At 40.1% G+C, this 72,089-nt stretch overlaps 1 protein-coding gene across 1 annotated transcript; it reads left to right on the top strand.

Moving 5' to 3' along the window:
- Positions 1 to 1,135: 1,135 nt before the first annotated feature.
- Positions 1,136 to 31,539, top strand: LOC104546159 (transcription factor COE1). The gene is made up of 6 exons (XM_010191476.1): positions 1,136 to 1,246; positions 20,133 to 20,198; positions 20,806 to 20,983; positions 22,518 to 22,697; positions 25,870 to 26,064; positions 31,508 to 31,539. The coding sequence occupies exons 1-6, from the start codon at positions 1,136 to 1,138 to the stop codon at positions 31,537 to 31,539; spliced, it is 762 nt and encodes a 253-aa protein (XP_010189778.1).
- Positions 31,540 to 72,089: the final 40,550 nt, after the last annotated feature.

The raw sequence follows: 72,089 nt of genomic DNA on the forward strand, positions 1-72,089 counted from the left end.
TGTATATATATTTCCTTCCTTCCAAAAAAAGTCTACAAATATAAAAAATCAATAGTGGAATTTTTTCTTTTTCATTTAACTCAAAAAAATTGCAAACAAATTCCTGTGGAAAATTTCGTCGTCTCTATTGGCGTGGGAGAGTCAAGATGTGCTGCTGTTTAGAGATGCTTGAGAATGCTTGACTGTTGTTCCAGTTCACCAAAGCACTTAGGAAATTTTAAGCACATGTTGAAGTCTCACTAACATCTGAGTTTTAAAGTGATCATATGACTGGAAATACAGCTAGAAGGTCATTCAATGCAGTCCCCTGTAATTATAGGCAATCATATAAAAAACATAATATGCTCAAATTTGCTTTGCTGAAAGCAAATGGGTTTAAGTATGTGCTTACAGATAAGCATGTGCTTAAAGGCTTGGCACAATCAGAGTTTCGATTAATGCAGGCAGACCAGCATTTTCATGAAGATTAAAGTGTTCCACCATCTCTCTCTTCCATTTTACTGGTCAAGGACTGGGGAAAGATGAATTTAAACCACAGATTATTTTAAATTTTAATTCATTAATTCTTTTGGATCAGTTTGGTGCTGATTGGAGCCTGAGCTGGGCTGCTGAAGTCAATGTTGATGAGTAAAAAATAAAGCTTCTGCCAAGAGAAATGCTTGTAGTTCACAACAAAATTATACGTGATCATTGCATATGGAGCATATTAAATAGATAATGGAATCTGGAAGAAGAGGGACTCCCTAGTAGTTCTTCTGTCATCCAATCACAAAGCACATTCTTCGTAATATGAAAGTGGGAAAAAAACCCAACATGAAACATGGGATGCAAAGTATTTATCTAATTAATTTAATCACAGCTTTCAGAGAGAATAATTGCTTCCTATTTGGAAGATGTATGCAACATCCCCAAATTTTCCAGCAACCTTGTTTTAGGAACTCGAGTGGGAAGGTTTGCATTTCTGTTTGTACCAAAGCCTCAGAACCTACCTCAAACAGCGTTTGAACCAAGACTTCATAGCCAGTGCTGATTTCAGTAAAAGGGGATTTTGCTGTGATCCTTCCTTGGCCCTGCAATGCGTTGCCAACTGTTACAGCGCGACGGAGCCTGCTTGCTGCGCATTTGTCACATCACGATGTTGTTTGTTGTTCTTTCAGCTCTGAACGAACCCACCATTGACTATGGTTTCCAAAGGTTACAGAAGGTTATCCCCCGGCACCCTGGTGACCCCGAACGCTTGCCAAAGGTCAGCCAAAGTTTATTGTTTTATTAAATATGGCAAAGCTGGTTACTGCATGTTTTTGTCTGAAAGTGCAAGACTGTAAGTGTAATGGTCCTGGTTTGATATCCAATCCAGATAAGCTGAAACAGAGAGATTCCCAATGAAGCCCAATCAGCAACTTTCATTGGAGGCTTATGAGACTTCTGTGACTTTCTGAGTCACAGCCAACTCAAACAGCTCCTGCCTTTCCTAAAAGCAAATCTTATTCTATGTTCTGAAGTACTTAACAAAGAACACATTTTTTGGTTGGTATTTTTGAGTGTGAGCAGTTTATTCATAGAAGAATGACACTTCTTGGTTTTGGTATCAGAGTAGTACTTGTCATTATAGTTTTTAGAGCTTCACTGTTGATAAAATCAAGTTATTTGGGTGTTCAGGGAATGTGTGTCCACTGCTGTTGCACCATGTATTGGTTTAAGATAATAAGTACTATATACTGCTTTATTTCAAGATTGAGGAAATAATTAGATCAATGTTTAGTGAAGTAATTTGGTGTTCATTCTCATCAAAATTAGTGGGAGTTTTTTTTGTTGTTTTCTGTCAAGTAAAAGCTGAGGAAGAAACAGAAGAGTTCACATGGGCTTCTGGTACTTCTGTCTTGTGTGCTGTCTGGGTCTGCACTCACATCTGTTCTTGTTACTTTGCCATACGGTACTTTCTTCGGCAGGAATGTGCGGTGAGCTTTGTGATATACTGGAGAAAGAGGTGGTGTATTTGAAAAAGTGTTTTTCTTTGCCATAGGAACACTGAGCAATAGCATGCATGGGCTGGAGTCACTGTATGTGACCAGCTGCCACCATGTGCTGTACCTGCTCTAGCATCATGGCTGTTAGTGAGTGAGTTGGGCAGTCAAAGAAGCTGGCAGGGTGTTTTTGAAGAACATCGTCTTTGACTTAAGGACAGGAAGATGTGAATCTGCAGACCTGAGACATAGAACAAATTGGGCTTGGATGCCTCAGGCCAGATCCCTCAAATAACACACGTCCAGTAGAGCTTTTGTGACTCGGTGAATCTTGTGACCTTTCTTCCATAGCTTCCTGAGCTGTAAGTAGGCTTTCATCAGGGATTGTTGTGGGCTTTGATTAGTTAAATTTCTAAATGGTTTCAAAGCTGAGAAGAATTCAAGAACACCACAACTTATTTAGCTTTATTTCTTGACAGAAATGGAAATCAGTATGTGATTTTTTTACAGGCCTGTTAAGTCTTTTATCTTTGCTTAGGAAGGCTGCAGACTGTGGTTTCAGGGTCAATGATTGTTGTCCTTCCTTCTTACCACTAGAGAAACATGCTGTCCTGGAGAGTTACATTTTACATTGGCTCTGTTCACCCTCTACAAGCTGTCCCTTTCTCTGACTTTTGGACAGATTTGCAGCAGGACACAGCTTTCATAGGTTGTCAAATTTCCCTCCAGAGGTGAAACCCTTTCCAAAGAAAGACAGCCTCCTTCTGTAGGGGCTCTTTCATCTGACTTGTGCCTCTTCTGCCAAATATGCACACGGAGAAAAAATATTTCTAAGAAAATAGGATACCAACTTTCATTATGCACCAGGCATTTGCAAGAACAAAAGAAACTGCAAAATTTCCTGGGACCCCATATTCCAGCTGACTTGTAGATGGCTCTGACTTTCCTTCGAAATGGGGAAATTCAAGTAAAAAAAGTCAAAGCAATTCTAAATTGGATTATGCGGCTGAGGATTGTAGTGCATCACGAACTTCCACAGGTATTGGGCTCCTCTTCTGACACTCATGGCACTGAGGGTGTCCCCAGAAATGCTCTTTTGTACTAGTATGGGAATGCAGCCATCATGCTGAACACCCTCCTTTTTACAATTTAGACTGAGATTGTTATCACACTGATAACCACACGTTCCTGCTACCTAGTGCAATGTGACATAAAATCAGGCTGAAGAAAGCTCCATCTACCTCTATAACCTGACTCTAACATTTAGCAGGTATTTATGGATAGGGTATGAAAATGAGGGTTAGTTCATCTCTCCCCACATATACCCTCCTGGCTTAATTTATATTTTCAAGCTAGTTTTAAAAATCTTTAAATCAAGGGAAATTTTATTTATATATGCACAGGTATGATGTGACGGTCTAAAAAAAATGTTACTGCTTAAAACTGGACAAACTCAGTGAAGCAACTAGTATCACTGTGCAAGGTTAGATGGAAACAGCATGAAGAGGACCTTTTTTTCTCTTTGGGTAATTCCTTCTGTGCAAGCTTGAAGGTTGGACCTCAAATTCAGGGCTCATTAATATGCCATGCACAGAGGCTGAATGCAGCAGGGGTTGGCACATGTCAACTTCTGTATTTGAGGCACTGATGGTTCAATTCCCAGCATTGCTTGCTGGCTCCAGGATCATAATCAAGGACGCAGCGAGTCTCTGTGCTGGGTGAGCGCTGCACAGCGCTCTTCCCCATGTCATTAAACCGGGAAGATCTTTGGCAGTATTCCACTGCAGACAATTCTCAGTGGCTACTTAGAGGAGAGTTGGAAGCCATATGGCTTCCACAGTGGAACCACAGGCAGAGAGGGCAAATGTATGAGACAGAGAGCGGGCGAGACAGCAGAAAGGAGAGCAGTGCTTAAAGCTTTCAATATCCTTTCCTCCATTTTCCCCATTGTCCTGCCAGTGCATCGTCACTTTCTGTTCATTAAAAAGCTTGCACTTACGCATCAAATAGATAAAACAAAACACATTTCTATAATTGCTGCTAGAGTTTGTGGCCATTATTCCGTTGAAACATTACTGATGAATTAGAGATCTTTGAAGAAACAGAAATGGTTGTAATATTTGTGTTCATCAGGGCATGCAGTCCTTCCCACAGGCCAACAAGAGCATTCTGCTGTGTGACTTACCCCTGCAGTCAAGGAGAATTGTTGAGGACATCAAGTGAGTGTTAGCACATGCTCTGCCCTCCAGAGCTGAGGAGTTAACAGCCATATCTGTGTCAACAGGCTTTTCTAAAACCATTGAGGCCATTTGAGAAGTTTGATCTCCACTAGTTTAGAACCAGTATTTTCAGAAGTGTTCAGTGTTCAAGCTTGGGATGATTTTTTTTAAATGTTCCAGCTATCTGCTGGAAGTAGGCAAAGAAAAGAGCCAGATTTTGGAAGCTTTTTCTGTTTCCTAGTGCTTCAGTAGCCAAATTCCAGTGGAGACTGTCCTCTCTTAGTGAGGGGAATGGAAACACGTGAGAACTGGGGTGTTTGAACTGCTAGTCTGACAGCTGATGTAGAGATGTGTTTAAAACAGAAATGCATTATACAGGTTCTGGAGAAAAAGGAGTGGGAGCTGATGTTGGCAGCTGGGCTGTGGAGCCAGCTATGGGCCAAGGTCCTGTTCCCTTCTCATACAGAGCAGGCTGGGGAAAGCAGCCAGTGTAGGGCTGTCACTAGCAGATGTGCATGTCTGTACACACACACAAACACATGCACCACAGAGGTGGTGGGATTAGCACGCAGAGCTTGGAGTGAGATCAAGTACCAGGCGTGTGCTGGGTAATATAGTCTTTCCTTCCTAATACAGACAGGAGTCAGATCAAAGGAAACAAAAGATCTCTGAGGAGAAGTGAAAAGAAATACCAGGATTCTTAACACTATTTAAGACATTGTGTTGTCCTGTAAGAGCAGTTTGCAGAAAGTGTGCCTGTGGAGCTGGGGAATAAGCCTGCACGTGTGTGTGCAATTTCCCTGTCACGTGTTTGCAGATGTGCACAGAACACACGTGTGTTGTCGGTTCTTGCATATAAAACTGCAGTGGAAATCACTAAAGAGTTGAGATCACAACATGTTGAGTCTATTGAGGTTCATTTATGTAACCACCCTACAATCTGCAATTTTGTTAAAACTCCCCAGCTAGAGCTGTAAAACAGTTTCAACTGTGAGCTAGATTTGAAACACATCCATCCTAAATGATTTAATAACAATGATTCCTGTTTATATGCAATTTCCTAGAATTTATTTGCCATTTTCACCACCCTTACAACTCATCACTTGTATTTAAATTAAGTGCAAGATTGTTCACTCTGTATTTGAGAAACAAGTCATTGCATTGACACTCTGTGATTTGACATCTTCTTCCTCCCAGTCTGTTGTTTAAATGCTCACTCTTGGACACCCCTTATCCGTCCTGTAAGGAACCTTTACTTCTGGTTTGTCTCCATGTAGATGTGAGTGGAGCCTCTCTGTCTAGCATGCAGGGGTCTCCCTGCTAAGCAGAGAGCATGTGTAGCCAGGCTCCACCTTCCCTTCAGCTCTTTTTCTCTGGTCTGTCATTAGACCTCCCAAGACACACCCCACCTCCTCATTTAGGACACTAATAGAAGACAGGAACCCATGGCATGCAAAAGCAGTTGTCTTTTCCCATATGAAATCCCACAGACCTGCCCTTTATTCATTGTGACATGGATATTGTTTATATTGCAAATAAAGGTTGTCTCTAAATGTGGGTGGGTTGGCCCAGGCTTGTTAGCAGAGGTTAAAATAGCAATGAAGACAAGGCAGCTCAGGTTTGCTGCTTCAGACAGACCCAGTGGAAATTCCAGAATGGATCTCCATCTGCTAACTCACGATACAGTATTTTAACCTAAGTTAGTCATTTTCAGCTAAGAAAACATGCTTTGGGTTTGTTGGCTTTTTTTTCACCCAGTGTACTGACAGGGTCCTTACAAAACTTTTATATTAAGTATGGGCAGGAAAGGGGAGCATGTAAAGAGGAGTTGTTGGAGTTCATCTGTATAGCAGGGAGGGCACGAGATGTGCATGGCAGTTTCTACACTGTATTGCAAAATTTGTAGGAGTGTGAAACCAGAGTCCAGGTTGGTATTGAACCCTTAACAGTTGGGGTTTTTTAATTTCCTTACAATTTGAACTTTTAGTTGGTTGAGGGCTTGCTTTGGGGTTTTTGGGTTTGGTTTTCAGTTCACCCTGTTGAAAATATTCAGGGAGAGAGTTTCAAAGTTATGAGAAGAAGACAACCAAGGCGCCTGAGGCTACTATGAAAGTATCACTCCTATGGGGTGGTGCATGTCAGAGGCACATCTGGGAACATGCAAAGAGTCTGAAATGAGAGAGAGCTGAGAGACAGAGCCACATTGCTCGCTGAAGGGCAGAGCCACATACAAACGGCTGGCAAGGAGCCCTTTCCTTTCTGAAGGTCAACGGTGTGCATACACATTTCAGTGAGTTTTCTTTATAAGTGGGTCAGCATTTACTCAGCAAATGATTAGAGCAGATGGTGTAATTTAGAATCTATGACAAAACTTTTAATAGATCAGGGCTAACACGATGACAAGGAGCTCTGCGCCATTCTCCGTTCCTGATTTCTACTTTGCCTTGGGGTAAAATCATGCCTGGGATTGGATTTTCTAGTCTGCACATTCCATCTGAGCAACTTGAACCACTTGTTTGAACATCCTGTAAGAGGGATCCCTGCATTTTTCTATTCCTGTGTCCTTATTGTTACTGTTTTTAAATACAACAATTAGCTGAGGTTGTCAGGATGATACCAAACAGGTAAACACGGTCCCTTCAAGGAGCAGAGCTTTTGAAGAAAAAAGCCGCAGTTTGAAGAAAGTAACAAAGGCTGCATTTGTGTATTTTGCTCCATGGAGCTGAAAATATCTAGTAAATTGATCCCGTGGGAGTAATAAATACACATTACTTTATCTTGTACTTCATGTCCTATACCCCTGAGCCTTGATAGAACAACACCACTTAATAGACTTAAAAAAAGAGTAATTACAGTCATTGGTTGTGTGATATTTCAGCCCTTCCAGCCCTGCCTGACCTTCTAATTTAGCTCACCGTGTCTAACTAATGCATTTATATTCATCTTTTATGAAGCATGTGTAGTACAAAATTGACTTTGCAGCCTTTAGCAAGCTGTCTTACCAGTTTTAGGATCTGGTTAGTACAGCGTGCTGTATAGCATATGTACATTTACAGCAGAATCTTGCATGCATATGGTTCTGATCAACTATTACTTTTTATCCTTTTGGAAATAAAATAAAATAAAAAAATTATTCCATTTCATCCTCCCCTCCCCTTTTTAAAGCTTTTATTCATTGCAGCATTATTTACGGCTAAACATGCAGGCAGAAAGATGCAAGCATTTTTAAAATGATTACCACTAATGTTTCTACTTGTCAGAAGTGCTTAAATTTTCCTGCACTTTGTCTAAAAACTTAGCACTTTTACCTTTTAAGAATTACAAATTTATAAGATCTTACCAAGCTGATTTACAAACACAGCTGACAGTTTATGATGAATGATGTTGCAAAATGCACAATATGTTTCTCTGTCATTTCTATGCATGTATATATTAAGAAGAAGATTAAGAAGAGAGAGAACCCCCCTCTGAAAGAAACCCTTGAGTTAGAGAGCACACACACAAATCTCTCTCCCGCGTTTCCTCATAACTTCCTGCTCACTTCACTCAGGCAGTGGAGCACAATTGTTCTCTGTGCATTTTCTCCCACCATATGGTATCCTCATTACCATACACTAAGGGTCCATATGGGGAACTTGTGAAGTGAACTGTATTCATTTTAACTGCCAGATGAGCAGCCTTTTGCTTTGCAAGCTTAGCTTAAGTCATCTGCTGTCTTTATGTTGTTATGGCAACACAGCACCAATAAAAAATTCTAATCTACTGTAAGTGTCTGGGATCACAGTATTTTAAATGCTTGCTGTAACTGTCCTCTAAGTGAAGATGCTCGTTCTTTTAGTATGACAAAGGGTTATTGTCAGCTCCAGCAGGTGGCAGTAAAGAAATTGCTTCTTTTTTTTTAACCTTTAAAAAAAACAATAACTCTATTTTTTCTCATCTCCTCCTACCCAAAAAAGTCATAGAATTGCACCACATGGTCAGTCCTCCACATTTCCTAGGATTACTGATCCTGAGGTCAGAATGGCAGGTGATGCTCTTAAGTTGCAACTCAAACACTGAAGGTAGTAGAGTATGAAACTGTGGTGGCAGCTCATGCACTTCACTGACCGAGATCCAGGCTCAGGTACCACTTCACCAGGATCCTGAAGCCTCTGTGGGTACACAGCTTCTTCAGTGCTGCAGCTGTTTTTAGCCATGTTCCCAAACACAAAGCTAATTAAGAATATCTTATAGTAATGGAAGTAGGCAGCAGTATACTTAAATATAAATCATTTTCACCTCCGCAGGCCTCCTGATATGTTGCATCTCTGTCTCTCTGTCTGCATTGAAAGTGAATGTTTGTAGTCTCAGTTCATCAGTTCACATTAGCCTCATGCTGAATATTTAAACACAGAACAATTTGAACACACCATGAAGAGAGACAGTGACTGCACTTTCACTTGGAACAGCAAGAGCTCATCTAATAATAATTTAGTAAATCAGCCATTTAGTGGCTCAGTTGTACACTATATTGTGCCAAATAATATTCAGTTCAACTGTATGCTGGTGAAATTGAAATTCAGGCTCTAGTCACATGGCACTGTTTTGCTCAATGGAGAGATGAAATGGAAAATCACCCTCCCAATAGACTGTTTGAATGTAGTGATTTATCAAAAGTATAGCAGACTGACAATATAAACAGGATTTGGTTGTATGTGGTACAATCTATTCTAATTAGGCTTTTCTTATTGTAGTTTCATCTGCACAGATTATTTGATAATTCAGGATTTCCATTTACATCTTCAACTCATTTTATATACGGGCAGAGAGCAGATATGCGTAATTACTGTGTAGTTACAGTTCTGTAAGGCCCAGTCCTGTGAGAAGTGTGGTGAGACCTTTATTGCCATATTTTGAGCTCTGGCTAGCAGGAAACACCATGCCCTTAGGAGCAATGGGGAAACGCAGCTGCTGTCTTTCCTCCTCATGAAGCACCATGTATGTTACTTCATAGCATGAAAGCAATATCAGATTAATTCCTTTTCCCTGTTTAAGGGTATCAGGATTTGTAGGGAGTGGTAATATCTCATATTAAACTAACTGATATAACTGGAAAAAGATCGACAAGCTTTTGGGTGCATAAGCCTTTCTTCCTGCCTGCTGACTGTACCTTTTCTGGCCTGTATCGGTGAGTCTAATAAAAAATATTACCTCACCCTACAAAACTTGCCTTGGTTGTAACCATAGACCATTGTGACTTCAGCCAAGCAGCTACACTGTAAGGCTGTCTCTGATGAAGATGGGGGAGAGAGATTATTTTCCTAAAAAGTATGTTGTGAAGTTTAATTTGTTTCCATTAAAGTGGTGCTTTGAGATCTTTCAATGTAGGGCATTGCAGAACTGTGAAGTAATGTCTATAATCTCACCTACAGTCTCCATTTCTAGCCTAGTTTTAGCTGTTATGCAGTGGTTTACATGGTGATGTAAAAGATGATTGCTGTGTATTTCTCACAACGCAGTCCAATTGAGTAGTAGAAAAAGCTTCCTCCTAACCATCATGATGCCATTTAGCAGAGAGTGCTGGAAGCAATAGGATGCCTGTTGTCGTAATTCTTCTAAGAAATACAGAGCTTCACCATCTATACTCAACTGCTGACACTTGAAAACGCAAACATTTTGGTAAAATGAATCAAGCAGTAATGTTTCTTTTATGAGATCTCCTCACGGGAAGGGAAGGTTTGGCACCATTTGAAGATCAAGCTCAGTGATCCATCATAGCAAAGTCAGCTGTCCTGGCGCGTCTCATAGGTCACTCGATCGAACCAGTGGCTCTTACAACTATATTATTGCTTATGGAACAGTAATTGAGGCACCATGGTTAAAAATTACCTGGTCTAATAGGCAGTGAACAATTTGCACTCAATACAATTATAAGCCAAATCATTCATTTCATAACACTTGGACTAATTTATTTGTTGACCTTTTAATATCCATAGCTCTTCAGTAGTATTAACTGCAACTCAGACAAAATCTCTTGTTCATTTCACTTTCATTGATTTTTTTTTTCCATTGAGGCAATAACAGTTGTTTGAGTACAACCTTTCCTTTCTGTTGTAAAAGTCAATCATGTAACTTATGTTGATATAACTCAACTGGACTGAAATGTCCTCTAAGTACAATAGCATACAAACTCATGCTACTTGTATAAACACGGATATGCATTTTGGATTTATTTCAAAGAATGTTTTGAAATATGTTTGTGACTATAGATGATAAATGATATGCGTGCTGAGAGGAGAATGAAAACAAAACACAGAAGCATTTTTTAAAGCAGTGCTACATATATGTAACACGTTTTTTGCTCATCTTTTACAAGAGATCTAAGAAATAGAAACTTGGGAATTTGTCTCTTAATTTTGTTCTTTAGGATGACTTCAGTGTCTTTACTAATGCTATATTCTTTATTTCATCTGGACATAGTGTCTTGTCTCTTGAAGTTCTAACATTATACAGAATTTGTCCAGATGTGAGCTTCTAATAAATAAAATGTGTGTAAAAGTACTTTTTAATAAATAGGAAATAAATAATACTAATATTTTTATAATCTGAATTTTCTTACATTTTTTTTCAGCTTTAAACTAGCATGAGAGCTCAGAGGTTTTCATGATCAAAAAAGTTACTGAAATATTGATGTATTTTGAAAAACCAGTGGCAAGTTTTGAAGCACTTCCATAAAATATGTTGGTGTAGTGACAATTGTAAGCTTTTCACTCACCACTGAAAAAGGAGCCCTGGATTGTGTGAAATGGTGTGTCTGCTTTTACATTGTGGAGGTGTACACGGTAACATAGTGATACCTCTGTGAAATGTTGATTAAATTTAATTTCTTAAATACATGGTTATTCAACATTTATTCTTGCTTTGGATAATTTCAGTTGAATTTTTAAGGTTGTATTAAGGCTCAAAATAAGAGTATTAGGAACAAAATATCTGTTGTTTCTGATAAGAAAGTTGATTTTTTTTTTAGAGTAGGTGCTAGGAGGCACTTCACTGAAGTAACCTTTCTAAGCCAAAGCCTCTTTGTCCAATAAAATACTCTAAGTCTTTTGAACACATAGTTATAAAATATAATTGTTACACATTTGGCATTTTATGCTTCCCTAGAAATTACCACTTGGTATCTACACCTAATCTACGGTCTGTCTTTTCATTTCAATTGTGTCTGAAGTGGTCCTTCGTTGTAATGAGAATGCCCCTTTCAAGAGACTTTTTTTAATTATACTGATGATAAAATGTAAGTGAAAGTAGTCATTTGTAGGGGTTATGACTGAGCAGTGTTTTAACTGTAATACTAAAACCTACCAACGTTATTCCAGTCTCTATTTCAACATTTTTATGCACTCACTCTCCACAGAATATAGTGGAATATCATTGTAGGTCAGAATTTCAATGCATCTTATTTTTCAGTTTTCCTCCTGCTATTAAAAGTAGCCTGAACTCTCAATTTCTACCTGAAGCGTACAATCCAGAACAGTGACAGTTTCACAGATCTTAATGATATGCTGTGTGGTTTGGCTTTTTTGGTTTGGTTTTGGTTTGGTTTGGTTTGGTTTGGTTTGGTTTGGTTTCCCCCCCTCCCCTTCCATAAAAGAAAATGCAGGTGAGACTTTAATTGCATATAGGTGAAAGCTTTTGTTTCTACAGAAAATAGCTAGTTTGGCATACTTAGATATTTATATGGGTAAATGCATTAATGAAGACCAACTCTGAAAATTAAATGGACAAAACACATGTGTACAATTTATCTTTTTTAATTGCTAAATAGCTCTGCTGATTTAACACAGCAAACATTCTTGCCTCGCAATACCAAACATATCTCTATAGATTTAAATGCAGTCAAGTGAATTATGCGACCCTATACATTCTAGATTTGGCCTAATGGGAGAACAATTTTAAAAATGATACAACTTGTCCTGTGTTTGGGAAGTCTTTGTGTATACAAATGATAGAAAATAGATATCAGCCTGTCTATTTGCCCAGTAAAATGTTTTTCACTCTTACAAATACATAATTGGATATCTGCATTGAGTTACACACAAAATCACAAGCCACTTTCAATCTTTTTTTAATCCCTAGTATTCCAGGGAATTTTTCTAATGGGGACAGTAATATGATCTGCAGAATAAAGCTTCTGAAAAAGCCTGTGTAGCACCTTCTAACAATGGTCTCAGAATTTAGTCTCTCTGTTCATTTTTCCAAATTCTTTTTAAGTTTACTGAAGTCCAGGCCCTTCAAATAATTCTAAACATTCTTTTTCTTCCATAAGGGGACTTTGACAACTTTCCAAAAATATATGGCTATCAAACAGTCAGGAGAAGACTTTGAGTAATAACTTTTTTTTTTTCCCCTGCAACTCTCATCTGCAGCTGTTTTCAAGAAATAGGAATGGTAATACTATGAAGAGCAGAGGAAGAACTATCAGAAAATCTTATACATGCAAAACAAACAAAAAACCCCTAATGTAAAAGCTCCCTATTCTCACTAATGAACATCTGCTTCAAAGTCCTGTAGATGCTTGTACAAATACTTTGGGGTAAATTTTTAAATAGAAATGCCTGAGGTTCCTATATGAGATTGCTTTGTACATGTGTCTCTCTATATTTTGCCCAGGAACTGAAGGTAGGTGTGGGACATAAGGAAAATCTAGAGTGCAAAATGTGCTTTTTGGTCACTGTGGCAAACCCTTAAGGTCAGATAGAAGAAAAGAATCTAATGTTATCATTTGTTTGTTTGTATGTTCATGGATAAATAAGAAATAAACTTTTTGTCGTCTAGATAGGTGGGAATAGTATGAGTCACTGTAAATTGGTGATATGAAGGAATTTCTGCAAAGGAAGTTGGTGAAGAATTTTCTGTTAGCTGTTGAATTGAGTTTGTGTGGACTTACCCATTCATGCTCCAGTTTGTATCTCAATTATTTTGTCTTCTAGTGGATCTGAAAAACTGACCACAGTTTGAAAGATGGGATTGCTTAACTAAGGAAAAGTATGTGCAGAAGAAGTGATCTTTACATGCTGGGATAAATACTGCAGCCTTTTATATAGCACGAAATGTGTGTTTCTTTTTGTGATCCCTCTATGCTGCAAACTGAGGGGCTCTGTCCTTAGATCCTCACTGTGCGAGCTTGCAAGGTGATTGTGGGAAATGTTGTAGAAGATGCCAGAGAATTACTGTACCATCGATTTCTTAATGACAGTGTTAGTGGCTCCCAAATATGACTGATATCTACCAGCTACCAGTTGATGTGTTGTAGGGTGTAAATAGATATAAGAGTACAATGTAGTAATATCTACCAGCCCTGTGTGCATGGAAAGTAGATTGGCCTCGTGAGTTAAAATTTGACAGCTCTGAAGGGTTCCTGCAAGTAGTTATAAATGCCTTTTTTTGGTAAACTTAGGAGTCTAAGGCAAGACATACTGTAAACATACTTAGGGAAAAGTTCTACAGCTGTCTGAGGGACACAGATGTGCGTCAAGTTATCACTGTTGGATGAAGCCCCTAAAAGAGGTGATTTAAGCATTGCATATCTGCTTTCACATACCTACTCTTGCTTTCACATACCTACTCTTCTCCCTTTGACTTAGGGTCGCGACATTAGCAGAGAACTCCAGAGCTTTTAGCAACAAAACCATCCAAATTACTTACCAGATGCTTCAGTTGATAATACGATGGGAGCATCCAGATTCTCAAATGTCAGTTTATTCAAAGAGTTATTCCAATGCAACTGTATTAATGCTAGTTTATTCCATACTACTGTGTCTCTAGATGCAGTACCTGTCTGTGCCAGCTACTAATTGTGTTGCTATTGTTATGTGCCCATCATTTATAGAAATGAAGACCAGCAGCATGAGTAGTGTGGATTAAAAAAGGAGGCCAATACCTTTTTTTAGCATCTAAGTACACCATATTAACCAGGGCATATTAAGGGTAAAATGAGAGACTTGCAAGGACAGATTCACAGGTGATCATCGTAATTTTGTTCCTTCTTTTGTCAGCAGTGTTTGCAATGGAGACTGTTTGAAAAGGATGTGTTTTCCCCATTGCTGTGCATTTATCACCTTTGTGGTTAAGAGGTGTTTTAATCATCGATTCTCAATGTTTATGGCTAGATGCCTGCTCACATTTGCACTTCAGTGTTTGTTCTTTTTGCTGCCTCATATAGGCTTTCTATATTTTATTTATAAGGTTGGCTCATTGTGGAGCAGGTGGTAAGGTCATGCATGACTGTTTTTAGTGCTGTAGATTTAGGCTGTGATTTTCAGTTTGGGTGGAGGCTGATGGGACTACAATGGCTTGGAAAAGCTAAGGTTCTAGCTCCCACTGCAGACTTATTTTCTGGAAAATGCCATTGAAATTCAGTGACAGGAATTCAGTGCACTTCCATCCTATAGGCAGTGGTAAGCAGAAGTTTTATTTAACCCTTCAAGTGAAGTATGTTGTATTTCTCTCTCATTTTGCCTTCCTGTCTTTGTAATATCTGTATGGTGCTTACTTCTTCAGCATGATTCAATTACAATATATTGAAACAATTCAGTTGTTTGTTTGCTAGGGAAGTTTTCATCTTTGTGTGAGTACAAATATCTTTTTAGTGAAATGGCCTTGTTATTTTGTACTTCCCATTAGGCTGGCATAGTTCCCTTAGTTTTACAGTAAATGGAGGATCTTTACATTTTGAATGGCTTTTATGAGTCTTTATAAAACTATAATTGCTGAAAATAATACAATAATGCAGTGCTCAGTGTAGACGTGGAGAGATGGGAGAGTCTGGACAGACTGAAACTCTTGTATACCAAGATAGATGGCTGATATTTTAGATCTGTGACATCCTTCTAAATGGCTCTCTACCGAAATGTTCATTTTGCCTTTACACTTGAAAGAGGTATTCACAATTTTATCTTTATCTTTTCAAATACATATAATCTAATGTGTACACAAGTACACAGTTATAAGTTGGAAACTTAGTTCTATCACATATCCTTAACTAGTGCATTAACAGTTTCACCCTTTGAAAAACAAAGGAAAAATTTGAGCACAAATCATTGTAATTTTGACTTGAAATTTCAGAATGTGACCTTTCCAAGGTGAAGAAGGGAACTGGAGTCTGCTGTTCAGCATTTTGACTCTGCAGAAAGGTTTTTTTCTTGCAAGTAGCCATGAGAGTAGGAAGTTAGAAGGCAGAGCCAGGAGGTCAGACATGAGAGTCGAGGAAGTATGAATGACATCATCATCCCTAAGTACCCTCTCAGAAGATGAATGAGCTCTCTCTTGTATTACGATGCTAAAGAGCATTAGAAGGTGATATGATATCTAGACAACACATAAGATAAATGCCTCAGAGTATGCTAGAACAGCTTCCCCCCCACGCCCTCCACAAGTACATAAATCCTTTGGTGGTCTCAATACTACAATATGTGGCTGATGAGTATTATGTATTGTGGTCAGCTTCTTCTTGACAAAAATCATTTAGCTTTAACAAGCACCTTGAACATTATCTAATTTAGTTACTTAAGCCGAATAACTCATTGTAACTCTAGATACCCTTTAGCTGACTAGACTCACAGCCCTTTTGGGACACAGTGTGGGTTTTTTCCAGTAGCTGATGAATAAAAAGTAAGCAGACAGCCACAGAAGAAATAACCCATCTTTTTTAAAGCTGGCACAAAATGTGTTTATCATGTTAAAACTTGACACAAAATGTTTTCGTCATGATAAAACTTGAAATGCAAGTTTCATGATCCTAATGAATTCCTTCTGAAGGGAACGCATGCCACAAACAAAACATGCAAATTTGCTGCAATGGTGGCTCAAGGTACATTCTGTAAGAAGTGCATTCAGTCTAAATTTCAGTCTTTGTGCTTCAAAAGCACAGTCGTTCTGGTACGATTTATATAATTTTTCCTACAGTAGTAATTTTGGAATATGCAAGGTTGCAGCAGACTTCACTACCCAGCCTCCTCTTTTGCTTATGTAAACACCTCTTAGTATTTTCAAGAGGAAAATTTGATCAAAATATTTAATTGCATTCCTGTTTCAAAAATTAAAAAAGTAAAAAAAAAAAATCCCTCAGTAGCAAATCGTCTTCAATTTGGAATAAAAATGGACTCTGGCTCTGTGATGTGTAGCTGCACAGAGGGCAGAGTTCTGATGCATCGTAGTTAAACACTGAAGTAATCTTTCCTCTTTTCAATATTTGTTCAATTGTTATTTTTATAGAAATAAAATGATGCTCATTTGAAATGAAATGTTAAGACAAGAAGACCCTCACTTTAGCCCTAACTAAATGCTGCAAAATCCTTTATTCTAAGCTCAAAGCTGTCAGACTTTCAGTATTAATAGAAGAGTGGATCTTTGTGATAAATGCACCCATAAATTAGATATTAGCTTTAGCCAAACTCTGTCTCTCAGGAAATATTTCTACTTGCATATTCAGTGGGAAGGACCTTACATGATGCCCACTTACTGCTATGAAAATCTGGGCTTCTGAGATGAAGGCAAATAAAAAATTATGTGGACAAAAGAATATCTGGAGTAACAGACCTTGAGCCTATGCAGAGATTTCTTTTTATAGAGTGAGAGTTTCAGTCACTTTTTGATATGTCTGTCTGCTGCTCTGTCCACCTATCTATCTGTTTATCTATCACCAGTGTGGTGGTAACATGCAGTATCAATTGGATTTTAAAAGACATAGATCTTTTATATTAGCTGTCCTTTTTTATAATACCTTTTACAAATTTAATCAATGCATTTTAATATACAATATAGTTTAAGTGCAATATACAATAAATATTCGAGCTTCATCTTAAACATGCTCTAGCCTTTAAATTGTTAAAACTGCAGTGCCCTTTCAATCTACTTACATAATGTCATAAAATATACATTTCAAGGTAAATGAAGTCAGCTACTTCAATTTAGTCCCTCAAACTGGTAGTAAATGAGAGGTTAACACTATGGTGCCAAACCCATTATTGAGTAAATTTAGCACCTTGGACAGCTCTGTAAAATCTTTATTGCTTTCCTGACCTGCTCGTCATGTTCTGTCTATGTGTTCAGTGGCTCTCAGCTCTGATTGAAAGGCAATATATTAGATCCCGAACACAAACATGCTCGGGGGCTGCTTCACTGTGAGCGTAATGACATGGAGGTGAGAACAATTTTCTGGTCACTGCAATCCAAGCACCTTGCAAGGTCTGTTGCTCTAACTTATAGAGGACTTTTGGGGCTCCTTTGTATGTGGAGCCATAACGGTAGCTTCCATGGTAATTTAAGCAGAGGTGGAAAGGGTTTAACATGCATTCAGAAAACAAGAAGTTAATATCTGGACCATATCTGTCGTAGCATTTTATTGTGTATTTTTAAAGCTAGTTTTTGTCTATAAGAGCTACCGTCAGCTCTGGAATAGAAGATACCACTATTTGACATGGGAATTTTTGTGTAACAATGCTTTGTATGATCTGAAAATGTCATAAACAAGAAATGCTTTTATTGTGTGAAAATATTGTTAGAGAAAGGATGAAACTCAAATTTACAGACTCCTCGAATGTTGAAAAAGTATAACCATTGACTAGCTAGGAAAATTGAATGTTACTTGTCAAGCATATTTTAATAAACCATCATGACAATTAGTTTTATTTACATGCAATATGATATGTCGTCAAAGAACTGTCAGTGTTTAAGAACTGGAATATATTTGTTATTAGGTAGAGCAGCTGTAAGATTCCATGTAATTACCTCATTTTTTAACGTGGTCTTCAATCTCTTTTTAGATGCATTCTAAGGTTTTTAGCTCAGCATTGCATAAATAACTATGATTAGTCAGGTAGAGCAGAAATGACTATTTAAACTTTCTCTTTTTTTAGTAATTTGGCATAATGACAGCTTAGGTTAATAATATTCCAAAGCAGTTTGTGGGCTCTGTATCACATTCTAATTTTGCATCGGTGAAATATATAGTGCAAACAATTTCTACTGAAGTGAAATAAATTCTAGTTTGCAAAGTCAAACACCTGTGCAGTAATTTTACACCTAAAATCATGGATTAAAAATGATAATAGTTTTCAGTAACATCTCTGGTCTTCTCTAGTTTGTATCTAGTATGAGGCAAAAAGGGCAACTCAGTTCTGATGATTCTGGTAAAGCAACAAGGATTGATTGTACCTGGATGTTGTTTGTAGTCTGTATCTCCATGATTATTCTGTTAGCTGTTGTGGTCAAGCTACACACAGAAAAAATGCCTAAACAAGAACCACAACAGAAAGAAAGAAAGAAAGAAAGAAAGAAAGAAAGAAAGAAAGAAAGAAAGAAAGAAAGAGCGAAAGAGCGAGCAATAACCAACCACCTCCCAAACAAATGAAAAAAGACTGGAATCTTAACTCCTCACAATCTGTTTCAAATGTAGTGATTTAAAAATCCATCAATTATATATTACATCTCACTTCATATGTGGAAAATAATTCAAATGTGTGTTCTGAGCGAGGGGTGCGTGAAGCAGAAGGCAAACCTAAATGTTTACTGGGAGTACAAAAATCCTCCATCTCATTTTTGAATTTAGGACATTATATATGTCATAAGTAGTTATTGCAGTATGACAACTATTTTATCTTATATTACAGAGAATTTAAAATTGAAAAAAATGCTAATATGCATCTAAAAGCTTGTCATTTGAAGAGTTGTTCAAGGATTTTTGAAGAGGTTATGGTGACAGCAAAATGAACGCAATTATATCTCTATTTTCTGATCAGAGTCTACAGTATATGAAAATTGAGCATTACTGTTTCTTTTTGGTATAAAATATGGCTATTGTGTAAAATATTTTAAGTTAAAAAGTTTAACTTTGTAGAAAACTGTAAAATCCTTAGAACTGGTACTATTTTTGTAAGCTACCTGCAGAAGTATACTGTGGTGAACAGCATTGTGTTAGTACATTACAGCAATACATAAGGGCTGAGAATTACAGAAAAATATTGTTTTATTGAAAGGAGAGTCTCGACTGGTTTTGCTCAGGCAGTTGGGGATCTGATAGATCTTATGCTTTGAAAGAGTAAGAAAAATAAAAAAATCTTCTGGGTTAATTCTGCAATGCATTTTTACATTTCCTATCAAATGGCTCATAGAGATTTTTCCACATGGTGAAATGTAAGAATACAGGAAATGCTATTATTACTTGAATGCTAGTTTAAAACACTGTAAGAAATATTAAGTGAAAAGGAAGAAATAGGAAAATAGAGAAAAAAAAATGTCCCAAATGGACAACTAAATCCCAGACTGTTTTAAATTCTACTGTCCATGCAGGGAATTTTTCCAGGAAACGCTGCGCAGTGCTGGGCCGGTCTCTTACACTGCATGTGTTTTCCTCTTGTGCATCATTTTATGTACATGGATCCTACCCTGACCCATCGGATCAGGATACAAACTAAAGAAGCTGAAAGGTTATATTACTAGTAGCTCACGACTGATTGGATATCTTTTGAATGTGGCCTGCTGGGTAAGGTCACAATTCCTGCAGCATGCAATTAAGAATAAAATAAACACATTGAAGGGATTCATAACATGCTCTGAATGACACTGATTGCAGTAATCTAGTAAATGACCTCAGGATTGTATTCTGCAATAAACCGATGAGTGGTTTATAGTGCAGATGGTAGAGACAATTGAGTGATGTATTTTATTTTGCAGCACCAATGATTCTCACCTTTTGACTTGATTAAGAGTGTGTGTGAATAGGATGAACTAGTGATTTAACACCATTCAGTGGTTGCTGAGAGTTGTTACAATTAAGGTGTACCTGGTGGGAGAAAAGAAAATCAAACCCAAAATGCGATGTGACTAATAAAATAGTATAAAAGATTCTAATATTTGTTTTCCCCCACAAGGAGTCATTGAACTCAGAATGCATCTGTTTTTGTATTGACAGGAAGTAATACTTAAGAGAGCTGCGGATTTAGTAGAAGCACTCTATGGTATGCCACATAATAACCAGGTAAATGCATTCTACTTCAGCAATTCTCAAACGTGGCTATTTCTTAGATGTATAGATAGATCAAGGGCTAAAGGTACACAATACTACGACGTGAGACAAGAATAAATATAGAGGGCAGTGTCATATCTGGAGTGGGGTTTAGTTTGCTTGTTTTCTTTTTATAAAGGGTGTGAATTTAGTGCTTGTAAAAGCAACATGTTATTAACCCTGGAGGCATTTGCCCACTTTCACCAGATACTATATAATGATATACATTATACATATACATTATGTCTTGCCACTAGTGATTTTTCAGTCTTACTCTAAAGATAGCTTTAAGGTGGAGTAAGTCAAGGCTCCAGCCCCATTCTGCCAGTTGGTCTTGTTATACAGAAGTGTGGCCACTGGGACTGAAATTTCCAACTCTCTTACCACAGATGTCAGGATTTATCATGAAGGCAGCAGATCTTATAAGCATTTGCTATCAGTCAGCCAACTGCTTTAGAAAGAAAAGCATCTGGTTTTTGCCTTTGGACAGGGAAATGTTTCACTTTTGTGTGTAAGAAAAGGTTTGTCAGAGTCACATTGGTAACTCTTTTATTCTTTTTTTTTCCTTCTTATCCTCTAGGAAATAATCCTGAAAAGAGCAGCAGACATCGCAGAAGCACTCTACAGTGTCCCCCGCAATCACAACCAGCTCCCCGCCCTTGCTAACACGTCAGTCCATGCAGGAATGATGGGAGTGAATTCCTTTAGTGGTCAACTAGCTGTCAATGTTTCCGAAGCCTCCCAAGCCACTAATCAGGGTCAGGAGAAGACTCGTCTTCCTCTCTCTATCAACCTTTTCTGATTATAGTCAGGGAACCGTGCAGAGCAGTGAAGGAGTGATGGTTCAAAACTGAAGGCCAAGAGCACATCTAACAGATACACACACATGCACAACCTTTGAGTGACACGGTGCTGTCACGACCTGGGGCTTCCGGTAGTGACTTTTGTCCCAATTCGGGAAAAGCACTTCTGCATATATCTTAATAGCTTTTCCTTCTGCTCAGAATAACGCTCGTATTTGTCTTCAAATCCCACTTATTTTAAAAGGGTTTCTTTTGACTTGAGCATGTGCTTAATGTTAAGTAATGGCTTATATATTTTCCTGTGCATGGATAATCTCTCAGTTTGGGCCCTATGTAGAATTTCTTTATGACACAAAAGTATCCCTTCAATATTTGTCTGTTTGGTTTGGTTTTGCAAGAAACATAATATTGGCACTGATTTTTCTTCGGAGTTTGAGACTTTTCTAAATTTTGAAATTAACAAAAAGTGAATTATTTGCAAAGACATTTTCAGATTTTATCTAATTTTTAAAATAATGTGTTTTTCACTTTGTATAATATCAATATTGTCTTAATTCCTACAGTTAAAAATAAAAAAGTTAAGAACATTTTTGTAAAAACCCTTTGCATTTTCCCCTCTCTTTTGCTCAGCTCTATTTATTATCCAACTTAAAAATCCACTTTAATGAGAAAGTATTCGAATGAGGCTGTTTTCTAGAAGGACAGACAAAATTATTTTGCATTTTACAAATGAAATGTTATTTTTTAAATTAAAACATTTTACGGATGTACTGTGTGATAGGAAGAAAAGTTGGCATTTTTTATTCTTGGATTGAAGATAGATTTTGTATTTCTATGCTTCTAGAAACAAATCTCCCTTTTTGTATATTTGAATATGAGTTTCCCCAAATGTCATTTCCAGAATTAGGTAGAGATTAAAATTTTAACTTGGTGCCGAGTTTGTTCATAATTTTCTATGAACTTAATGATCAGACCAGGGCAAAAAGACTGAGGATATCCCACTACCTTAAGAAATATACCCTGTGATTTCTCAAGTGTGCAGTGAGCATCTAATGTGAGATGTGTTAAATGAGAGTGACATCAGAAGAGTTAACAAAAATCACATGCTTTTAGCATACCTTAGGTCTGTATGCACTCCTCACTTTGAAAATGTAGGTCATGTTTACTCCATTCCCTACAAACAGCTCTTTTAGAGTGAGCTTCCTGTAATACCCAATGGTATCTTTGCTTGAGGGCATGGGTTGCCTGAGGAGCTGTGAAGGCTGTAGCCTCTCTCCTTCCCCTCTGTGCTCCCATCCTAGGCAGGGAGGATTCACAATTTGGGTTACCTGGTGGTAGTGGGGGGTCAGTCATGACCCTCCCATGTGCACACCATGGCTGCACTGGGCTGCTGGCTCGGTAGCCCAGAGTTACTTGCTTGTAGGTGTTTGTGTAAGAAACTGTTCTTGGGCTAATACCAATTTCTAAATGTATTGCCTCCCCACAAAAGGTTTTACTCGCAACTCAAGCAGCGTGTCACCTCATGGCTATGTGCCAAGCACCACCCCTCAGCAGACAAACTATAACTCTGTCACAACAAGCATGAATGGCTATGGGAATGCTGGAATGTCAAATTTAGGCGGTTCTCCAACCTTCCTGAATGGATCTGCTGCCAATTCTCCCTATGCCAGTGAGTACTATATGGCTTTCCTGTATTTAGCACATTTTCATTAGAAGGAGATGGTGACTTTTCTGTGATATTCAATATTTGGTTTCTATTTTGAACACCTGAAACAGAGCTTGGTCCTTTCTCTCCCCTCCGAGGCACTGACCGTGGAAGCACTTTGAAGATATAATATTGCCAGCAATGCTCTTCTCTGTTTTTGTTTATTACTAGTACTGTTACTGTTACTGTTACTGTTAGTATTACTATTACTATTACTATTACTATTACTATTACTATTACTATTACTATATCATAAGAACTAAAAAAATAACATCTCTCATGATTTGGGCATAACTTATCTTACACTCTGTAAGTAAGAAATGCTGTCCTCAACATTGCTAGAAAGCAGAGACAGCGTAAGTGACTTAATGCCTGTTGGAGTGGATCAGAAGTCAATTGTCAGTACATGACTTTTTGTTGCAATGGGTATGAAAGGAAGCTAAGGATCTTTGCTGTGGGAAAAATAGTTTTTCCAGCTGTAAGATATGAAGCACAGCAAACTTTACTGTAATAAGACTGACATTTCCATAAGCAGCATGATGATGTTTCCAAGACCTCTGAGCAAATAATACGTTCATAACCTTTATAGAAATTATGAATTGCTATTATTTGGCCTAATCTTGATTGCTTGTACCACATTTGCTTTGTAAGTAGGTATTATATTGACTTCACTGAGAGCTTAGTGTTAGTCTGTAACATGTGACAATGACTCTTAGAGTTTGTGTTTTAGTGTCTGTACGGTGCATGCCACTAAAATGTAAGTCATACAAATCATATATTCTATGGCATAAAGAGCTTATGGTCTACAGTCCCAGTTATGGAAATATTTATGTATAGAACTAACTCTCTGGTTTTTGATATTAAAGGTTTAGTATTCTGTTTAAATATAAATACATTTCTATTGGTAAAGGCCTATGAACCTCCTCTGCAGCCATTCACACAGCTCAGTAGTCCTTATTCACATGAGAAAATTAAATAAATAGGACCTGCCCAATTCCTCTGACATTTCTCATGTGACGTAAAGGATTCCACTGACATCTGCAGAAAGCTGCTTGCAGAATCAGCCCAGAAAGTCTTCTCATATAAATAGGTTTATAGGCTGAGACCCTAGCATGGACAGGACAAATAGACTGCTGAACATACCAAGGTTTACACAGCAAATTTTAGGTTTAGTGGTGTAACAGCAGTAATGAATTATTTCAGATTGCATTGCTAGAGTTCAGAATTAAAAAGGGGGTAGTAACCGTCATTTAAAAAATTACCTCCAAGACTTCTTAGCTGCTGCAAATTTAGAAGAAAATATTTACCCACATAACTAGTACTTATAAGCTGAGAATTGCTAACCAGTTATTATTTTTGTACTCTAATAATAATATAACGAGCAATGTTACAAAGTACCTTACTTATTAAGTTGAATTTACTGTCATAGAATCTGCGCGCTCTGAATTCATAATATAACATGATTGATGAGACATCTCTTTTTGGAAGCAGATGCCAGTAATGCATTTAAAATACTCTAGCAGTGTATTATTTCATATTTATGAACAAAGTCCTCTTTAGAATAGCACTTCACTTCCCAGCCCTGGTTTCTCCAGTTATATTTTGGAAGGTTTTCTTGCTAGATCTGTCATTCTGCTAATGCCTAATCCATTGAATCAGAAAATGCTTCAATCATGACCTGAAAATTAAAAGGTGGCATTCTTAATTAAATCAATAAACTAATTGCTGTATAGTAGCAATTCAATTTAGGTGCTTTGATTGCTCTCCCTTAGCAAGTACTTCCAGACATAGAGTGACTTCAGACTAAGATTGTATCTGTCAGACTGTGAAACTTTGAACATTTAATTTCCATTAATTGATTTCCTCAGTGTTAACAAATATGATATCAGATTCTCAAATAAGAACTTAAATAGGGTGATTTTTATCTACATAAATGCAAATAAAATAATAATTCAAAGCCAAGATGATAGGAATTTTACTCCATAATATGTAATTATTCATGGCCTCCTCGTGTATATAAGCAGTTGCTAAACAGTACGAAGAATGAACTTAAGGGATCTCACTATTGGTCCCTTCCCCTTTTTTTTTTGTTGGATATGAGGGGAAACTGTTAATGTTGAAAAGTCAATAGGAAAGTAGTTTGCTTTATTTTCATTAAAACAAATTAACATAAATCCTCAGTGATAAATACATGAACCAAAGCTATTTGTCTCACTATATAGTAAAATAAAGTTGAAGGATATATGTATTTCAAAACTGAACCACCAGTCCCTAAAAAAGAGAAAAGCCTTATGTCTACATTTATGTAGAAAAACTGAAGACTCTTATTTTATTCAGTCTTGTAGTTAAAGCCTGATCTTCATTTGAAGTAAACCAGAATGGCTTCATTGCTTCGCTATTGCAGCTGAGATTCCAGTCGATGACACTGAATGAGAATTTTGTATTGACTGGATTTGAATGGTGGTCATAGATCCTCTGAGAGAATTTTGTCTTGACCAGTATAAAACAGACTTTAATTTTCAAAATTCGCCATCTCTCTACCTTCTGCAAGTTTGCTTGAAACTCTGTAGGTCTTTCTGGAGCCATCTTGCTACAAGAAAAGCAAGGCTTAAAATGCTCATTTTGGAGGCCAATTAAAAACTCAAACCTTTCCAAGTTAAAAATTCAAGATCCAAGTTTGTACTTCAAACACTCTCCTTGCCCATCAGTTTTGTAATCCCTTAGTTACCTATTCAGTACGGATTCCCTCTTACCCCCTACACAAAAACTGTGTTATGTCAGACCAGGGCAGTGGCTAATGCCAATCATTAGAAAAGTTTGAAACAGGATGGCAGGACAAGGTTGTTGTAAGAATAAAGAGTTGCTATGACAGAGAATTAAGGGAGTTTTTAACAGCTCCTAGAATTACTGCTCCTGAACACCTGCAAAACAAAACAAAACAAAACAAAACAATAAGTGGGTTTCCTGTAGTGATTGATCACACTTCATGAACAACCAGAAAATTAACTACAGTAAAGGCCTTGGCCACTTGAAATTAGACCCAGTGCATCCAAAGAGCAGAATTGTCTTGTTTCTGCAGGCTGTTGGTTATCTAATACTAAGGAATGCCTTCTGGGGGGGTCTTTTTTTCCTCTAGTTGTGCCATCAAGTCCGACAATGGCCTCCTCCACTAGCCTTCCCTCAAACTGTAGCAGTTCCTCTGGGATTTTCTCCTTCTCACCAGCCAACATGGTCTCAGCGGTGAAACAGAAGAGTGCTTTTGCGCCTGTCGTGAGACCGCAAACTTCTCCTCCTCCCACCTGCACCAGCACCAATGGCAATAGCCTGCAAGGTAGGTGAAACCAAATCTGGAGTACAGATGGCTGCACCTTGCAAGGCTCTAGGTGCCACTGAGTTATCAAAGGGGATAGAAGACAAAGGGGGATCCTTGGTGGTCTCTGTCCTAAAGTGTCCTCCTGTAAAGTGTAACTGGACTGCACCACCTCGTACCATGCAGGTGTTTGGCAACCACCCTGTCTCTAACTCAACTAATACTGCTGAATTGAGAGGCTGTGTCTTTTAAAGCACAGACCTACTGTTATGATAAAAACAAGTAATATTTCAGCTTACTAATACCATCCTTTTTCTTTCTTTCCTCTCTTATTCCCTGTTGTCGTCCTTTATCAGACCAGTCTTTTGTGGACTCTAGCAAGTACTCCACTGCAGGGTCTCTCCAGGGGCTGGCCTTCTCCTGAAGTACGTCACTCAATCTTCCCTTCCTTTCTTTTTCCTTTGTCATAGTACACTTGTGCAGAAATCCTACTGAGACCAAATAGACCATTACAGAGCTTGGCACAAACCTTTGCCTTTTATAAGTAGAAGACACATTACAAACTAACAGCAGCATTTTCCAGTTTAACTCATACCAGGGCAAACATTTGTTTCCACTGATTAATGTACTTCTGTGCCAATTAATTCCATAAATGACGCAGGGCCTTTCTGAAAGCCTCTTCAACTGTTGTTATCAAGGGGCTGCTCCTTTTCTGCATCCCGTCCCCTCTCATTACAAAGTATTCCAGCACTAGCACCTAAATACGTTTTGAAGCGTTGATGCAAGCTGAGGGAGTGACAGACAAAAGCTTGTCAAGCTGAGGATGCTGCAAAGACCAGCACTGCCCATTCTATTGTTTGGCTCAGCCTGTTTTACAACACTGCCTAAACCTTCCAGTGTAATTACCTCACTACGCATTAGTGTGCTGAGAGAGACATTTTCATGCTCGCTTAGGCTGAGGAGTTTCCATAAGCAGATGCAGGCAGCTGCCTCCAACTGTGCCAGAGGTGGGAAAGACTTTGCGGTATGCGTTGTGCTTCCCCCAGACCTGAGGTCTGTTTTCCTTTCCACGTGCCTGTGCTAATTAGCCAAAGAGCATCTAGCAAGGAATAAAATCCGTCATTTTTAAAGCTACGTTCAGAAGGAGATGAGCAGAGCGGGGGGAGGATATTTCCACAGGCTCCACATGTCACTCTATGGCCTCTGGAAAGAGAAACGCCGGGCTTGCGGGCATAATGCTGACAGCACTATTAACAGCCAAAAAAAAAATCTATATGCAGGCAGAGTGGAAGGAATTCATTCATAAAAGCTGGGATCTATTGTGACTGAAGGAAAGCACTGAAAAGACTGAAGGAAAGCATTGCGCACAGAAATTGTGAAAATTTTAAGAATGTATAAGCAGATCTTGGGTACATTCAGTCAGGACTTTGTTATGAATACAGACTGCATCAGGAATAAACCACAAAATTATCAGACGAGCTATAGTGTTTAGGAGAGTATTTTTTTGTGTGTGTTTTAAAAATTTGGCACTGCCGACATGCTACAGATTTTAAAGGTAACAGCTGAAATGTTTCACCTCTGAATTAAAAAGTAAAAAGGGATCTAAGAGTTGACTGCTAGAAGCTTTTTGAGCATGTTAATGTTTTTTTTCTTCTCTTCACCTTGTCCCAACTTTCTGTTGCGGGTGGAGAAAAAAAAGCAAGTAACAGGAGAAAGCTTTTTCAGGCACTGTCTTTTCTTTCACAAGACACGGAATTCCCAGATTCTGCATACTCAGTTATGAAAAATTATTATGGGATGAGCTGAGAGCACCGGACAGAACTGGGGCTTGCAGATTGCCTCCTCATTATGTCACATCCAGAGCTGTAATGCCTAGAAACCACACAGATCTGAGTGCTTCCCCTAATTTTTATTTAGCAATTCGGTTTTCATAATAGGAATGAGACACCAAGAGATGATTCGTTTCTAGGTCATCACTCAACTTCTTGGTGAGTTAAAGGCAAGCAGCCTTTAGTCCCATGCCTTCTGACACCACCTGAGGCTTGTAATAATCACTCAGAAATGCACTGCCTGTTGTGCCTTATTGCTTAAATAAACAACCATGTATAAGGAGGCTGTCTTATCTCTCTTGGGCTTCTGGATACATCAGAAAGCAATCAAGCTTTCTTTATGCAGCTTAGATATCAGCAGAACTCACTAAAACAACAGCTAGGCTTATCTGTTGTTCTCTTTGCCATGCAATTTTGTAAAACTCAAAATACATTATTTTTGTAATTTGCTAGCAGCAAATACATATTAGTTTATGATAGAAGAAATAATGCCCGTTTGTGGGAGTTTTTCTACCTTCTGCCCTCCCTTTTTGAAGCTGATGTGATCTCATACCTACACTGTTTCCCACTGATGTCTCTGTTTTCAGGATCAATAATATGCTACAGCTGAGAGAATTTGCATGACTAGATGTAGCACTTATGGGATAAAAGTAGAGCGATATAAATGAAGACTTCGAGCGAATGGAAATATCAAAGCTTTTAGGCGGAAAAGATATCATTTTGCCATTTGCCTTGTAATTTAATTCAGAATTTCAGATCTCTTCAAAAACAATAATGCTTTGAAAAAATGAGCTAAGATCTGCATCTGTACCATTTGTTTCCAATGGCAAAAGGTGCATGGCTGATATATAACTACAGGGACATGTCTAAGCCATGAAGGGAGGAGTTGCATTAGCGTTACCTTCGTTTGGGCCCTTACCCAGGGTAAACAGCTGTGCTGTCCCAAGAGAGAGGCAGTTCTTGACCATTTCTTATAGAAATTGATTTGGTTTTGATAAATCTTTTATCTTGAGATTTTTTTTTTGTTGGAACAATGTTTTGACATTTTCTAAAGTGTGGGTAATTTTTCTAAAGCAAAACAACATCTTGCTTTAAAGTTTCACTAAATTTAGAATTTAGAAAGGACTGAAAAGGACAAAAAAGGTTAAAATAGAATGTACAGAGGATTCATTATCTGTCTGACTCTGCTCAGCTGAACTCTTCACATATAGAAGACTCTACCCATTCCCATCTGCTCAACTCCTTGCTTATGTGAGCAGCAAAGAAGGGAGCACTGTTGTCAGTAGAGCTTTTCTCTGTGCTGTAACATACGGCGCTGACGTCCGAGCACTTGCAGTCCCACCCCTATATTCTGCTAAACAACTGCCATCCAGAAATCTCCAAGTGCTTTACTAATAGGGATGAAAATTGTTGTCCTCAGGTAAGAAACGGAAACAAATCAAATTGGTTGAGGTAATACAATGAGCTAGGAGAACTGAGACAAAACCTGTGTCTCTGGTCCATGCCTTTGTGAGTGTTCCATATATTCATATAAAATTACACTCTCCTTAGCCATACTTGGCTGCCTTGTGGGGCTGCCACCGCAGAATTAGAGTCTGGTTGACTGTCTCCATTGCTGTCAATACCTATTTTATTGATGCCATAGAGGCCCATACCCTGGCCCACACCCTAAGGATCCCAAGGGCAGGGTAGGGAGCAACCACAACAGTAGGAGCATTGCTTGGCTTGGGTTTCCTTCATTTTTAGTCACATGAACCAAAGGGACAGCCCAATTGTGAGGACTTAGAACTTGTTATTTGAGACACTGCTGAAATAAAACCCTTTGAGCATTTTTTTTTAAACAAAGTTGCTCTTGTTTCACCCAGTGTTGATTAAATCAGCAAGGGTTCTAAAACAAAAAAAAGCAATACCAAATTCATCCTGTGATTTGAGTTGAAGGAGACAACCTAGCTGTGGAGATAATATCAAAATGCATCCTCAGATTTTCTCCATAGCAGAGCAGAAAAAAGCCCATGACAGGAAACACCTCAGCAAGGAACATCTAAGACTTAGTGGTGTCCTCCATGCTAGTCACTTGAGTGTCTTCCTGTAGGGCTTAAAGCAGCTCAAGTCACCTCTCTATTGCTTTTATCCTTGCTCTGAGCTCCTTGAAGAGCCCTTATGTGGAGTGGAAACAATCAGTGCAGTGCTTCCACATAAAAACATTGCTGAATGATAATTTCCAAGAGTTGAAATGCTGCTGTATAGTTGCAACATGTCACCTCTGATGATGGCCTGTTGCAAACATGTGGATATGTTTTGCATTCTTGCCTTCTCTTCTCATTTTATTTCATTTAATCAGTGCAGTTTACTCGAGCTGTTCTCCCCTTGCTGATTAGACTTGTAATTCTTGCACATATGGTGGTGTTTGTGGAGAAAACATTTCCCTCCTCTCCCCCTCCAACCCCAAATCTGTGAGTCTTTTACTTTGGCTCAGTTCTTATCAAATAATTGCAGCTGTAATTAAAGCACAATGAATCAGCACCAGTCACAGGGTTGAGTTCTTCCTTAAGAAATTACATGTCCAGATGTCTGAGATGGCAGGCAGTTCTAGCATTTAAATAATGTGCCCATGAAGTGCTGCCAACCTGAAGGTGAATCTGTTTTCTACCTTTTTGCAAATAACCGTACAACTCGTATTTTAAAGACACGTTGTTGTTACAGTTTTCGTATCATAAACTTGCATGACTACCTCCTGTAATGATGAGCTTGCTCACAGTGTGTCACTTAGGCACCTGGTGTGTCTGATCTGCATAGAGGGAGACCAAGCTGGAGTTCAAGCTAGGTGGAAGACTGTACCTGTTGACTTTTAATGAATGTCTCCTCTGTAAGAGTTTAATAGGAAATGAAGTTAGGAAGCATAATAAAGAAATACTGATGATTCAACGTGGCCAGCAAAAGAGAAGACATTCTAAATTATCATTAACATACAACTCACTCAGTGTAGTTGGTGATGTCTGCTACGAGTGTAATAAAACCATGAGTTAAGGACATGTTTCAATTTGAAAACTGTTTTTGAGATTTTCAAGCCCTTTTCTGAGCACCTGGAAATGCATACATAAATCCCAGGCTGATTGTTGAACTGGCGTAGGAGACAGCAGCACTGTCTGTGCCTAATGCAGCCACCACCCAACCAGAGCAGTGCTGTTGCTGCCTGTGGGACCCCAGCCATTTCCTCCTATGTGGAGCAAGTGTCTGCTTTGCTTTTAAAAATGTAACAGAATGTGTGGCAATGGCCAGGTCAGGTGTGAGCCTCCTGAGCATTCTGAGATTTTGAAACTAAAATCAGAAAATTAAGTTGGGGCCTGATCTTGATGGCAGGGAAAGCACACATTTTCTGCAAGAAAATCACTAGTTTCAGTACAGTCACTTGCAATTTAAACCACTTTCTGATCAGAATGAAGCTTCTTGTGATTTATATGTACATAGTTGTCTCTACTGAATGATACTTATATATAAATTTAATTCACACTACAGCTATGTTGCTACTAAATGTTTAAAAGCTCTGAGTATTTTGAAAGTTGCCTGATAATGCACAAAAGTAACTTTTTCCCCCTTTCTCTCTCCCCTTGCCCTCCTCCCTTTCCTTCTGACAGCTATATCTGGCATGATTGTTCCCCCCATGTGAAAGAATTGCCTTGAAGAATTTTATTAATGAAGAGGTTGAATTCTGCTTCAGAGAGAATCTGATACAAGTCCCCGAGTGGAACTTTTTACTCAGGCCTTTTTAGAAAATAAAAAAGAAATAAAGAAGAATCTTAAAATAACTGCGGATTTTTAAACAAAACAAAAATCACCATCCTTGCAAATACTGAAATTAACAATCTACAATTGCAAGGTGTTGATTCAAGTTGTCCATCCCAAGTACCTGGGAGATATATTTATTGTATGTTGATAAAAGTCCACTTTTTTTTTTCTGTTGGGGTGGGGGCTTGCTTTTTTTTCCTTCTGGGTGTTTTTTTTTTGTGTTTTTTTTTAAGGCTTGATTTAACTCAACACCATTTGTCTTTTATAAATCATACAATTACACAAGGGACACTAGAGATGGAACTCCACATTTTTAATTTATGATTTTTTTTAAAGCTGTGTAAAGAAAAATGAAGTGGTGTCATTTACTTACAAGTCTGTATGGGACAGAATAGAAGTGCCAGTTAGTTTTTCGTAGAAGAATTACGGCCATTTAATTAAGGGTCGGCTCATACAGGTTGCTTATCCAGTGGTGACTAGCTAATATGATGCATTTTTAATGTTCTAATTAAATAGACATCACTCCCTAGAAAGCTGATAATTTTGGATGGCAAGGGCGGGATGAGGAGTGGGATTAGTAACCTCTGTCTTTAATATCCGGCTAAATAATTAAGTAATACAACAAGAAAAGTTGGTGAAAGGAAAGGTGAGGATGCAAAGACATTTCCTCCTGAGCTGCAAATCAGTGCCTCTAGATTTAATGCTCCAACGGCAGGATTCGGTGAGCGTGGCTCTCTCTTTAGCTCATATATCAGACTCTTTCCAAATGAGTGGCCTTCTTGAAGTTTAGTGTCACCGGCGCTGTGCATAAAATGCCATGTGGCTTTGGCAGCCGCCGAAGGGCACAGCCTGCGGCCATCCCGCATCCCTCTGCCCTCAACCGATTTGTTTTTACGGGGCAGAACGAGAACCGGCTCGGCCGTGGTTCTGCATCCTCCCGGTCCAAAAGCACACGCTTTCCTCCACCTCCCACTCGGATTGCTCCTGTATCAGTCAACCCTCTCAGTTTGTATCATAATATATTAAGCACCAGGTAACTGCTTTTGAGTAGTCAATGGAAACACGAGTTTGGGGCTGGGGGTGGGGGTGTTAGGAAGGTTTCAAATCAAACCCATAGCTTCTGTTTTACAAAAATTTTGCTATCATTATCTGGGAAGTGTTCTTAAAAACTATTAGTCAAAGAGGCAGCAAAGCTCTGAAGATGCATTACCTGATATTTTTTCTTTGCTGTTGTGTTTTGTATGTAGTTATAAATACTGTAGATTTTTTGTGATTTTTTGCCAAAGTTGTTGTTCTATTTATACATTTTAATGTCTTAAGACAGTTTTTCAAGATCACAAAAAAAGAATTTTACTGCATATTTTGCAAAAAGAGCTCACTACCTTTAGCTTGCACATACTTGCAAAATTAATTAAATAAAAAAAAAGCTTCTTGTTTCTGTTTTTTTTTTTGTTTGTTTGTTTTCAGGGGATTTTGTAAAATATCCATATAAATAATGTATTTATCTTTGGAATTTGTACATTGCTTTTTTTCCCCTACCAAGTTTATTTTATTGTGTATGTTTGCTATGTGAAAAGTGCTGATTCGTTTGGTCATTCACCGTTGTATTAGCTGTTTAAATGTGATTTTTAATACATTTCATTTATAGTTCTTTTAGTATTGTTTAAAACCATGCTTCCATTTTTTTTTAATTTCCACCCAAAAGCCATTGTCTATTTTTGTATTATTTGTAAGTTAAGAAGTTTTTTCCAATATATGGCAAAAAGTAGCATATTATTCTTGTAGCATTTAGTTATGTAGATTTTAAAAGAAATGTATCCTTTGCTTTTGAGGCTTAACAAAAACTAATGCTGTTTTACTCTATTAATATGCATGGGATTTCTCCTCTTTGGAGTGACGCATTTTTGTGCATTAAATATGAGGAGAAACTTCATAGAACTCAATGAAAATACTTTCTTTCTTAAGTCTGCTTGTATATTTCTCTGTCTTTCACATAAATATAAACCAGCAGATTGGATGCCTTAACAATGCAAATCATATTCATTTCACTTGTACATTGTACTGTGCACCAGAACTGTCAATCATCACTAACATTCTAAGAAAAAAAAAAAAAGGAATTGAAAAGCACAAAAGAACTGTTTTGTTACCTTAAAACAATATAACTTTTTTCTAGTCGAGCAAGAAATCATTTACAACGATGCTGCAACCGTGCATGCTTCCTGTATGAATTTTGCAATGGTTTTCACTAGAATGTCACAGTGTGATCTTTGGGGGGAAGGGAAAGAAACAGGATTTTTTTTTTTTTCATGGTGAGAAAATAAAAGAAGAGAAAACTGGAAAATGTGAGAGACATCGGTTTGTTGCTTCTCTGTATTCCAAGCGATTATTCTAATTCACATAATAAGCAACAGCACGACAATGTAATCAAATTTAAAGCCATATTTTGTCCAGTGACACCATCAATTACTCTCGTAGTAGTGCTCCACTCAGCGTCATAGCGATTTTGACACCAATGTTAGCCATCGATGTTTGTACGCCAGTGTCCAAAGATCCTTTGACAATGTGCATCATTTTGTTTCCTTGCAGCTATTTACAGTGATCTGATGGATGGGAATTTATAAAAATCTCCCCCGCACCACCCTTGTCTTTTACAAAGTAAAAGATGCAGCTGTTTACAGAATATGGCTTTAAGTGGAAACATTCAGATTTCAGTTTTAACAAGGTGAAGCTTCACAATGACTGGATTGCATAAAGTATGCCTATTTCCTCACAGTTGTATTAGGATGCAGCTAAAATGAAGTCATCTCTGAAACTACTAACCTTTCACCTTCTTATCTAAATCTTTTTGAATAGACACACACACTGTACAGTTCTATTGTTAGAGAAACTAACTACTGTAGAGATTGTTATAATTTTTTTGCAGAAATTCAAGCTGTAAAAACTTTTCAACTTTCACAATATTTAATTAAAGTTACTTCCTGTCTGTGAATACAGCTCCTAGTTGTGTGTTTATTTTTTCTGCTTCTGCTGGCTGGTAGATGAGAAAAAAAATAAAATGTAGAAGCCAGGAGCTACTGAATTGTCTTTCTGAAATTAAGGAGAAATTCATGGAATGACACAGCGAAACATGGTGAATGCTGGTGCATTGAAACTCCTCTTCCTCTGTCACTAACAGATTTCAAAGGATCCTCACTCATAATGCCGAATATTCCTCCTGTTGTCGTTGTTCTCATTATTTCCATCATTTTGGTCTGTTGTTTGCCTGAAGTGCCAATGTGTTTTTCTAGCAGATTCCAGGAGCGTATCTGGCCTTAGGTACCCAAAGAGCAAAGAGCTGTCTCTCTAAACACAGTGATCGTGAAGCACAGACAAAGGCACATTAGATCCAGCACCAGAGATCCAGCGAGATGTAAATTTTCATCTTGGTATTATTTAAGTCAAAGGCAATGCTTTCAGGACCAGGTCTTAGGCCAGCTCCAGGAACTACCTCAAAGTATGTTGAGCTGTAACTGGCTCCTTGACTTGACCACGAAGAAGGCTCCTATAAAGTGTTTCCATTCTGCTGCCCTTCCTAAATGACAAACCCATCAGCTGCTAAAGTTCTGAGAGTTTCGTTTCATCCTGTACTCCTCTGGCAGGAGAAGACCATAGGGAGCTTTACCTCTGGATGTGGAAAGTTGGCATAATCACACTTAACTGGGTCTGAAGAGTGGCTGTCAGATAGAAGACCTGTATAGGGACAATCAAAAACCTCCAAACAGCACATCTAATGCAAGGCTCCAAGCATTTCCAAGGTAGGAATAGGGACATTGGGACAGCAGTTTAAATTAAATTAAAATTTACTTAAAAAAATAAATTTGCTAGAAATGCAAGCAGCTGAAAGTGGAAGTGTTGGATACATCTTAAATGTTAGCAGGTCCACTCCAGTAGGTGTGAGAGAAAAGAATGCTCTTGGCAAAGTCAGACCCCAAACGTGTTGAGTCTGTCAGCACAAGAGATCTGTTCCTTCTGTCTGAGGTAGTTCTCCTGGTTCACTTTCAAATGCTGTGAATATTGGCAGCTCTCACTGCGGCCAAGGGCTCTCTGAGTGCTCTAGAAAGATGTTGGGTCACATGGAAAAGCAGTCTTAAAGATTAAATTCAAGATGTAATATTAGGCAGCCTGTTCTAGGTGCAGTAGAACCAGAGCTCTGCTGCAGCCTTTTCAAACCAATGAGAACATTTTTGTCTGAAATTTAGTTTCAGCCGCATCAAAGAAAAAAATGGGGAGTGAGGGATGTGATGTAGCACGAACCATCAGGCTTCTAGTTCAGACAGATGCTGAAGACGAGTCTGCTACTCAGCCCAGTGATGTTCATCTGACAATCCGACCCAAGATCACCTGGGTGACTGTAGTGCAATAGAGGATGAATTGATATTTTTTTTTGATGCTAGAAGAAAACCCTCCAAACCCAAATCATCTGAGGCGCAGCTGCAAGGCACACATTCAGATATGGCTGCAGTGAAACACATATCCCATGGTGGGGCATACACTAAAAGGGACAGAAGTGTCTTCTGTTGTCACACAGTGAATATGTAGGCATGAGGCCTAGAGTAAGATGTGTAACAGCATGGCTTATGGCTGTCCTCTAAACTGCTGGCTTCTTCAATTTTTCAGCAACTGTAGTAGTCGTTTTGACTGAATAGTTTGCATCTGGCAGTGGGATTGGTTGTATTTTTGTATAGGCATGCCTTTAATATTTTACTTAGTTAAAAGAAACCTCACCAAAATGAGCCACCTTCACTGTTAGCTTCCTGACCTTGTCTGTGTGTCTGCTCATTCACTTTACAGTCTGTCTCTACAGGCTCCTGCCATAGCTGCCTCTTGTAATCATTTACCTAACTCCACCTAGCATCATGGCCATGTATCTTCTGCCATTTCATGGGTTAGCAGAAGACACTTTACAAGTTAAATGCTTGATTTCCTCAGCCCTTCCTGTTTGCTGCTTCTTGACCTCCAGGCCTTTTGTAAATATTCACATTGCACTGCTGTACTAAAGATGGGTTGGAGGCCTCCCACAGAGTCCCTCACTGCCATTCAAAGTCCACTCCATTCAATAAGGCCATGTCTCGGAGATGCTGTGAAGCAGCCTGATGTAGCTTTAGCAAGATACTTGGTCAGTTTGGTTGCTGCCTCCTTGCCCACCCACCAGTTGTACTCCTCTGTGTCACTGCCACCCCACTGCCTGCCCCCATCACCGTTATCTCAATGGGATGAGCCTCATTTGGCATCTTTTTTCTCTGCTTCCCAGAAGGAGCTGGCTCTGGCATCCCTTTTCCCCAGCATCTAATGCTGATATTTCAGTAGGGGAGGTCAGGTCAATACTTTAGATAAATAAGTAATAGTTCCAACTCCACAACCCTGTTCTCTCTTCCTCTCCTTGGTGCCCTTGAGGATACAACTAGACCACAGCTTATGGCACTGCTCCAACATGATTGGCAGGTCATGTGCAAGAGCACACTTCTTAGAAAACTTTAATGTAGTCATTCCAGGACACGAATGCCGATGACTACCGAGGGCACAGCCTAACAGCAGGGACTGCAATTCTAGGTGGCTTTTTAGTGTAGGCCTACAACAGGAGCAGCAAATACAGTGATCTAACACATATTTTTCTCCCTGTTTTCAATAAATGACCCAGATTTTATCACTAATGTGGATGCATATTTGAAGATCTCCATCAAAAAATTTAGATGATCACCTAATTCTTTCCTGAAACGTACAGCAAATTCTGTTCTACATGTCCCAGTCCAGCTAAACTCTCTTTTGTGTAAGAGGGATGAAATTGTTCACTTCCTTTTTTGTTAAACTATATGAATTCCTAAGTTTCCCACATTCACTCATGTCAAAGTGTATCTTATACTGTGAGCCCTTACAAGTGGGTTTGCAGCTGGTGTGCAAGAGAGACTTGCCCTGTTGTGGTGATTCACTGCAGTCTGGCAGCTCTTGACCACGTATGAGAGAGGCAAGGACTGATTGTGTCTGTAGCTACGTACAAGAGTGCTCTAAAAGGCACGGGTTATCTGGTTGAGAATAACCTCAAGATAAATTTGCCAGTGAGGATGCCTCAGTGACTCCCTGTAGGAAAGCAACAGCTCAGCTCAGACCTTAGCTCAGGAGGCACAAAAATGCAGACGCGTGTGTGTGTGTGTGTGTGTGTCTGTGCGTCTGTGAGTGTGTCTGTGCTGAGGTGGGGAAACTGAGAGCCATGAGGAGCTCTCAGAAGCAAGCCCCAAGATGAACCCTATCATGAAAGTTCACTTTTCTGCAGCGTTTAGAGGAAAGGAGCACACAAATTGTGCAGAGACTCATTTGAAAGGTTGTTGTGCTGCAGCTTTCATCTCCGCTCCCTCCCAGACCCACATTGTCCCCCCCCCAGCTTGGCACCAGTCCTGCCCACTGCCCTACTGCCTCCTTGCCCACTGCCCCTGCCACAGAGGGCTCTGCTTTCATCCTCATTTCCACGGAGCATCACTCCCATCGCTCACCGTCAGCCTGCCCCAGGCACTGCCTTGCTCCCCCACCTCGCCACCATTAACTTTGCCTTCAACCTCTGCTGCATCATTGCCTTCTCCTGAGGGTTCCCTATTTATATAGAGGGGAAAATGCAGTTGCCGGGACTGGAAATATTTTGTTACCTTTTTCTACTTAAGTGCGAGGCATTTTTATCTGTGCTCTCTGGAGACTTATGCTACAGTGGGACTGATTTTATCCACTTACTCAATGCACTTTAGTTCAATAATGATTACAGAACTTCTACATAATATATTAGGCATAGCTGATTTCCCAGGGTTTGTAGCCCTCTATCTCCCCAAGCATTTAAGAAGGAGTCTCTCTGTGATAGGTATGTTATGAATGATACACTCCTCAACAGTCATGATGTAAAAATAATAGCAGCAGTGGGCCGGGAAGAAAGGAGAGGCGAGCATTCAGCTGGAAAGTGCCCAAGCCTGTGGATAATACATCCCAGCAGCAGTGCTCTGCTTTGTTCATTTCATCACTGCCCATCAGTGGCGCTTGCAATCTACAGAGTCTGGGCAACCCAGGCTGGATTCCCAATCCCTCCCTCCACTGCCTAAACAGAGGGTTTTGGCAATTCGCTGGCTCCACTGTAGAACTGGGTTAACCTGGTCTCTCTTTCTTGCTCGCTATTTTTTCTTTTAATGCAAGCTGAGCTCTTCAGCTCGCTCAACTGTAGATTTAGCAGCCGTGAGCAGGCCTGTCACAGCCAGCACGCCCAGCCCTGAAGTTCCTGATGTGACCGCAGAAAGCCTGCAAGACATTCGTTTTCTTCAACAACAAAAGAAACAGCAGCGTTTGTGAACATGGCCTCCTTCACACCTGAGGTTAGAGACAAGAAACCCAATCCTAAGGTGTCCTCAGCCTGAGAGGCTTTCTATGACATTTCCCCAGCCACAGAGTCTGCAAGGCTTCTCCAACCTCTGCTACACCAGATGCCCATGACGCTCTGCCCATGTTGTTTTCCAGGTGCTCAGCACGCTTACCCCGCTGGCAGAGGGCATCCAGCTCCTGCCCATAAAGCCTAAAACTGGCTCATTCAAAGCCTAGTAATTTGCCACAGGGAGTTTTCCACACTGGACCAAGCACCTTGAACCAAGTGCCTTGCTCATCTTATTGTCACCAGCCTCCCCTGTTGGTGGTGATGGTGCTTTTTTCTTTTTTTAAACATAAAATGCCCAGTTTTACTCAGTTATCCAATAATATCTTAATTTCAGTAACAGCTTTTGACAATGAGTTCCTCAGGTTCTTGCTCTTATTGCCCCATTTCTCCTTGTGCAATGGGGTCCGTGGTATCTGCAGCCACCACTGGGCCCTGGAGGGGTCAGGGACAGCGGGGACACCGCTGCCTCTCCCCCAGCCCCAGCAGAGCAGAGCGGGGCAGCTCCCACCGCGGCTGCAGCCCCGCAGCCGCCTGATTGACGTCAGGAAATAGCACAGCGAAAGTTGCTACCAGCCAACAGCTGTTTCAACAGTTTTAATCACAAGGCGAACTGCAAGATAAATAAATAAATAAAGCCTATGAAGTGACAAAACAAATGGCCTGGTATTGGAGACAGATTTGAAGCTTCTGGCTGCCTTCGTGGGAGAGCAGCCTGCGAGCTCTCACCCTCCCTCCGCCAAATAATTAATTTATCACTTAGCAGCTCTGTGGCTCTCCGGAAGGCGCTTGGAGACGGGGTTTGAAGGTGAACTCCAGCCCTTCAGAGGGGCCCGTGGGGCTGGGGAAAGAGGCACTGGAGTCTACAGGTGAACTGGCAAGATCGCAGGGGGATTTACATCAACCCGCTCAAGCTGCCGTGAGCCAGCACGCTATTTTGTTCCGCCCTCACAAATCACTGTTATGCCCTTTCTGCTTTAAACACTATGGATCAGCTATAACAACACTTGATATTTATTTTATTTCAACTATCACTCTGATTTGTCAGGTGTATTTTTTATGCACAGCAGGTGTACCCTAATGGGGTTAGAGAATAAACAGAAAATTGATGGGCTTACGCACCCATTAGCTAATGGATTACTAAGCAAAAGGGACTCTGTTTAACCCCACTGCACTTAGCCCACTGTTAGGAGGAATGTTAAAGACTATAAGCTAACACTCAAACATCTCTTCGTGGGCCCAGGGGAAGAGAGCTCAAACTTTAATGCATCGCTTTTGATAGGCAGGTGAATGAATGTGGCTATCATTATGCAATCACGCAGCTCTGCAACTGTTTATCAGCAGCACAAGGTGCCCCATGAGCCCTGCGTGCTCCTGGCCCACCATAGTAAACAGAAAGGGTTAAGCAGGATGAAATCCCCCCAGAGCTGCTTCCCACATCCCACTTGCACAGGACATGCAGCAAACTCAGAGCTGCCATCAACTCCTCATTCCCATACCCCAGTACTACACACCTGGTGCGTTTGCAACATGCTCATTTGTGCAAAGGCCTTGTGTCGACACCAGCTTTAATCAGGTATTTCAAGATAGATGTGCCTCGTTAGCATCAGAACAATGCAATTACTTCCCCTCCTCCCCTCTCTCCAAATCCCAGGGTTTTATTGGCCTATTAATGGTTTGATTTGTTGTTGGTAGAAACAAGAAGGATTCCGACTCATTGATCATATTATCCTACAGATATCTAGCAGAATAAATAAATGGGATAATAAAACCCAAACCATACACACAAAGGTTACATTTTCTAAATCCTTTAGAGTTCTGCATCATAGTTTATGTTCCCTTTCAACCACGAACACACAGTTCAGTGCAGCAGATGATGGTTAAAAAAGGTCTGTAATGTTAAAGGTTATATTTGCAATCTTTCACCATCTTCCTCACGTGGAAACAAGCCACACTGATCCTCACTGTCCACAGACGCAATAAGGAACAACCCTCTGACATAAGTGGATAATCAAAAGCCAATTCAAAAGGAGCCTTCTGTAAATATCAACTTGATCCAGGCATATGCATGCTTTGCTTGAAGCACCGGAAGGGCCCTGCTGACTTCAATGGGATGGCTCCCGTGTTTGAAGAGAAATAGGTGCACGCGTGCAGGAGAGGTGAAGGTCAAAGCATATAAAACCAAGAGAGAATATAATTTGGTGTTGCTTTTCTTTAAGCAGTGACACAGAAACTCACAGCTGGAGGAAGATGAGGTCCTTTTAGTTTCCTTTGTGCCTGCCTGTTCCTGGGGTGCTTTCAGGTCCCCCTCATGTTTAGCTCTGGAGGGTTGCAAGGCCGCTCGGTGCTTTGAGGGACAGGGGATGTCAATGGCAGAGAGGGAGGACGTGGCACTGACCATGGTCTCTCTGGGCTTTGCTTTTGCTGGTTTCTTCCTGGAGATGGGGAAAAGGAAAGCGCTCCAGGCACCTGAGAGCCCAACAGCTGAGCTCTTCAGTCAACCGAAGAGGGATGCTGTGGAAAATGCCACAGATCCAATGGCAAAGACAGAAGATACAGGGACTTCAATGTGATCAAAATGACAGCCCAGGTCCCTCCTTATTCTGGAGAGCAGTGGTCAGGCAGAAGTCTGCCGATGCCCACGGGAAGATGAACTGCTCAGTTACCAACTCAAATTGAGGCTCCGAAAGTATAGTGTGGTTCAAGTGATGCATGGATGCAACTTCAGCTCTAGGTTGTAGAGTCTGTGTTAGAGATTATTTAATTTATGCTGGAATTCATCAGCATCAGCCTAAAAGGCTGGAGCAGCATAGCAACAAGCTTGTTAATTACTAAGCAATTATTTTACTCAACTTTTAGACCAAGGGGATACCCAAAATATCCGCATCTGTTTCATTTTGATTTCTTATTGTTCCTTCCGTGCTGTAGCTGAGGTTATTTTACCGCAGCTGTCAGTCACAGCAGTAACAACTTCCACAGTAGTAGCTTCCATTTGGCAAACTCACTGTACAGAAAGTGCTGTGATGGAGTGGAAGGGGTTTCTTTCTCTTTCTTAATATCATCTTCCCCTAGGACAGACTACCTTGCCCTCTCCAGCAGAACACGCTCGGATCACACTGCAGAGTTTCTGACTGCTGCTTTTAAAAAGGTGTATCTGTTTGTTTCTATCAACACATTTCAGCTCCTCTGGCATGCTGTCTTTGCAGCTCTAATAGAGACACTTCACATGTAATAGGGTCACAGAGTGATCCTCACGTTCGATTCCATTCCTATCACCATGTTAAATTGAAACAATGTGTGTGCATCAGATTTCTGCAGTGCAGGGAAGCTGTAGCATCTCCAAGTTTTGCGATGCGATGAAACTAATGATTTGGATTTTATTTTCTTGGTACCACATTCAGCTGGTGAACTCTTGAAAATACACCTTACCTCGTTTTCTCTCTGTCTCTTTACCTCTCAAGAGCTTTCACCAACAGATCTACTTTCGTGCTGGAAAAAAAAAAGTAATTCTATCAGTAATTTATGGAAATTAGAAAACTGATTAGCATAAAGCTTCTACTTGTGATAGTGGGGTTACAAAAGTGGGTTGATAGGTAAAAATGATCTCCTTAGTGATAATTAACTTTGATCTCTTAAATAACTGTTAACTTTCATAAAGAAGGAGAGTACAAATGACATTTGCATCATGGCAACTGTAAAAAGGCAGAACATAACTTTCATTGGAGATTACATGATAAGCTCTGTTCTCAAAGAAAATATACTCATTTCAAAGGAAAATGACATGAATTGTCAAGGACTGTTGGGTTTGTTCTTATATCCTGTGCTAACCTGAGTGCACTGAGATGAGACATTGCATATGCTTGTGTGAACAGCTCTGTACACCCATGTAAATGATAAGTATTTATCTACAAGGAAATGACAATGCATGCTCTGCTTAGCACTTCTACGAGACCATTCATCCAAGGACTTCCAAGTACTTTATAAACATTAATTCAGTCTGACTATGCGACTGTGAGGTAAGTAAATATTAGTTTTATTGCAATATTATTGGGAAATGGAGAGACACAGCAGCTAAGAGACTTACTCAAGGTCAGTAGATTATAGCTCGAATGCCTCGCTCCAGTTCTGTGTGCAGGCAGAGCACGTGTGGGCATTGGAGGTTTACTATGCACTCCTCAAACTTCACTTTGAGTACTGTTCTGAAAATTTTCCCATCAATATTTAGTTCTGAACAATTTCACAGTGCCTGTTTGGGGTTGGATGGTCCTACCACCTCTGTTTTACACATGGGAAACCAAGGCAAAGAGGGGAAAAAAATTCCAAAGTACCCACTAGATATGAACATCCAGTTGGAGCAATCAAGGACCCAGCATTTTTGACCAAAGGACCTCCTCCAGATTTTTTGAAGCCTTTTTTAGCAGACCTCCATTGTGAGTTCTCTCATGATGGAGCTCAGAAAGATTTACATGTGTTGCTAGGGTTGAAATAAAGTAAGTGTAAACCAGAAGTTATGTATGAAGTGCGTATCAAGAAATGGACACTCACTCACACATAAGAAAGCCAGATAATTTTCAGTACAAAATTTAAAAGAATATCTTAATAAATAAATCCTTAAAGCTGTGCAGGCTCCGAATTTTTCAATTCATGGAAATCATCTTAGAACCTTTCTTGCACACTTAAAGCTCCTGGCACACTGAGTTGCTGCAAAGAAACCATTGCAACATCTCAATATCTCTCTTCGCTGGCTCCTCCAGATACAGAGTATGCTGGCCACTCTCTGAATCATTTTATCCTGTCATCTCTCTTCCTTTGATATGCATGAAGTTAAAGGGAAATGGCAGTCTCCTAATTTCTATTTCCACCCAATGTCATGGGAGAGAGGAAGGAAAAAAATGCCACTTTTTTAATGCAGCTTTTAAAATAGAAAAGCAAAAAAAAATTTTTTTTACAGCACTTAATAGGCCTCCCTTGCAATTTAAAAACTGATTTTTCAGGAGCTCATATATTCAAATCTCCAAAGTCTATTTGAAGGCACATCTGAAGGTGCACCCTGCAACCTGTGTGTAGCAAACTCTTTTGAATCTTGTCCTTGAAACAAAAATTAGTGCCCCATGGGAGCTCAGCAGTGTAGACAACCACTAACTGCAGAATGACTGAAAGCAGAGCTGAGAGTCCTTGCAGCTGGGAGGGAGAAGGGGATGAGAGAGCGAGGGAAGATGAGAAAAGCCTTCAGGAGCCATTTGGGAGACAGTCACTGGGAAGAAGAAAGAAAGACATGCACTAAAAACAACAGAAACACAGGTGGAAATGGCCTACTGGGAAATCAGGCTGTCAACAAACAAAAGCCGAAGGCCAGAAAGCAGTTTCAGTAGCAGCCCCTGCTAACAGGGCTTCAGTGTTCAGTAAATAAATTAGCAGCAGCTTTGACTGTTTGGAAATTAGTAGTGACATGATGAAAGAAGCAAATGACTTGCTTTTATCTGGAGTGGAAGCACTAAACTTCCAAAGAAATCTTCGCCTGTATTAGGAGAAGCAGAGACACTTATATCAGCTTAGACTTGAACAACAATAATATCAGAAAAGTTTCATTTCATTTACCAGAGGCTCAGAACTTCGTTTGTAACTAATGAGACCCAGGTCCCTCTGGGCTGCTTCTGACAGCATCTCTCCTTTGAATAGTTTATCACTTAGGAGATAAAAATAACATAGGTTAGGTAGATAGACAGACAGACACCTAGCTGTTTGAAAAAAGAAGTAGAGTTGGGACATTAGATCAACTCTTCGATTATTGCAAACTGGGAAAACTCCTATGGGAGAAACTCCAGTGATTTACTTCTGTTGAGAATCTGATCCTGTTTAATTAAATAGGAACTAAATGAGGGGCTGAATAATAAACACTTCAGCACGTGCTTAAACATTCAGCATGTGTCAAAGTCCTATTGATTTCGTTGAGATATAATTTGCTTAAGCACTCCTCCCCAGTACGGGTTCCTACTGAATCAGGGCCTCAGTTACTGGAGCTGAATGTTTATTGTGTAGAGGTGTTAAGAAGGGGCTCTTTTCCCACACACTCATCACTCAGAAAGAGTTGGATAAGAAGTAACATCACAGCCTCCAAAGTGAGTGAATATGAGTGTGCTTGATATGGCAACAAGTCCAGGAGCCAAATTTGCATTCATAATGGAAAGCAGGGATGTCCTTGGTGGTCCTTTGATCTGATGGGTCCATTCCACTGTACCAACGTCTGTGGGTCCATATTCAACTTGAAATATGAACTTCGTCCCTAGCATGGACAGCCCTGGGCTGTGTCCACGCTGCCTCTGACAAACGGCAACAGCCTCTGCTGCACTCGTTGCCCATCAATTTGGGAGCTGGAACTGGTATGTGGTAATGCCATGAAATGCCAAATCTAAAGAATCACAAATTCTCTAAATTGTTTGGGTATTGAATCTACCCTTCAAGACAGCATTAGTTTTGTTTCCCTCAAAATACCTGGCTGTTCAGAGATTCAGCTGCCAGAAAGCTGCCTCAGCCCAGCTCTCTGGGCAGTCCCCAAGTGCTTTCAGCTAAGAAGTGTCACAATTTCTCATTTATGTGCCAGTGCCATTGAGGCAGCATCTCCTTCAACTATGCCTGGCTCATACCGTTAGTTCTTATCACCATGAGAGGTAAATGAGCTAGCATCCTTCTAGACAAAATGGGCAATAAGTAGTGGTATCCCTCAGGGATCAGTACTGGGACCAATATTGCTTCATTAATGACTGATGATGGGATGGAGTGCACTCTTAGCAAGTTTGCAGATGACACCAAATAGCGGGGGGAGCGGTTGATATGCCAGATGGCAGGGCTACCCTTCAGAAGGACCTGGACAGGCTCGAGAAATGGGCTGTCAGAAACTTCATGAAATTCAGCAAACCGAATGCAAAGCCTTGATATCTGGGATGAAACAGCCTTGTGCAACAATACCGACTGCAGGCTGACTATCTAGGAAGCAGCAAAGAAAGCCAACCACATCCTGGGTTGAATTTCCAAGACAGCAGCCATCAGGTCTAGGGATGTGCTCCCCTCTCTTTGGCACTTGTGAGACCCTATCTGTAGTACTGTGTCCAGTTTGTGGCTCCCAGTTACAACAGAGGCGCAGACATACTGGAGCCCAGAGAGGCCACAAGTTTGGTTGAGTGCTGGAGCTGAGAAACTGAGGGAGCAGGACTTGCCCAGCCTGGAGAAGATGAAGGGGACACTATTGATGCCTGCAACTGCCTGATACAAGGAAGACAGTGTCAGATGCCTCTTGGAGGTGCACAGCAATAAGACAAAGGCAATGGATGCAAGTTGGAACAATAGTAGAAATATCAAATACAAGGAAGGGCGGGTTTTTTAACCATGAAAGTGATCAAATATAGGAACAGGTTGTCCAGAGATCTTGTGTAATCCCCACCACAGGAGGTGCTCAGACTTTACTGGGCGCAGCGCTGAGCAATTAGATCTAACAGAACCTGCTTTGAGCAGGGGTTTGGACCAGATGACCTCCATAGTCCCTTCCAACCTAAGTTAACCCACGATTATACAGAAATGAAATATAACAGAAATGGTGAAGATTATGTGGAACCATGTAATAGCTGGTACAGGTCTGTGAAAGGAAGCTCAGGCCCAGTTATACTGAGAATTTAATTAATTAAGGCAGACATAACATAGTTGGATTTTTAGTAAATTGTTAGTTTAGTGCTCACACAAACTCAATAGAAAAGCTGGAGTTGCATAGCCTGCATAATAATACAATAAGGTAGACAAAAATCTATCCAACAGCTAGGAACCAATGAGTTATCATCAATGGTTTTATGTCAAAAGAGAGAGAAGTATCAATTGGTCTCCCACAGGGATTGATACCGGAGCCAGTATTAATCGATATACTCATTAACAGCCAGAGAAGAATGTAAATTCAACAACCACTGGATCTGGAGAAGATTCAAAGGAACGGTGGGGATGTGGCAAAAGAGGTAGGTGGCATATAAGAAACAGAATTGTAATCAAAAGATGTGTAGATTTCCTCAGATGAATGAGCAGCATTTAATATGATGTATATTCAGGGAAGAATTTTACAGAAGACTAATATAAAATACAGTGGTGATAGTGCCTAAAACCACCCCTTCTAAAAAGCCCCAGGCTAGCCAACTGCTAATTTCTTGCTTCATTGCAAAAGAATGAGGCAGTGTATGAGTTTTGATCCATTAAAAGTCCTGCAAGACAATGTGTTAAATTGCCACTTAACAATGTTCTTGGTGTTAGGTGTGAAATACCACAGTCAAAAAAGTTACAAGATATTTTGATTAAGAAAGAAGATAGGAGAGAGTCATTAAAATTCTGCAAAGACTGAATTCAAACCTAGCCTATGTGCTTCACGCTGACTTTAATCAAAGAGATGAAAATATTTAAGTGTGTTGAAGATGAAAACTGCACTAATGATGATAATGAGACAGGATTTGACTTCCTATGGTCTGGTATGGATGGTGGTACATGTTATGCTTTTTTATCTCATGTTTTCCTACATCTCCAATCTTAGTCCTGGGATTTTGATGTGTGCATATATATGTGGAAATATATGCAAATTTTCTCAAAGATCATGTTGCTTGGTGAAGGTGTGAGTGAGCTGACCCATAGATATTAAGCCCAAACAAATTTCCATAGTCATCTAAAATGTCTTCTGTATCACACAGATCAGAACATTTCTCTGAATGGATATCTCAATTTTTGGGTTTTGGAGAATATAGTAAAAAATTATCCTGGATTTCAAGCCCTCATCTGTTGGAGAATGCATGACATCCCTTGCCCAGATGTTGATAGTGGGTTTACATATTCTCAATCTGAATTGGCTGTTGTAGCCTGCTTACATCAGAAATATTTTCCTCACATATCTACCCAGTGGTACCATTTAACTCCATAATGCATTATAACTATCATTTTTATAAAATATAAACTAGGAACTTATATGACTCCTGTTTAAACCCATGAAAACTCCCATGGATGTTAATGCAAGCAGGACCTGATATTTATTCATCGAAAGCCAGACCGTGTGATGGAAAATAAGAAATCTTTTAAGCCACAGTTCTTAAGGGTATGTTGCATGGTGTTTACTGTTCAACACATCAGAGCCTCATAGCCATATTAGTTGTATGAATGGGATAAGATTACTTGGGCAATTTTCCTCTACATTAGAAACAAATCGCAGCTAAACCTCTGCTGGCTCCATACATTTTAAATTCCCATTTTCTCTCACTAGAACAGAAAAATAAATACATAGATAGCTGACCAAACTTGGAAAGTGTTCAAAGCAATCAAGTGCAAATTCCCTCCTGTTAAAATGTGAACAAAACAGAAAACCTTTGACTGAGAGGTAACTTCAGAGATAAGTAGTTAGATAGATGCTATAGACAACAAGACACAAACAAATTAAATCTATTCCACTGAAACAGTGATATAATTTCCCTCCAGAGACTATCTAAGACTGACAAAATAAACAAAGAAATAACATGTTGCTTAACTTGTGAAATGTGACAGTCAATGGCAGATAGCAAAACAAGACTAAACAGTGCTAGAAGTTCTTAGCACAAACATGCTGTTCAGAGGTGGTACAGCTCTATTTTCCTTTGACTTCAATCTCCTAATAACTGTACTTTTTCACACTTCCCTCCTCTGAGGTTTTTAATCTTCTTTCCAGCGTAGTCCTCCTGCTTAAGAAGCACTCTACATGTTTATTTTGAGGTACAGACTGATGGTGGAAATTAGTACATCTGGGAAAGAGGGAGGTGTTAGTCTGGGACTGTAATGACACCTCTGAAGGCTCTTTGCCCAACAAAGCGTGCAGGACATGCTCCAGTTTGGCTTTGATGGTAGATAAGACCTTGCTAAATGTTGAGCACATACTGCAGAGCTTTGAAGGCACAGGGTTGGACATTGGTGTTCATTTTAAAGCATTATAGATCTGGGGATAAAGAAGGGAGCCTTGGTTCACGGCCTGCTTGGTCATCAGGAAATTCTGCCAACTGAATTTTCAGGCTTTTCGGGATGACAGAAACCTTTTAAAGATTTCAGGTCAGTTCTGAGACCTCTGTATGAGAAACTGTGCTACCTAGCATAACCTAATGGCTTCGCAAATCCTGAAGAAGTACACTTAAAAACAGAGAGTAAGAGAAACTTCAGGCACTGAGATGGCCACACGATAAAAACAAGCTCTAAAGATAGAAGCAAAAGCATGAGCATGCCAAAGTGCAGTACGGCACTAATTTTCATGTTACTCATAGCAATCATTTTCCCATGAACAATCTGTATATGTCACTTACAAATATCTCATTTATTCCACATCCTTCATATGCACATAATAATCCTTTCACTTTATTTTAGTTGATAGTTTGCCTTTAAAATGTCAGGTCTTTTCCCCTCTAAGTTGCAAATTACTTTTATACCTAAAAGTTTATAACCAAAAATAGCTTAGTTCAGAGCTGCATAGAGGTTGATGGTGGAAAATGGATCCTTTCACCCAGCAGACGGTCAGAAACAAGTCCAGGTCTCCAACTGCCATCTCCTAATTACCGAAGGTGGGGTTCATCTCCAGAAGTCATAGAATCACAGAATGTGTTGAGTTGGAAGGGACCTTTAAAGCTCATCCAGTCCAACCCCTGCAGTGAGCAGAGACAATGTTACCAGATCAGGTTGCTCAGAGTCCCATCAAGCCTGACCTTGAATATCTGCTGGGATGGGACCTCCACTACTGCTCTGGGCAACCTGTTCCAGTGGTCTACCACCCTCATGGTGAAGAGGTTTTTCTTAATATCCACCCTAAATCTATTTTTTTCTCGTTTTAAACCATTATCCCTCATCCTATCGCTCCATGCCCTAGTGAACAGCTCTTCCCCAGATTTCTTATGGGCACCTTTCAGGTATTGGAAGTCCAATAAAGTCCAACTTTAAACATTTGATTTAAGCAGCTTCCTTGCTAGACACTTTGCAAGCAGCAGCTCCATAGCAGAGCTCACCTGGCTCACATTTCCCAATACCTTTATTTCAGCCTAAATGACTTGCCAAAGTCCCACAGGAGGCTGTTCTCAAGCAAGACTATTCCCTGACTCAGCACTGGACCATCTCTCCTCTCACAGCTGCTTGAAAAGTCTAGCAGGGAATCTGGACTCTGAATGGCCAAACCCAAAAAGTGGCCTGTTACGCTCCAGAAGGTATTTTGGACATAAAAAGAAACACAGAATGTGAAATATGAAGCAATGTAGAAACCACCACACTGGTGGAAGGAAGGTGAGAGGGAAGCCAGCAGGTTCACTGCCTGTTTCTGAACAGCATTTTGTGGGTGTGTGGTGGTCCAAGATATGTTTAAAGGGCCAAAGATGGTCTGTGGAGCAGTGTGAAAGATGTTGCACGTGTTCAATGAAAAGTTTTATCATAAAGCTGCATGGTGGTCTCTGGGGAATCATGAGGTTTGAAAGTGGTGCAGCTTTCTCAGAGTTTTAGGGTCGTGGCAGTACAGGCCAGCTTTGCTATCAAAGAGCCTTCTCTTTTCATGGTTCTCAAGAGAGCGACTCCTATCAGCCTACCTTCGCTTGCAAAAACTATAATGAAAAACACACAACATGAAACAGAACAGCCACTCAGTAAATCACATTTTGGACTGATTTTTTCAAGGGTGCTGAGTCCAAGCGGCTTCCATGGACTTTAGTGGAGCAATTTGGGTTTGCAGCATCCCAGGAGCACCCAGCATACGGGGCTGTTTCTTCTGCCACTAAAGCACATCCGCTGTAGATTTTAACTAGATTTTCTGAGTGTGTTCTGGAGCCCGTCTATTTCCATGTTAAATAATAATTCTGAATTACATAACGCCACATTCCTTTCCACCCCTCATCTGATAGCAATAACAAGCACTGTCTCTCAGAGACTTGCACATTTACGTTGGCACTATTGGAAATAGTAACACAAACTGAATCTCTTCTGTGTTCTCAAAGACTAACAAACACCATTCATTTCCTACAGATTAGTTTCAACCTAACAAGCATTTTGTTGAGCCCCGAAGAATATTTCATTTATTTAGATAACACTGATTGCTCACTTATGAGCGGCAACTCATTCAGTAAGAAACAGACTGTTAGAGCTCAGTGTTTTTTACGAGGGAGAAAAAAACTCAAACAGCAACTTGGAGATCGTATTTAATACTCAGAAGACAGCATGTCATTATGATAAGCGGATCTATTGCTGTGAATAATGGAGAAGGTTTAATCACACAATGGTACAGATACACTTAGAATAAATATTTAACGGCATGTTTTGCAAAGCTGAAGCATGTTCTAAGCCCCCCGTCCGATGATTTGTGCTCGGTGCCATCACGGCGCAGGATGTGTATTGCATCAGTACGTCAGGAGCGACCGTGCGTAAGGGTTACTGCAGAGTATATAAGATTTGTGCAATAAGGTGGGCAGTTATTCCCTGATGGAAGCAGACAAGGGGCTGTTTGTCTGCATGGTCATGATCCTGCCACATCATGAACGAGCACGTCCACCCCTCTCTGCCTCTCCAGCCTGCCCACGTGCTCACCTTTTGGGTCAGGTATGGAAAGCTCATGCCAAGAGGATGGCATGGAGCCAGCCTATGGAATGTGAGGGGCAGGCGTGCTTCCCTCCAGGGAGAAATGCTCAGCCAAGTTGGAGGGAAGGGTCCAGAGAGAGGAGAAAAAGAGGCATTTGCTGCACTTTCTCTGCTCCAGCAGCTCCTGTGCCAGATGTATTGGTCACGGGCCAGTCAGCTGCATTTAGCTGATGGGACCAAACAGCCAGAGAGAAGCTGCTGGGAGTAAGGAGCTGCCAGCACTGCAAAGACGAGTAGTATTATGGGCTCCAAAGGCCTGTTAGCCCCCCAATAAATCTGTCTGGTGTTTACCCCTTCCCTCTCTTGCATCTTGAGTTTCCTCTTGCTGGATGCTTGAGTACTCATCTATAATAACGGCGTGATGGACTTCTAGAAAATATGTACATTATCCACAGAGGTGTTATTACAATGGCACTTAACGACCCATAAGATTTAGTAAACACACAAACTCATTTTGTATGAAAAAATGGAACTGGAAATAGGACTCAAATGGAAACCTCAATGGGAAAATTATTTATGAGTGAGGAAAGCATGGGTGCAAAGGAGAGGAGCTGGGCTAGCGTACAACTGGGAACAGAGAGTGATCACAAAGGAAAAGAAAGAGAGAATTAAAAACATAATTGGGAAAAACAGAAGTAAAAAAAAACAGCGAGAGAACCTATCCTATTTTCTGCAAGTTCTACTTTTTAAAAGGGTGGGCATTACTGTTGCTAACACAAGGAATAGGTTTTCCTTGAGCTACAAAAACATTTGGATTTTTTTTTCTTTTTTATTAATCATCGGTGGTGTGGGGAGGGGGAAACCCCCTGAGAATTCAGTGACAGGAAAAAAAAATGGTTTGTGAAGTCAGACTCAGTTTGCGCACCTAAAAAGCAATATGATTGATTTGCAAAAACCTCTAGCTTCACAAAGTTCTTCCATCTCTAATGAGAACTAACAGCATTTTTGTCCAGGTTCCCTGCAAAATATTGTTCTAGTGCTGAATCCATCAACAAAAATGGCTAAGCATTAGCTTTCTTAATGGCCTCTGGTTTCGCTTGCCAGCAACTGCAGATGGAGTGGGCTAAGCAGGGCTGGGTCTGACGCGTGCTGGCCTGTTGCAGATCTCAGCTGCGTTTTGCTGTATTAGAAGATCGAATACTGGCTTTTTAGTATATCCTGAACACAACTAGTTTTAAAATCACAGGGTGTTTCTAGCTCTAGGTGGGCACAAGTGCCTAATCCTTGCACAATTTATTTAATGTAAATTACACAAGTGAATTCTGTGATGAAGCACAATAAAGGACAGAAAAAGTAAAGAAGGAGGCTTCGTTCAATACTGACAGCAGAAGTTGTGGATTTTTTTTTTAGTCTTTTTATCTGTCTCTGTCCTTTGAGTGTGTGATTACAAAATATCCTCACCTCTGCCTCCCTGCAAGAAAACACAACCTTCTCGCTCCCTCTCCCTGGCTGCTGGTGTACCTGCACAGCACACACAGGGTGATCTCAGCACACAGGGATGGTTAGTCCCAGCGAGTCACCTCAATAGGCTGCGATGTCTGCATTAGTTATGGTCTGCGCTGCACCTCCTGGGTCATCAGACTCCTTGTCTGCACGCTCTCTCACCCCTCTCTTTGAAGAGAAGCGTGATACAGCGATATGAGTCTCCCAACCAAGCTTCCAGATGAATTTATTTCCTAACTTTCAACCTCAGCAGAAGCAGCTAGAAATAGTCTGATAACAGAACCTTGTTTTCATAAGTTTTTTCTGCTCCACTTTGAAAACCCCTGAGATTAAGACACTTTAGATCAAGCTTGAAGAAGAAGCAAGAGCCTGGGGACTGATCTGAATTTATCTGAACTTCTGGGACCTTGTGAAATCTGCATGTTCAGTCACAGCCCCAATAATTTTCCATTTAACTGTGGGCTAAATAATCTTGGCTTCCCCTCGTCATGCACTGGGACTCCATTTTTTTCCAAAACTATACAATGTTCTGCCAGCAACTGCTGGGCAGCTGAGACTGACAAAATGAATTTAATCCGAGAGCAAGAAACAGTAATTCTAATGTCTGCTTCCAATAAACATAGATTAATAAATATCCCTCAAGAACTAATATCTAAGCATGCTTCTTTCACCTTTATCAACGAGATTGCAGACCAAGAAATATTAATAATAACCTCCATAGAATTTATTTTCTGCTTATTATGAGAGCAGGGTGTTATATGAAAAAAGACCTCTATTAACACACTCAACAACTTCTGGATCACAAAACAAAAGAGGAGGGAGAGAAATATGTTCGAAATGTCAATTATAAATGGCTCATTGTAATAGCTTTCCTTTTAGAAGGCACTCATGTTTTGCAGTCTGCATTAGGCTGCTTAGATATTTTTGCACACCCTGAAGAACTTTTCACTGATGATGTAGTCACAAAAAGCCACCTTTCAACAGTGAAACATCCCAGAAAGCAGTGGGCTTGTAAGGAAGTGCAAGTGGAATTATGCTAAAGACACACAAAATACAGCAACTGGCACCGTGTCTGCATCACACAAATAAAAGACAGCAAGAAGTACAAGATAATATTTCCCGGTAATTACAGAACTCAACTTCATACCAGCATAGTTCCTATCGCATTCATTGGAAATTTAAGTAGAACAACACATCTTAGAAACTCTCATTATGCCAAAGTGGATTTAAGAATTTCCAACATGCTTGGTACAGACAGCACTGGGGTAAGATATAGAGGATTCAGCATCACTTGTTTGAAATAGGCTTCAAAGCCTACAGTGATGAGTACTGTGTCTTCTGCAAATGGATGCTGGTAAAGCAAACGTCATACCAGTGAAATGAACAGCACTGTTGTGCATTTGACACGAGCTTTCGAAGTCATGTAACATCAAACAATTAAGCAAAGAGGAGAATACATACGTATTTCTGCTACTAAAATATACAGATGTATTTATTGTTTGCCATACGAAATCAAAAAGTGAAGTATGTTTTCAATGCTCAGCAGAACAACATCCTTAACAAAAAGCAGCTTGGAAGTTTGAAAATGCATATAAAAGACAATTATCATAAGAAAGCAAAAATCCAAGAAACAATTTACTGGGAATCAAAGATAGCATTATTATAATATCACTGACATCTCCTGCACTAAACTTGTTTCTCTAGAAGTTATGGCATTCCAAATTTAATATGTTAATATTACTTTCATTATTAGATGACTACTAGGGTAGGAAACATTCTAATCTTGACAACATATTGCGGGACACACTTTAACAAAAAACCTGCATTTTGATATTATATTCATCATATAAAATGTATAAAACATTTGAATGTCACATCTGCTTGACTTTTATTTTTTTACGCCAAATCCTTGAAGAATTTTTCAGAGTTTATGATGAATGTACTTTTACACCTGTCGTCTGTGTAAATCCACACTTGTAAAAATAGCATCTGTTCTGGAGAAAGACAGCCACATGCTCACCAACCTTTAGAACAGATCTATACAGTAATAGGAGGCAAAACTTGTTCATTCATTGTCTGAAGTGTTCCTTCTCAGCCCCCAATTGTTAACTATGGAACTAAAGGAGTTCCTGATACATTGATAAGAAGCTGAAAATAATTCCCTAATTTACAGTGAATTGTGCTAAAATGCACGTTGATAGACAGCGTGCTGTAGATTCTCACAGCTGCTGAAACGTATGCCTAGTGGTTGGTACCTATCAAACGGAAAATTAGAATAAATGAATATTTAAATATTTAAATTTCCCGCAATATGTTTGAAGTGCATTTTCAAAGTATTATCATCAGATTTGAGAAACCAGCGCTCAATTGGTTAGTAACTCCTTGCCGAAGAGTTTCACGAGCCTCCCTTCTCCCCACCTTCTACTCATTAGCAATCAGAGTAGCTGCTGCATGCAATAGTGTAATTGTAACCAAATACGGGCTCACTGCAGCTTCTCACTAAGTTTCTAAGAATCCCCTTTGGCTGACCTTTAGTAGCCAGTAAAGCACGGTGGAAAGGACACAAAGGGAAGCAGCTCTGAATTGTGGAGAAGAAAGGGGATATGGAATACGCTACATTGCTTTCTCCAGAGGGCTAAATGTCAAAGACATGTGCAAGAGCCAATGCTTTCTTTAATAAGGATGTATTTTTTGTAAAGGTAACTAAATGTATCTATCACACAAACGTGTGTGTGTTTCAGATGTACACATATGTTTGTGTGCGAGTATTTTCCATGTACACCTATACGTATGGGTTCATATCTCAGTTTAACAGGAAGTCTACATTGAATTAAAAGTCCATGTGTAGCCACACATGAGAGGTTCTGTTCTCGGAAGCAAAATTAAGCAAGGTGTCCTCATGAGCTGGCAACCTGAGCGTGGCAGAATCTAAACATCAACCTGTGCATAACAGTTTCTCAATATGATAATGAACTAGATTAGCTGCCACAAAGTCCCCTTAGGCTCTATTTAAAAAAAAAAAAGGAAGAAAAAAAGACTAAAATAAAGAGTAATCATCAGTAAAGAGAAGAAATCAAATTTCACACTGAATACTTCTTGCTGCTTATCTTACAAAATTATTATTATTTGCTTTCTTAGTTACTCCTATTCATCAGGGCGATGTGTGCAGATTGTGAGAATGCCAAACATTCTCAGAAAACTGACTAGTAAGCAAAAAAAGAGCTGCTCTTTAAACCCTTCACAGTTTATAGCCACATTTACATAACATTAAATAAGTCAACAAAGGCATCATTAGCTCCCATTAAAATATGAGCGAAGAAATTTAAACGAACAAGACAAGCTAATTGGTAAGTAATGTTGTGTATCAAAAATTATGACTATAAGATTCCAAAGTTAATGAGAAGCCCTACAATTGTGTTTACTAAAGGTTTAAAAATTAAATTAAAGGTGAACACGGAGAGCCAGAAAACTTTTCTGGCCGTCATTTGGGCTGACTGAGGATTGTGAAGGTTACCACTCCTTTTTCACAGAGTTTGAGAGTCTCTGGAGTCACCAGCACATCATTTGATCCCTGTCCATTGGGCAGATCAAGTCTCTCATTGCTGAATCACGCAATTTCCCACCGAAACAGCAATGTGAGCCATGATGCTAAATAGAAAGACGAGGTACAAGTGTTTTGTGGGTGACCTCCAGCAGGTGTATAAAATTAGATTAAACTCCCAGTCCCTCTTTCCTTGCCTGCCTGTTGAATCTGCTCAGGTGTTTCAGAGAGAGGCAGCACAGGCGACTGTTAACTGTGCTCTTGAAAGACCCCTCCTCACTGACAGGCACAGCCACAGCCACGCACCTATTTCTGCTGCCAGAGCTGGGGCTGGACCCACACCAAGTCAGCTCTGCCATTGCCACATTCAGCACTTGGCAAATAGGAACCAAGCCCTTTCCTGCTGCTTTTGTCCTTATTCATGGAGTGGCCAGGACTCTGGCACCCTTTCTGAGCTGCAGACCACTTGCAGCTCGTGCTTACTGACAATAGCTGCCTTTCACCAGTCTTCAGTCCATGCAGCTCCATCAGTCTGCTGACTACAGGTTGAAAACCACTACCGAGTTTGCTTTTATCTTTATCCCTACTAAAACCCAATTGCTGCATTTCAGCTGTGCTCTACTCCCATCCAAAAGATAGAAACCACTGAGTGGAGATATAATCCTGCAGTGCCATTAATGAGCATAATTATAGTGCCACATTACACTGTCCCTCTTGCTAATTGGTCATTCATTTGCCATTGTGCATGAAATCGCAGGTGTTATTGCCTTCACGATGCTTATCTGAATTCGCCACATAGCGCCAATTCCCTTCTGGTTCATTTCTCAGTCCAGTGGGATCAGTGTGCATTTAAAAAGGGAGGACAGGACCATCTCATGTTCTATCTCACATGCCCAGATGTGTGGGAATGGGTTTCAGTAACACCACACAATTAGATCAGTATCATATTCTCAAGCACACAGACCTGTTACAAATGCACCCATTGATCTTCTCCTACAGGGAAGTTTTGGAGGTGCTGGCTGAAAGAGTCTAGAAATATTTTTTTTTAAAATCTAAGAGTAATAGCAATAATAATTGTATTGCTTTAAGTGGAAGTGCTTGCATTTTTGGCAGTGAGGGATGTTTTGGAAGAAACAAGAACCTCATCTTGTTGGAATGCAACTGATTGTCCTACCATAATTGAATGCAACCTTATAGAAGTTGTGAGACAAAGCCGACATTCACTCATTCTGGACAGCAGCTTGCTACAAATTGGTTTTAACCAAATACTATGACTTCTGTGAACACATGAACAAGTGAAACCCCTGAATTCAGGCAACAGAATTTTTGGTTCACTCAAAGACAGAAAGTCTTGCAGATTTCTCATGTTGGTTCATAGATTCACAGTGACAGAGTTTTCTCTGCCATCTTGAAATTTCTCTTGATTTATTGCCCTTTCCACTAGTTTACATTCATCCAATCAAGGAACAAAAACAAAACAGGGGGCATCAGTAAAAAATCAGGTACCAAGCATTATGTATGCATCAAGGATGTGTACAAGAAAAATTGTTCACAAGCAGTATGTCATCCTGAATCAGGAAAGTACTCCAGTAGGAGATTAACTCAAAGCATGTGCTCGTTTACCATGATGGGACTCAAGTACATGCTCAAATTCAGCACTTTTTTATGTGTTCCCCCGAGTAGGGATAATTTCCTGATATAGGAAATACATGCTGATTTTTCTCCCTTAGGATAATTGAAAACCATTTATGTAAATCCCAGTTTGTTTCGGTATGGGGAAAATGCAAACTGAAACTCAGCTAACTGTTTTCTCTTGCCAGTTCACCAGAAAATCTGCCCCATTCCATGACCAGAAAAAGCTTTTCCTTCGTTCCCTATTATGAGCAACCCAATGCAAGTTGGCTCTGCTTTGAGCAAAGGGAGAGGGGGCTGGACCAGAGACCTCCAGATGTCCCTTCCAACCCCAGCAATTCTCTGATTTTGCTCTGTATTAGATAACCTATACATGATGACGGCTTAAGTCACAACTAAACTCATTTCAGAAAAGCATGGTAAGGAGTAAGTTGACAAATATATTAACACATAAATAAATACAGCTTTGTTTGGATGAGAACTGGATATGGGACAGCATAACAAAGAGGAGGGAAAGCAACTTTTACATTACCCAGCTGCTCTTACAATAATATACAGAAACTCTGTGAATCATTTCATGGTTTATTAAATGAAATTTTGTTTGCAACTGGTGAGTTAGGAAAATAAACGTCCATGTTTGTTTTCATTTTACTTCTCCTTGGTTTGTCCAGATCTTCACAGCCTTATGTGCCAGCACTGTCCTCTGGGGCTCATTAAACAGCCCAGTGTTTGCTACCCTGATTGTCCAGGGAAATCAGCAACAGATTGCCATTAACCCCATGAGAACGAGAGCTAGAAATTCTTGATGTGTTCCCTGTTGTGGGCAATAAGATCCATTGTAGCCATTGGAGCCAAAGGGTTAATTCTATCTCTCCTATAGCTGCTCTCAGACCTCCAGTAAAACAGTGTGTGACCACTACAGGGTACTGACCACTTAATACAGCAGTACCTGCCAAAATTGGCTTAAGACTAAGCGAGATCAAGGGGCAGAAAAATACTGTTTTTTCTAAAGCACATTGTATTATTGGTGTTTACTTACAATTGTCTCCTGGGTCAAATGCTTATTCTTAGTGAAATGGTCTTGCTTCTTACAGACTCAGCACAGGAGAAAGCAAGTTATAACCTTGTCTGAAGATGATATCCTTCTATTTGTTCACATTAAGTTATGAACTGTTGCAGATGGTGTTAAAAGAGACTATCAAGGATATTTTTTTAACTTAAATCTGTGTTGCCGCTTCATTATTGCAACTGTTACTTCCAGTTTTAAAAAAATGCAATGAAATTTTTAATTCTCTACCCAAAACACACAGAAATATCATGTCAGCATGCAACTGCCACAGCCCTAGCAAACAGCTGATGGGGCTCTGAGCTGTGAGATTGCTCCCAAGGAGCTGTCATTTCTGTATCCAGTATTGACTTCTAAGGTGCTGGTAGCAGTGGAAGTCACATAGCAGAGAAGCAGTGCACAGGCTCTGTCTGATATTTCTTCTTTATCCATCCTGAATGGGCAGAAGAATGTCACCAGGAGGTGTGCCCAAAGCCAGCTCAATGATTGATGGGCAGCTCCACCAAAGCACACTCATTCCTCAGGAGGGGTGGCCCCAACATCACTGCCTGCCCTTCCTGGCCACTGTCCTGGGTCCACTGCCACAGCTGTGCCTGGTGTGCCCTCAGCTGATACATCTCAGCTCTCCCGGGAGCTTTTGGCTGTGTAGGTACAAAGCAGGCTGTTGAGCTCATGCTGAAAATGCCTGGGATGCGGCCATTGGGATCCAGCTTTGCTCTCCTCTGTACAGCGCCAAGCAAAATCATTGGTAATGATGCTGATAGCCCCAAGGATCCAGTGTCTGATTTTAGTAACCAAATTGCCCTGGAGTTTTTCAAAACGCTTATTTTGGGGACAGTCATTGCCATGGACTTCCATCCAACCCCCATAGACAGTGTCTTGTGTTGGCACTGAGATAAGGGCTGGGCAAACAGCACAAACCAGGGGTGAGAGCTGGGCTGTGCGGGTTCTGTCTGTGGCAACTTAATGGCCAGCTCTGCATTTCTCTCCCTATTTCCCTGTCCTTTCCCCACAGCTGGATCCAGAGTGTATTAACACTGCCAGCCTCTCGGGTTCTGTGAAGTCGCAGTCCTTTACAGGCTTAGCAGTGCTTTAAGACCTATACCTGGGAAGTGCTGCAAAAATGTAAAGCATCCCTATGGATGACCTTATCACTGGGAGAGGAATCTTAAATCTGATCCATTTGTGTGACTCCCGGAGAGCCACTGTTGCATTATTCATGACAAGTCTCCTCTTCTTCAGAAGGCTAATATTACTTCCCTCCCCCCTCCGCCCCCATACAGCATTCATAATATGAATTTTATATTCTGAACTAAACCACACAGTCCTTTGTAGTGGTCAGTAATAGGATTCCTACCCATACTTAGCAGAGTCCACATCAGAGAGAGCACAATCAGCCACCCCAGGAGAAGAGTTCCCAAGATCTCCTCTTACAAGGCATTGTAAAAGTTATAAATAGATTACTCTCTCTCCCTTTGTACCTTCTGGCCCCTTTCCTACACCAAGGGAACATATTTGTCACTAGGACACACAATACGCACTTAGATGTTTGACATCTCTGCCCTCATCAGATGGGCCATACAGAATTTTTCGATGAGATAGAAAATGTGAAATCTTTGGGATGCGGTTACAAGTTTGAGAACGGTTAAAAGAATGTTAAGAAGAATTAGCCATGGCAGCTTACTTGGTAGTTTGTTATGGCTCCCATTTTCTAATACATCATATTCTTTTATTCCCCTAATTACTTTTTTTGTGTGAAAGACAATTCCCAGGGAACGAACACTTCATTTCTTTGAACCACTGCCAACAATATGCACCACAATTGCTGAAAGCAAAAGAGAGGATCTGGCATATCTATTAGAGCTTTGCAAAGACATACTTTTTTTTCCCTTTTTAACCTTGGTTTTCCCTTAATACCAGCACTGAATAAATGAATTACATTTCCTATTTCCCCCCCCTTTCCTCACAACTTCTATTTCTGTTTTCAGGTTGTTGTTCTTCCTTTTTTTTAAAAAGTTAAGTCTTGATAGGTAATTATTATATCTCATATGTCTTCTGTCTCAGTCTTGTACTAAAAAAACCAGCTAAGAAAACAAGTCTAAATTAACAATCTACTTTGTAGAAAGTGATTTTAAAGGCATTACTACAGCACTCTTTCCACCTCACTCTCCATCCGCAGTGTCCTTCTATATATCCTTTTAGCGCAAGCTGTATTAGCTCACCTTGAGATGAGTGAAACTCTTTGTTCAAAGGCAAATCACACCCAGATCTTCACTGATCTCGAACATTTATCTTCCACCTTCAAATCTAAAGCAGTAAAACAAACCAGCATGCCCACTTCCAAAACAGACATTTTGAACCTTTATTTCAGGCTTCTCATTAATAAGAAAGACACTTCCATCCATACATCAGCGAGAATGGGTAACAAGTGTTAATGAAGTACTTTAAAAATACACAGCTTCCAGAAGTGATGCTGTGCTTTTTGGTTTGGGTTTTACACCCACTTCTACCGAACTCGTCTGGGAACTCAGATGTCCCCAGGTGTTCCTGGCAGAAAATGGACAGCATCTGCAGACATCAGGGATTCCTCACTTCCCTGTGAAAATATCTGTGATCCTGAGTATTGGAGCGGGTGATACGTGACCTTGATCCAATTTGACAAGTCATATTTGTTCATTGAGCACAACCAGAAAAGGCAACCCTAATCCTTTCCTAGAACTAGAGAGTTTCCAGGAGTTGTTTTTACCAAAAATAAGGGAAGTGAGCTGCCTGTTGATCACATATGACTTACTAATCATTTAGCAAATACTCTTTTTTCCAGGCAAAATACAAGCTGCAGTCCTGCAAGAATTTTGCTTGTGGAAGTCCCACTGGGCGAGGTCTTTAGGAAACTAATCAAATGAATAACATTCAAATAAAGGACCGAGCTCCATTAGGAGGAAACTATTCCAGCTGAAATCTTACCCAGGAACTTGGGGGGTTGTTGTGTGGGAACTCTCATTACAATCTGAAGCCAGCAACTACTGGGGAAAATGGAAGCTACTGTTTACTCAGAATGAGGGAGATCTTTGTGCCCACAGTTGTGTACTGAAAAAGCTACTTAGCTGTTAGTTGATCTTACAGCATCCTGATGCTCAAGGAGATGGGGGCAGGGGGAGAGAGCTGGCGAGGTTTTCGTAGTTCAGTATTGGTTCAGTACAGTGGTAAGCAAAGAAGTCAGCATATCATATATTTCTGGCTATTTCAGATACCTAATTCATGCACTTTAAATAAACAACATAGAGTTGCATTTGTCCCTATATTTGCTTCATAAGTAACTTTGCCATCTAACTTTGGTCTCTGCTTGCTTGAAGCAGATTAGTGTGAATATAAACCCATAGACTGTATTTTCCATGCAACTAAATACATTTGGATAAATGTCAATAATCATGTTTTACAAGATTCAAAAAATAAACTCTCCCAATTTCTGTATTTCTTTCTTTTCCTCTATCTTATAGCCTTATTGAGAGCCAAGCATTGAAAGTCCAGTGCTCAATTTACAATGCAAATTAAGTAACATGGTATTGATTCGATTTGTGCACACAAATACTATTTGTATATTCACATTCTATTACTTGAGCATGCAAACGACGCGCACACCGATTCAGTAGCTGGACGGAGACTTCCTGGAAAATGACATCCTTGAATTGAATTGCTGTTGTCTTAAACAGCAAAACAAAGCAACACAAACAACAAGTATAAAGTGATCCAAATCACTGTTCTCAGTTATGTTTTAGCAGAGATTCATCAGAATACACTACTCTCATTTCCTTGATGCTGGGAACCACATCCGACGTTACCCTCAAAATAGCCCATCATTCTTTGCAGATTTGTGCATTTGCTATTTTTGGATTTTGAGGATATTTTGAAAAAGAGCTGCTGGCACTGATTCAGTCACTCTTTCAACAAATGTTTTCTCCACCACCACAACATATATGCTATGCATCTCTGTTACAGCAAACACAAGTGCTGGGGAGCTGTGTGAAAGCACTGGAGAAATCCCAGATTCTACAGCGCAAACTCCTCCAATCCCATCCAGGGTGATATTGAGCAGCCCAGTGGTTGCAATAAATAATGCCAGCTGGACAGAATCCTTTCTTGGTCTTCTGCCAGCTGATACATGGCAGAAACTGGTTGCTCACCCCCTACAGACACTATTAATTTGAGGCTCATAGGCAATAATATCTCTGTAGGGTGGGGAATGCTGTCCTCATATATCCATTCCCTGCTCCCAGGTGAGGTCTCAGCAGTTCTCCGTAGCCAGAGTCCAGCTCCTCTTGGGCTAGATGAGCACGGTAAAAAGCCCTGGGGTCACATCTATAGATTGGCCTTTAGTTTTTAATTTGTGAGGGAAGAGATCTAAGAGGATACCAGCCTGGAGCTGTAGGGAACAGCACCTTGGAAATACAGGGGACTGGCAAAAATTCAAACCAGGAAACCAACAAGGATAAGGAGTTTCTCAGTGGACAACGGAATATTTCACCTTAGACTGCTTGAGTGAGTATTTTGTTTCTGGATTGAGTTGTATGTCTTTAATTCAAGTAGTAAAATACTTTACTCATCTTTTTATATGGATGAATTGAATTATTTTTGGCAAAAGATGTAAAATATGTTGGATAGCTTTGCACTGTTTTAACATATGTTACTGAAATAATTCAGGCATTATGAAAAATACTGTTAATACTAAGGTATTGTCCTACTTACTTCCAATTTATTAAATTGTTCCAGAAATAGACTTTTTTTTCAGGAAAGTCTTTAAATATGATGCCAAAAATGTGCATCTTCCATGAGATTCAGTCTTCAAGGAAATATATACCCATCTGAAATTGCCCAAGGACATTTTAAATCCATTGTTTGCCTATGTAAAATGTTTCCTTTTTATTAGCATGGGCTTTTTCCCTATCCTTCTTCATAAAAGACGGAGAGAGAAAAGAAAAAAAATATACAGGCCTCATTTCGAAATCCATGAAAGTTGGATACTCCCAAAATTCCAACAAGATTACAGAGAAATCTCATCTGGTAAATATTACGTTCTGTTTTTGTCTTTGCTTAAGCTTTTACACAATCTGACAGCTTGTGGTATTGTGCCACATTTCAAAGTTAAGGTTTACAAACATCTGGCTTGAGTTCAACATTCCTCCCCATATGGACCGCAATGTCTCCACTGTACATTGTTTGCCTGTACAGAGTGAGGTAGAAAATAAGTTTGCCTAGAGAATTATGGATACCCCAACAAGCAACCCCCCTTGCATGATGCATTGACAACAGCCTTGATTTTAGTGCAACTTCATAAAAAATAGCTTTTGTGCTCTTATGTGGACATTAACATTGGGTGGGAATTTTTTTTTCAGTCATGAAGATAGTCACAGTTTTAGAAAAAAAGTTGTGTCTTGAATTGAGATGAAAGTCTAATATGACAATTGCTGCAAGTGGGAGACAGTTCAGGCCAAGTGAAACATTTTGCCTCGAATAGTTTTAAAATGTTTAATTTAATTATTCCTATTTTTGTAGGCACTGAGCAACCTTTTTATCTCAAAGAGACAGAAAAAAATTATTTTTTAATTTGAAAAATATTGGAAGAAAGCATTTTAATAACTTAGAACATTTTAAAAGCTCTCTAGTGATGAAAACTTTGTTAAACTAAACCACTTTCCAGCAAGAAAATAGCAGTTTCAGTAAGTCCACATTCCTGACAACGCATTTGTAACAATTTCATCAACATTTTTTGAATGTAGTTGTAATATGAAAGCACACTAATGGAAATATATTTATTTCCCATAAGTTTGATGTCTCTTATGTTTTGGGTCAATAGATGGATTTTTCCTACTGCATCACCAAGATGGCAAAAATTCAATACACACCTAGGCCATTTGTACAACTATACAGAGCTCTAGAATTTGAGTGCCTCACTACCTTCATTGCCACGATTTTGTAAGCTGAAATGCTGTGGTCTCCTTTTTTTGTCAAGGATTATCAGACACACAAATATGCGGGGTTTTTTCAGGTCATACAGGAAGCTTTTGACTGAACAGAAAATAGTGGCTGGGTTTCCAGATTTCTGAACCAGTGCTGGTGGCATAGAAAAGAGGGATCTCGGGTTGCTTTCTCTGAGACCTCACAGATGAAAACATTAGCTTGGTATTTGGTTTTGTTTGCTTGCTTCTTTGTTTGTTTTAATTTGAAATGAATCTCCCAAAATTTCAAAATTGAAAATGTGGAAGGACATGTAGCATCCCAGCCTGAAGGACTGCAGCAGGAAGATGAAACCTGTGTACCCCATGGACCTGAAAACTAGGGCAGTCTCTCTAGTGGGGTGTTGTAGGGCTAAGGACCTTGGAAATGTCTCTAGCCAGGAGCTTGGGGAAACCAGTCTGTCTCCACTAGATTATGATACAACCTTTGTTAATTGAAGTTTTTCAGTACAGACTTTCTTCTCCAAGGGATGGTGCCAGATTACCAGCCGTGGAGTGAAGATCTTCAAACATTTGACAACCATCCTAGCTTATAGGACAGCAATAGGTGTTGGATGAAAGGCAAACCTGTGGAGGAGATTGTTAAGTGGCCAGTAAACAAGATTTGGGTTTCAGATTCTCTGGCTTGGGAAATCTCTAGGCTGCAGGCTGCTGGAAAAGATCACTGTACACACATCCTGTTTCTTCAATTACACATTTCTTTACAGGATGGAGCTTGGATTAACAGGGAACTGAGACCTGAAAGTTCCAGGTTTTATTCTCGTGCCTGATACAAGTGCACTGTATGATCATTACAAAATTCCTTAACCTCTACGAGCCTGTTTGCCATCCTCTAGAATGGGATATTTTGACTTCAAACTTCAGAGGATTAACCTTTGTAAAATAATTTTATAGGCTTTGATAAAATTTGACATTAAAAAAAAGCAAAAATAAAAAATGCTTCCTTGCAAATTCAGCAGCATGCCTGTGCTGTCTGGGCACACAGATAGGGGTTGGGACAAGAGTTATATGTACTGTGGAAATAGTCATTCTTTATTCATTTTAAAAGGTCAACACAGCTTGCCAGCATATCACTGCTGCAGCTGTTGCAGAGCTTGTTATGGCATTAGGCTGACTCGGAATGATTTCCTTCCAAAGCATTCTGGCACAGAGCACAACCCGGCTCATACCCGAAGCGAGGAAACCATTACTGATGGTGCTGATGACAAGAAAGCATGCAGGACGGCCAAGCCAGCGATCTGTGGGGATTGGAAGCTGAGGAATGGAGGGGGATGAGAAGGAGGCAGGAACCCCTTCTATCGCTGACCTGGCAGAGCTTGCTTTCCACCGCAAAACTAACATACAATAGGCTAGAACACCTGCTCCTAATTTGGGTGCGTGCAAGCGCTACCCATATGAAATCTTTAGAGTTGTTCCTAGCTAACAATTTTGTTTTCTGATGGGAATAATCACAACAACTTACATGCTGTGCAGCCTTTGGCGCAGTGCAATTGTGGGGCATGGGCTGCTGATAGACAGGGAGCTATTTTTTCTTTCTTTCTTTCTCTTTTATTTCTTTTTTTTTTTTTTTTGATCTATGGGTGGAACCCCCATAATTGTCAGAGGGAATTTCATACACCCTCTGATGACAGATTGAATCCTTGCAAGAATGTATCATTAAAACAAAAGCACACCAAAAAATTGGGCTTCTAACATTTCAAATGAGACTAAAAAGAAACCTCCCTAGAAGGTCTTTCTGAAGCATTGTTTTAGTGACATTACTCTGTCTCCCTCCCTCAAAAGTGAGGAAAGAATATCTTCTCCAAAGGAGTTTCTTTCTGCAGCCAAAACAACCCACATGCTGTCCCAGAGAGGCCATCCTGAATGGTCCATTGTTCAAGCTCTCCCCATACGCACAACTCCTATCTGGAAAAGCATCTGCTGCTTCAGACAGCACCTCTGTAGATCATACTTCTCTCTCAGTTCCCACTTTTTCAACTGAGTATGCAAACTGCGTACTGCAGTCTGGGCCCTATCTTAAAATCTGAGATTTTTAAGGAAGGAAGGGACCACTGTGATTATCCCAGCTGTTATACAGCCTGATGTCCTGTATCTCTCCTCCCATTGTCAGTGACCCAGGCACCTAAACCAGGAAGCCAGGGGTTCAGTGAAAGCACATCTAGGAAAGCCTCCATGGGCAAGACTACCCCAGCATAATCTAAATTCAGCTCTCAATAAGTTATCTAGTCTAAATTACTCATTAATTCTCCTTTAGCAGTCTGCAGAGAACGGTGGGTATGTGTGCAAGGAATTCAACGCATCTCAGGACAAATTGGCTGGACTGACTTTGAAGGTGTCTTTCTCACTGCTAACCTCTGTGGGATACTGGACACCCAGCTTAGTATGAACACAAAATTTTAAATGGCTAAAATGAGACCAGAGTCTCCCACATCTTATGGGAGCAGGTTCCCTCACTGGCAATATTTCATATCTGATATCCATGCCGAAATTCCCTTCGCTGAGGTTTGCGGTGTACCTTATGCGAAAAATTAAGGTAATCTCTGGTGTCAGAAAAAAGGAATTACTTGGCAACCTCTTAAAACTCCAGTAAGTGAAAAGGATCCATGGTTTAAGTCCACATTAGCTCGCCTTACAGCTTCACTTGGATCTCACATTTGCTATACAAACACTCCCATTTTTGCTCCGTTATTGTCTTGACATAAGAGCATATTGATCCATAAGATCAAACTCCTATAGCCTCCCTGTTGCAATGAGTGACATAAACCAGGGATCTCGGCAGACATTAGGCAGACCCACAGGCACAGTGAATTGGAAGCAAATCGCTCTACAACAACCTTAACTACACATAAGAGCCAGATAAACAATACATAGCACACCTGATTACGTATATTGCAACTCACCATTAGTACGCTGGCTATGACAGATCATGTCTTCACAGGTTATATTTTTATTGTAGATTTCCTTTCATCCATGAAAACCTCTGAGTCCATGCAAATGCTCCTGAACAGCTATATAGCATTATACATATGCATATGCTTGCATACACGTGCACATGGGAGATGTGTTTTGGAGGAGAAAGGACCAGTTATTCACAGCCATTCTTTGGGTGGCATGTTTACTTCAGGTTTGAGAGAGAAGCACTAACATTTGTTAGTGCCTGTTTGCAGAATTCCCTTAACTGGGGAGGCTTTAATGCAAATACTGTAGTACACAGCAACAACAGGAGATCCTTTCAAATTCTCTCAATAGAGAATTGGTTTTATTTTTTCTGTGATGATCCATACAACTGAAGTGTCCAGTATTAAGCCAACATTTCTGAAGAGAAGCGGGATGCCTCTGTCACCATCAGAACCATCAGAGTGGGACAAGTGGTAGAGATTGGTTAAGTGCCAGTGAAAGTAGAGAGGGTTTGGCTGAAAAATTCACAGCAGCTAAAAAGGAACCTATTTTGCTAAAAAGAGGAGAAAGTCCCAGACCCTTCAAGCATGGTCACATCTGCCAGCAGACAAGCAATGGAGGCTGTGCCCATGTATGCAGGTGTTGTCCCTACCATGGAAATCTTCACTCTCTGCCCTTGAATGTCTGTAACCAACAGCTTTCTCCACTCTACAGGGGCACTGTCATTTACCAAAAGACTTGTCTGTTTGCCATGAGTGTCAGGTGCCTGAGGGATGGTCTGTTTGCACTAAATATCGAGAGCCTGCCCTTCATAAAAATGAACAAATACTTTCTAACCTACAGAGGGGAGAGTCACAGGAGATTCCACTGAGCAATTTGTCTGTGAGGAATGAGACACATTCAAGGTATATTCTTTTGTGACAAGGAGCAGTTTTCAGAGAAAATATGAAAAAAAATTAATATGCCTGCAATGCAATTGCAGGTAGCTATTTATTCCTGGAGTGTGGGGGCATGAAGCAGGTATAATATCTTAGGATTACATGGGAATTAAAGGCCTGGGTTTGCCACGATTCCTCCCACACATGGTACCTTACACTGCTTGTGTCGACTTGGAAAGCAGTCTGCCTCTCAGCCAGAGCTGGGGAACCAGACTCCCCAGTGAGCAGAGACTGAAAAAACAAAGCATTGCAACCTGATTGCTCCCCACATGACACATCCTGCTCTTAAAATGTTCATTGCCAAAAGGATTGTGCTGCACCCCGATAGTGTCTGTGGCAGTGCTTCAGTTTGATGCAACAGTGCAGCTCTGAGGTGGATCCCTTGCTCATCCCAATCTATCATGAATTGCTTTCAATCATGGAGCGGTTCCCCCACGTGTGAACAGGATCCCTTTTGGAGAAAACTACATGAGATGCTCTGGTTCAGGTGCATGCCAAATATGTCCTAACTTCTTGTGGGACATGAAGTCCAAATCAGTGCCTGGTACTTCAGACTTCTTTAAACCACTAGTGCAGTGAGGACATCCAATCCAGTCAAAATCTAATCCAGAGTAAAAGCCCTGACTCTCACAGACTGGAGATGTAGGGGTGTCATCATCAGTTGCTTTGACTTAGTCATGTCTCCAATTGTCTGGAATTAATTATTAATGTAGAAAGAATGTATGCTTGCCCCAAAACTTCCTAGTAGTAAAATGCGTGTTGGTTTTTTTTTGAGAATTGCTTTAGGAAATTGATAAGAGTCCTGATTTGGGGTTATGCCCTTTGAGAGCTTTGTGTCGCCAAATCTGCTAATCATCCACATCAAAACAAGTCAGTTCAACTCACTGTGGCCAGCTCAACAGCTTAGAACAGTGCTTAACAAATTCATTACAGGGGATGTGGAACTAAAATGCTGTTACATCCAGTGTCCAACACTCCCTTTCTGTTTGCCCTCTCTAAGTGGGAATGTGTGAAGGGACACATAGTTTGGAGATGCTCATTTTGATGACCACGGACTGCCTGGGCATGGAGATCCCCCTTTCCTCACTCTCCGGTGCCCATTTTAAAATCTAGCAAACACCCAGAAGTAGAAGGCAAAGACCTGTTCTGCAGGAGCCCAGAGCTGGCATCTCCCAGCACCTCAGTGCCAGCTGCCAGATAGTTTTGTTTTTATTAGGTTGACAGCTACACATGGGTGGGTGCCAACTTTTCTTCATTATATTTCATATTTTATAGCTTTGGTTTAGGTTTGGAAAGCTGTCGGCATTTGGAACGACAGCAGCCCTTGCCCCTGAGGGACAGTCAAGGCTTTTTTTTCCCCTTCCCTTTTTAACTTCTCTCTCTTCTGTGACAGCTGCACTTTCTACTGGTGCTTGTTGGCTGTGCTCCTCTCTACCCCCAAAGGGCTCTGCTCCTCTCTCGCAGCTCCGTGTTTAAGTCATGTCGTAAGCAACGTTTAGCTTCACTGCAAAAACTCCACCGCAAACAAACCGAACTCAGATTGGAAAAGCAGCGCTTTGATAACACTGCACACATGACATTGCAGACCCAATGAGCTGCCCTTCAAAGTGACCTGCCAGCTGACCCGTGCAGCAGATAGGGATCAATCCACCAAGGCTGTTAGCCTCCACAATGGGGCAGCTTCAAAGGAAGTGTATGAGTTTCAGCAACTGGCCAACTGCGGCATTCAAAGCTGCAGTGGGGACGTCTCACAAAAGGGTCAGCTATCTGCCAGACACTGCCAGTGCTGATAGGCTGCAACAAATTCGTGAAGGAATAAAGGGTCCTGCGTTACCTGGGAATTTCTTTCAGCCAGGGAATCCCTTGGTGGTGACTGATTTTATTATTTGATTGTGTAAACGTGCCCAGTGGAGCTCAAGACCACTTCTGTAATTTTCTAAGTGTCAAATATCAATTTGAAAAGATTAGTAGCTTGCAGATTTTGTTTGCATGTCTGTATTTTAACTGTCAACTTCTGATTTTTGACTAACAAACCATTTGTAAACTAACATTGGCTTTGCTGCTCATAAGGACTTTCCAAAGGAGAAGTCCAAACCTTACTCTTCACCAACAATCTGTTCAGGAATACTTTGCTTTAAATTTCTTATCTGACGATCAAACTTTTTGCAAAATTATTAGAGAAAAATCTTCAACCAGTGGTACTATTCTGTTTGCATTTTTCAGGAAAGAACATAATTACTGACTTTTGATCATGCATTCAGAAATTAGATGACCCTTCATACTATAGTCCGTGAAACATTCTGTAGTCTTCAAATATATTTTCCCATTACCCGATTAAAATGAGGAGGGGGAGGAAAGTCATTGTAAAAGTGGCAGAGAATAAATAATGAAACCTTTTCCAGCCAGCTAAAACTGGATTCCCCATTTACTTCCAAGGAGGAAAACTGTCCTGGAACACGCACTAAAGAAGTCTGCAGCTGTCAAGCTGGATCCTCAAATTCAGCATGTTTGATGGTCTTTCAAATGAAAGCATTTTTATGTCTGTGACTGAGGGGACTGCAAACGTGGAGAGAGAAATCAACAGCATCCACTTGCTGCAACCCTTATTTATTGGTCAGATATGCAGAATCACGTTACCGTGGTTTGTGAACTAGAAATCTGACAAGAGCAATTTGACTCTTGTATTTACATTTCTAGCAGTTTCATCTTGTCATTTGTGGTTTTCTTCAAATTAGAAAACAATTAAATGAAGACTCTGGCAAAGAAGTGGAGCCAGATGTAACAGTTTCTCTTTACTCTTTGTTAATAGCAGCAGCAGCAATGTAATT

Source organism: Mesitornis unicolor, unplaced genomic scaffold (genome assembly GCF_000695765.1).
Source record: "Mesitornis unicolor isolate BGI_N332 unplaced genomic scaffold, ASM69576v1 scaffold22859, whole genome shotgun sequence".
In the NCBI taxonomy this organism is placed as follows: Eukaryota; Metazoa; Chordata; class Aves; order Mesitornithiformes; family Mesitornithidae; genus Mesitornis; species Mesitornis unicolor.

Excerpts from the sequence above, each read along its gene's own strand:
- LOC104546159 (XM_010191476.1), top strand. The coding sequence starts at position 1,136 with ATGTTGTTTGTTGTTCTTTCAGCTCTGAACGAACCCACCATTGACTAT. Across the intron at positions 1,247-20,132 it reads ACCCCGAACGCTTGCCAAAG|GAAGTAATACTTAAGAGAGC; the intron begins GTCAGCCAAAGT and ends TTGTATTGACAG. Across the intron at positions 20,199-20,805 it reads GTATGCCACATAATAACCAG|GAAATAATCCTGAAAAGAGC; the intron begins GTAAATGCATTC and ends CTTATCCTCTAG.